The 72,089-nt window shown below is 38.1% G+C and overlaps 1 protein-coding gene across 4 annotated transcripts; it reads right to left on the minus strand.

Annotated features, from left to right (window-relative positions):
• Positions 1-10,167: 10,167 nt before the first annotated feature.
• On the minus strand, positions 10,168-48,448 carry LOC131044365 (uncharacterized). 4 transcript variants are annotated; one of them, XM_057977682.2, is made up of 5 exons: positions 48,244-48,448; positions 45,200-45,250; positions 41,619-41,709; positions 40,986-41,247; positions 10,168-10,709 (listed from the first exon to the last, which is right to left on the minus strand). In XM_057977682.2, exons 3-5 carry the CDS (start codon positions 41,700-41,702, stop codon positions 10,564-10,566), a joined length of 492 nt encoding a protein of 163 aa, XP_057833665.2. In that variant the 5' UTR covers positions 41,703-41,709; positions 45,200-45,250; positions 48,244-48,448; the 3' UTR covers positions 10,168-10,563. The 4 variants fall into 4 exon arrangements, with proteins under 4 accessions (XP_057833665.2, XP_057833666.2, XP_057833664.2 ...); XM_057977683.2 differs by having other exon boundaries at positions 48,240-48,448; XM_057977681.2 differs by lacking the exon at positions 45,200-45,250 and having other exon boundaries at positions 48,244-48,447.
• Between the last annotated feature and the right edge of the window lie 23,641 nt (positions 48,449-72,089).

A 72,089-nucleotide genomic window follows, 5' to 3' on the forward strand; every position in this document is an offset into this window, starting at 1 on the left:
TTGTGCAATAGTAAAACTAGTACACCTGACTAGGTGTGAGAACAACTTGTAGGTCAAGAGCACATCATGCCCTTTGTGTTGTGTGCCATAAAACCTCTAAAAATAATTTTAAAATTAATATTATTTAAATCGAGAATTTAAAAAAAAAAGTTTATTTATCTTACATCCATTGATGCCTCATTTATGGTTCATTGGGCTTGAATTTGATCTCCCTGCACTCCCACATAGTCATGCCATTGTGGTATTATTTCTCCTTTTCAAGCTATATTCACAAGGGTGAAGAGTAAAAAAAAAAATTTAATTACTTTTTACCCCTCCCTCCCACTCACTTTTTTAATTTCATTTAAATTTTTAAAAATGAGGTCTTTTACAATTTAAATTTTAGATTAAAGGTCCATTCAACTTTAATTTATTTTTTCTTATCTCCTACTCTTCCCCTATGCATTAACAACTTCTCTCTACCTAGTATAACTTTGGTGCCCCTCACTCTTAAATTACCATCAAAAAAAAAATTATCACTCATATACCTTGCTATCTCATTTTAAATTTCTTGTACCTTTCTATCTCATTTTCAATTTCTTGATCTTCATTTTTTGCTCCTTTTTTTAACTGCCTCCTATGTTCTCTATAGGGTCAATGATTTGGAAGTAATTCCATGAGTGTGTATATAGCACTACTTGTAATGGATCTATTCAATGCATGCTTCCCTACACATTTTCTCACTATTTCTTTACCTATTCTTATTTTTCTACTCTCTTCAACGCCATATATCTTCTTATATTCACTGCATTTCTCACATAATTTCTCTTTTCCCTTACCATGGGGATAACCTTATACTTTTAGGGGTCAATCCCTCCTCTTTTATTAATATTATTACCATTATATATAAGGCATTACACCTTGGTAAAACCTATCATCTCTCTCCTCTTATCCAATTCCACTTCCTCAAAGTGATTGCCTCTCTATAGCCAATCAATTTAAGGGGCTTGCATGCATTCTCCTCCTTCTTACTACCTTGATCTAATGGCCATATATGTAACATTTTGCAAGTGGCTCTATTATAGCCATAGAACCTTGATAAAGGTGGCTCCTTCAGAACCAATTCTATGTATAGAGAAGCTTCTTCAAAGCCAATAATTTCATACCAAGGTGACTCCTTCACAATCAATTTTACATCTAGGTGGATTGGTGCAAGAGCACCTAGCCTTTGAAATGCCTCATAAAGGTTAATTTGTATTTGTCCTTCTTTTGTAATGTTTTCCATGTTATGTAAGTTCCTAAGGACCATTGGAACCAAAACAACTCATTTTGTCAAATAGACCTAAAAGGTCCTAATAGAGTCAAAAGTGGTCAAAGGGTGCAAAATGTCCAAAAAGGGGTTGTAAATGTTGTAAAAAGACTTATTTAGTCCATTTTAGGGTGTTTGAGGTGTCCAGGAATGGTTTTACAAGGTTTGGTATTATTTTGTCAAAAAAAGCAAAAATTGCAAAAGTTGCAACATTGCAAAAACAAGTGCAAAAATTATGCAAAAGGGAAAGAGTTCGGTCCTAGAGGTAGTTAGAATAGTTAGAGGGAGTTTAAAATGGTTTATAAAACCAATGAATGGTCGAAATTGGAGTAGTGGACAGGTTTGGAGGAGATTTGACAAAGAACATTCATCAAACCCTCTAACTGTCACACGGTTTTGGAGGTCTGTGACTAGTTGTAGGGCCATGTGTGCTCACAAATGATGTAAATTCAACATCTAATTGTTTTATTAAGATAGGTTAATGAAATATATTTCATATGAATCCATTATTGTGCATTTATATGATGTATTTTGTGAGATATGATTGTTTTTCCAAAAACTGTCAAAACCCTACCAAGGGTTACCCATTTTGGTAAAATCCTCGTAACCTTTTTTTTAACCGTTGGATCTAGCTATAAATTTGAGAAAATTTTTCTGCCTAGGTAATCTAAAATATGACCGGAGAGATTGACTTCATGAGAAATTATGAAAAAGTTATTAATGACTGTTTGTTACAGTTCATAGTGAAAATCAGACTGGTGAAGACAAGAACAGTCACATTGCAGCAAGTTGTATGGACATATATGGCTTGGTATTGGTATGAAACCACTTGTATTTGTTGGATACATGAACTAAATTTAATTTTATTCAATTTTCATCGATTTTCATGAAGAAATGAGTAAGTTATGATCATTTTTGTGAAAGCACCCTATTCAGAAAATAGTTTCCAGAATGTGCAGTTAGAAAATGTGTTAGTACAACTATGTATGGTCAAGTATAGATCTGAAACTTGGTTGAGAGGAAGGCTAATGATGTTACAAAAAAAAATTCTTTTTTATTAGAAAAATTAGTAAGGCCTTTTGAGGGGTCAAATAGGCTCGTCCCCGAAAACTGTCATTTTTCTGTATAGGCAATTGTCGTTGCCAGAATAGGAAGTGTGTGTTGAAGAAATGTTTGTGAGAGTTTCTAGGGTGTTGAAATATTGTGTTATTATTTGATCATGTATGAGATATGATAGTTCTCTGATTCTTGAGGGTTATCAAGGGTGCAAGGATGGTATGTTGGGTTGCTACAGGGAGTCTTTGAAGTTATTCGGGTCTTGTGACCACTAAAAACCATATTTGCTATTTGGAACCTACAGGTTAAGGGTGTTCTTGTGAGGTGAAATTGGACATGATATTGAGAATTTTAGTTTGTTGAGTGTTGAACCCAATGCTCTGCATTAAATTGGTATCAAAGCTAAAAGATCTAGGATTTGTGTTGTTAGTTGTTGATTTGGTTGCAGGTGCTTGTTCCATCTAAACTACGAGAAGAAGGTTTCTGAGAAGTGTGTGTGGGCAGACAAGACAAGGTATGTCATTACCATCCTCCAATGGAGATTAAGATGGGTAGAAGGTGCAAGGCAAAGAGAGAGAGGCATCTTCCAAGATCTGTTGTTGGGTAAGATGGATGGTTTGGAGAGTTGGTGTGGTGAAGCAGTGAGAGAGATGGACATCTGACTGGTAAAGCACTTGAATTTGCAGCCATTGAAGTACTCACTTGATAAGAGTAGACGAGAAGGTTTTGCAAGGACAGTCCTGTGTCCTTTTGAATGTGAGCTTGATGGTGAGAGCAAGAGGGATGGCAAAAGGCAATAGTGAAGTAGAGTTGAAGACAAAAGATGACACCAAGACAAGGAAAGAACAAAGTTTCAGAGAGAGGAGTAGTCCAAGACGGAGGTTTCCAAGGGACTTGGAAAATTTTGCAGGTCGGTTGTATGGTGCAAGAGCACCTAGCCTTTGAAATGCCTCGTAAAGGTTAATTTGTATTTGTCCTTCTTTTGTAATTTTTTCCATGTTATGTAAGGTCCTAAGGACCATTGGATCAAAACAACACATTTTGTAAGGCTTTAAGAGCCATTTTGTCCAAATAGACCTATAAGGTCCTAACAGAGTCAAAAGTGGTCAAAGCGTGCAAAATGTCCAAAAGGGGGTTGGAAATGTTGTAACAAGACTTATTTAGTCCATTTTAGGGTGTTTGAGGTGTCCAGGAATGGTTTTACAAGGTTTGGTATTATTTTGTCAAAAGTTGCAAAAGTTGCAACATTGCAAAAACAAGTGCAAAAATGATGCAAAAGTGAAAGAGTTCAGTCCTAGGGGTAGTTAGAACAGTTAGAGGGAGTTTAAAATGGTTTATAGAACCAATTAATGGTCGAAATTGGAGTAGTGGACAATTTTGGAAGAGATTTGACAAAGAACATTCATCAAACCCTCTGACTATCACACAGTTTTGGAGGTCTATGACTAGTTGCAGGGCCATGTGTGCTCACAAATGGTGTAAATTCAACATGTAATTGTTGTAGGAAGATATATTAATAAAATAGATTTCATATGAATCCATTCTTGTGCATTTTTATGATGTATTTTGTGAGATATGATTATTTTTCCAAAAACTGTCAAAACTCTGCCAAGGGTTTTACCGGTTTTGGTAAAATCCTCGTAACTTTTGTTTTAACCATTCGATTTGGCTATAAATTTGAGAAAAGTTATGTTCCTAGGTAATCTAAAATTTGACTGGAGTGATTGGCTTCATGAGCCATTCTAAAAAAGTTATTAATGATTGTTTGTTACAGTTCATACTGAAAATCAGACTGGTGAAGAGAGGAATAGTCATATTGCAGCAAGTTGTATGGACATACATGGCCTGATATTGGTATGAAACCACTTGTATTTGTTGGATACATGAACTGAATTTAATTTTCTTCAATTTTCATCGATTTTCATGGATAAATGAGTAAGTTGTGATCATTTTTGTGAAAGCGGTATGTTCATAAAATAGTTTCTAGAATGTGCAATTAGAAAATGTGTTAGTACAACTATGTATGGTCAAGTATAGATCTGAAACTTAGTTGAAAAGAAGGCTAATTATGTTACAACAAAACTTTATTTTTATCAAAAAAATTAGTAAGGCCTTTTGAGGGGTCAAACAGGCCCATCCCCGAAAACTGTCATTTTTCTGTATAGGCTCTTGTCATTGCCAGAACAGGAAGTCTGTGTTGAAGCAATGTTTGTGAGAGTTTCTAGGGTGTTGAAACATTGTGTTAGTATTTGATTATGTATAAGATATGATAGTTCTCTAATTCTTGAGGGTTATCAAGGGTGCAAGGATGGTATGTTGGGTTGCTACAGGGAGTCTCTGAAGTTACTGGGGTCTTGTGACCATTAAAAACCATATTTGCTATTTGGAACCTACAAGTTAAGGGTGTTCTTGTGAGGTAAAGTTGGACATGATATTGAGAAGTTTTCAATTTGTTGAGTGTTGAACCCAATGCTCTACACCATGGGTCCTTCCCTATCTCCTCAAACCATTTCCATCCAAATAACCCTTCAAGGATCCCTCGTTCTTTTTCTTACTAGATTTAGCAAAAAGTAGATGATAAATTGTTATGATACTATGTTTTTACATATTTCTTATTTGAAAACTTTAACAACTAGTTGTTGAACACCTTCAAATGTTGAGAGGGTTGGGGTGAATCAACATATATTAAAAATCATCCATTCCAATTATCACGTGCAAAAGTTAACAACTAAAAACAAAAGAACAATCACTCAATGACACCAAGATTTTACGTGGAAAACCCAATGTGGGAAAAACCATGGTGAGAACTATCTCACTATATGAGAACAGATTACAAAGTTTTAGGCTCTAGGCCAAAGAAGCTCACTACTCTCAATTTGGACTTGTAGGCTAAGGCACACAACCTTAGAGAAAGATATAATGGACTTGCATAACATTGTAGATCACTTCTTCAAGACAAGATGCAATAGATCTAATTGCAAAGAGTAATTATTGCTAAACTAAGTAGAAACTCGTCCTCTGAAATGTTGATTACAGTTCATTGTTCTAAACATCTAAAACTGACTTCATTATTGCTCATATGTAATTGTGCACCTTCACACTTACTCCACACACCATTCATAACTTCTCATTCAAATCATATAATCCTCCAAAAGATTTCATCCTATATATATCATTTGCTCAAACAAAGTACATTAATTAGGTTGGCGTTATTAGATGTAACATGTAGAGTATAAACAACCAACCCAAAGTGCATTCTTCAAAGCAATGTAGAAGGGAAACAAGATGTGTGAAGCATCACACCATGTTGATACACCTTCCTATTACTCTCAAATCATTGACTTCAACTCCACATGGAACCACATGGACCAAAAATACTCAAGTCAGCTTAGGAAGATAGAACTGATAACGCAAACCAGTCAAACATACTCAAAATGTGATGCAAACCTCCACAATACCTATGAATGCAAAACATAGCATCAATTGACACTAACAATACTATATCAAAGAATAAAAACACCAGAAACATCAAAAAGCAAAGGAATGCAAAGCATTCCTACAAATAGATACACTATCATAGCAATCATCTACTATCACCGCCATCATCATATATCAATATGAACTCATGAGCAGACACTTGATATAGTACCATTAATCACATACATCCAAACCAACTTTTGGACCTTAGTTGACATCAATGACAACACAAAATCATATTTGCAATACTAATTGTGTTTGCATTGCATGTTGTATGTTTGGAGGGGATACTTGAGCAAAAATTAACAAGAATAGGAACCATATGCTTGAGGAAAAGGCTAAGAGAAGACAAAATAACTCTTTGTTATTATATAATTGTATCAAGTATTTTAAATGCGTTATTTATTTACCTTAGCATGCTTGATTCACACAGTTTGCAAGACTCTTGAAGAGGGTAAAAATGTAGAGGTGAAAATGCACACTTCACACTTTTTGCTTTGTGTTTTACATGCATTTTGCCTAGAAACACTCACAAGTGATATTTGATGTAAGTAATGTGTGAAGCAAATGCTTAAAATGTTATCATAAATGTTGGCCAAAATAGATACCATAAACCAAAAGTAGCTCTCATGGTACATATTGGGTGTAAGCCTTAAAACCCTCAAAAGTGCCAAACTACTAGCCAAGGCTTATGCTTCTAATAAAGACGTATTCCTAACACTACAACTATGTGTCTATTTGGAAATTAGCACCCTTGTGTTAGTAGCCTTTGCAAAACTTGATTCTCTCTCTCGTTTAAACCCTAATTCTTGTCATACTCAATTCCAATAACAATCATCTTGCCCATAAATTATTTCAAAACACTTCACAACTCTCCTCTTAGCTCTCTTGACACGCTCTTATCACTCATGTTGTTTTCTTATGTACCTTACTCCATAACTAAAATTTTGCATCTCCTTCTCCATAGCCGAAAATATTCAATATTATTGCCCTATACCTCCTATTGGCACACCTTTGAGCTTTTGTCATCCTTGCTCCCCATAACACTTGTACTAAACATTCTCACCTAACAAGCCTCTTAAGGTTTTTGGCCATAACTATAGCACACACCATTTTTACACCTAAACCTTAGGATTCCATACACTAGATATATACCAATAATATAAGGTTAATAGATTCCAACTAGAAGCCTGGTGAAGGTAGGCTCCGAAACCCTAACATCCATTTTTTTCTTTTGCCTATTTTTTGGCCAAAGTATTCTTTAGTTCTAAGAACACATTTTAGGAATTTACAAGGAACACTAAAAAGGAATTTGTGGCGAACAATCATACAAGTTGTAGAGTCATGCAAGCAAAGGAGCCAACCATATGATGGAGATCACTAGAGCCCCAGTGTGTCTATTAGGTCATCTTCATTTGACGCAACTTCTAAAATCTCTACGTACCCCTCATATACTTATTAGTTGCTCTACAATTCATCCACCACCTTCAGATTTGCATGAAATAATGAAACCAAATATGCTTTCTACCCATATCCTCTTTCTTTCTAATTTTTAGTTCACTCCTCTACAATGTCGATTTGATTCCAACTTCAATTATTTTTCTTTACATGAAATCAATCTACATTAGCCAATTGAAATGAATATAGTGTGAAAGTTAACATACACTAAATCTAAAATATGTTTAGGATATTGGTTGACTTCAATTTTCCAAAATACCCATTTTTTTATAATACTCTAGCTGAGGGGAATTTCAATGATTTAGTTAGCCAAATGAGCCCTTAGTATGTTACAATCCTTGTCAAGATAAGGACAAGGCACTCGATATATACTTCTATATCCTTTGAGAGAGATCATTTCTTTGTTTATCGTATATACCTATTTCAAATTGGCCTAGTTGAATACATCTTATATTAAATAAAGAATGGTAATTGTAAGAACTAATTCTAAGGCAGCCCTCCTCACCTTCGGAAAGCGTAAAATCTAGCTTAATATTTGTTCTCTAAGATGGTCCCGTTCAAGATGTACACAAAGCTGTTGATATCCAAAAGCACAATTCTTTAGTCCTGAATTAATGATTCCTTACAGCAATAAATTTCAAAGGGATGTCAATCTTGACTCTTTTGTTGCATATCTAGGTACTACTGAAGCCCAAAAATAGTTAACCTTGTCTTTTGCCATTACATGCACATGTGCCACTAGACCACTTGTAGTGAGTTGCCATGTAGGGTGGGAGGTTTGTTGTACCAGCACCGTAATTGATATCATTGTTGCCTTCCATTTTCTTTAAAGAATATTTCACTATTTCCGCTTTTAGGCAACAATGCTTGAACAAGGGTAATGGAATTCAAGCTGGATACCGTCGGTGAACCTAAGACAAAAAGAAACCCTCTTGCACAAGGGCTTCAAGAAATAACGAGGGACTTGTCTTTCAAAGAGATATTTATCATCATTTTAAAACCGAAGAAACGGGGTAAAGAAAATTAGAAGAAATGTAGCCCGTTCCAAACCACTAAGTAGAGGCTCAACGTCTTTTTCATTACTAATAATGTAGCTTGAGAGTTCTTCCTGCTAAGGAGGGGTGACAATGGGGACAAGATGAATGCATCACTAGATAAAAGCATCTTTCTCTAAGGCAATTTAGAGATCTTATATGAAAATATTATCAAAATGTTGATGCAATTGATGATGTTTTCAAGGACATCAAGATGGAATTCATACAATCATAACTATATAGTTTATATTCCACCGAATTGAGCATTTTACTAGAACATATAGAACTTGACAGACTATAACACAACTTTACACAGTATTTTTATCTACATGTAATCTACGAATGCATTTATGAATCTTGGACTGAGATGCTTCTTGAAATCTTTAACTTCTTATTTTTTTAATTTGATTCTCCACTTTGCTATGAGCCCGGGGATTTTATTTTGTCCTTTGCTAACCTAGTTGACAAGTTTATTGTGCTTCCAAATTGACAATTGAAAATATAAATATTGTCAGTTACTATGTATATCTTAAATTTCTCTTTTGTAATCCATACGCACAAAACATTGTTGAATGATTTCAATAGCCATTATCATAGACATCCTAAATTTATTTTTTTCACAAATTGATGGATAATAAGTCAACGTAAAAGAAGCCTTTTTTTCTAGTGATCTAAGTAGGAAATCCCACATTGCTCATAATTACGATTTAAGGTAGATTATATTACATGCACCAAAATCTTTTCCAATTGAGAAAGAAAATCAAAGGTGAATAATCCAGTGGATTTTCAAATAATTGGATGCAAAATAGGAATCATAGCAGTTGCACAATCATGAATATCAAGCATCAAGTGTCATTAGAATCGAAAGAGTTTTTTCTTGATGAGAATTTCTGATCATATGCAGTGGTAGCAGAAGCTTGAGGTTCATGTGAATCATTTGTAGAAAAGATACAGAGTTGGAACCCATTCTCTAGAAGCATGAGGCAGGCATGCATTCAGTGATCCATGCATTCCTTTATGACGTTAATAAATGCCCAGTAGGTATGACTTGAATATCAAAATACTACGTATGGTGGAAGGTCTCTCTCTCTCTCTCTCTCTCTCTCTCTCTCTCTCTCTCTATATATATATATATATCTAATTTGAATTGAAAGTCTTTTCTGGGGAGGATTTCCCATCATATGCAGTGGTAGCAGAAGCTCGAGGTTCAAGTAAATCATTCGTTGAAAAGAAAGAGTGTTGGAACCCATTATCTAGAAGCAGGATGCAGGCATGTGTTCAGTGACCCTAGCACTTCAACATTCCTTCCTGATGCTAATAAATGACTAGTAGTGGTTATGACTTGAACATCAAAATACTCCATGTGGTGGAAGATCCCACTCTAAGCTCTCATTACTTAAGTACAGGAAGGAAAGTAGGAAATTCATGACTTCCACCATCTAAAATAGGACAGTAACAGCCCAAAATCAATATTAATCCATGATTACATTTATTCCTTAACGCATGCATTAAATTACAGAAACTTCTCACAAACATTCCTTCCTGATGCTAATAAATGATTAGTAGTGGTTATGACTTGAACATCAAAATACTCCATGTGGTGGAAGATCCCACTCCCACTCTAAGCTCTCATTACTTAAATTTAAGCACAGGAAGGAGAGTAGGAAAATCATGACTTCCACCATCTAAAATAGGACAGTAACAGCCTAAAATCAATATTAATCCATGATTACATTTATTCCTTAACGCGTGCATTAAATTACAGATACTTCTCACAAATATCAATGCAAATCCACACAACTTCCAAGGAAAAAAATGCCATGAAGGAATGCTAGTACAGATTACCACAATTGCTAGAAGTAACTAACATTATATTAACTTTATGTTTCAGGCATTAATTATAATCAAATTCTCTCAAACTCAAGCCAGAGAATTGAAGATTGCTAGCATATAGCTCAGTTTTGTCTTATGTAAAAGAACTAAGTAAACAAAGTCATATGTTCAGATAAGATAAATCCATTAAGACTTACTAAAAAAATTGTGCATTCTGATACACAACCAAACTTCTGCTAATGATTTCAATTTTCTGAAGGAAGACTAAGCAATACAGATCATTCATCACAGCATTCAAGATGCCCAACTGAAACCATCTCATTCCTTTTGGTTGATGTTGAAAAGGAAGCAGCTCTAATACATGAACCTTTTCTTTAGACAGGAATTAGAGCCTTCATCCTAACAAATGGATTTAAATTACTTAGAATCCTTTAGAGATACCATTGCTCTAAGAACTTGTGGGCTTATTATATCAGACAAACCACCTTTCTCTGAAAGTGATAAGGTTTTATCCTTCACATAGCTTTGTAATTTTTTTACATCGAAGTCCAATTTCTCCTGATCTGCATCCACCGACCATGAAAAAGATATGATAGAACCTCTCATGTTTAACTTGCAAGTAATATTACTAATTTCATTAGATACAGTTGAATACAAAACATGAGGTGTCTTTTGTGGCTAGAACATGAAATCAACTATTTTTAAATATTTGAATAGAACGGTTCTAAGTATCCCACATCAGACTCACAAGGAACACTTTACTTTTCCTATGCATTTGTAGAGAGAAGCTGCTGGGAAATGGCAGTCAAGGAATGATTAGTGTTTTAGGGGGCCCTAAAACTCTGTTTCAACATACAGGTGTCACAAGAACCTTGGAAGAGAGACAATGGTGGCTTTCTATTGATCATTAGAGTGTGAGTAGATTAAGAGATAACCGTCAACAATAGGACCAGGATTGCTGACCGCCCTAGGGCTGTTGCCAATAGAAGAATAATTGGGACAAGCATAGGAATGAATGTAATGGAGTTATGGGGCAATAAAAACGGAAAATCTGACACAAGAATGGAATTTGTACAAAGGGTTCTAAAAATACCCGAGAGGCTGAAAAATGGGGGGGAAAGAAGGGAGATACATGGGAAAAAAGAGATCCACAGACCATGAAGAATGATCTCTCATTCTGCACAATCAAAATATATGCCATATTTGATGTAAGCCTTTAAAACCACATAAATGCCAAACCACTAGCACTAAGCACTGTATACTATAGAGCATTGATTAGTTCCAAAAAGAAACTTAAACTTTTAATTGTAAGACATAAAAGTGAAAAATGCATCCTTGTGTTACAAGCTAATGCTACTCCAACTGAACAACTGTTTCAAAGCATGCTGGATAGATACAAGTCACAGATTAGAATACCTATAAAGATGTTTTAATTGGACAACCATATTTGTTCCAACATTATGTAATCTATGAAGAAACCCTCAAAATGTTATCACAAATGTTGGCCCCAACGATAAACACCCCACATCTAAAGTAGTACCTAATCTGTCACTCATTAGCACTAACTACTAAGCATTGTATACTAGTATAAACTTATAAAGCATTGATAAGTTCCAAAATGAAATCTGTATTCTTAATGGTAAGACATGAACGTGAAAAGTCATGTTGAACTCTCACAAATGGAACACAAAACTCAATAGTCTTCCTGGTTTAACAAAACTATATAGGAAATTTGTTCTTGGCTGTTCTCAAATAACAAGTCCTTTGAATCAGATTACCAGAACTGGCACCAAAGCTATGCAAACGTGAGAAAATGTTCTTTTGCCATGCAAGAAGTACAGTACCTTGGGTATATCATTGATGCACATGGAGTACATGTGGATGTGACTAAGATTTGCATCATATCAGAATGGCCAATACCAAAGACCCTCACAAAAATCCATAGGTTTCTAGGTTTTCTGAATTTCTATAGGACATTTGTTCTTGTCTTTTCTCACATAACTTGCCATTTGAATCAGCTTACCAAAAATTAAAACCAAAGCTAATTGTTATATGTCAGTGCTCACAGTACATGACCTCTAGCTCCCATTTGAAATTGAGACTGGTGCATTTGAGCAATTCTCACTCAATTTGGTCACCAATGGCCTATCACAATGAGAAAGCATTGGAAACACTACATATTGGAGAAAGGGACCAGCATTCACGAGGACAAACAAACTGTGGCAGCTCCTACAGACACATAATAAGTTGCAGCAAGATTGACATCACAAATAGCCTACATATCATCTACGATTCCACTTGCTACATTGTCAATGACAACTTGCACAACATTTTGTTTGTCCACCTGTATAACAACCTTCTCCAATATCAAGCTCAAAGTTTTCTGCATTCTTTATTTTCTTGGAGGAATCAATTGACTTCAAAATAATCAACTCACCATTTGAAGTTATTAAAAAATTAATGAGGGTGCAAGTCCTTTTGTTGAGACATGGACCAGCTAGGACTTGAACCTAGGACCTTCCATATGCTGTTGGAGTGCTCTACCACTGAGCTACTGGCCCCTCTTGGACCAGTCCATCGTTGGTCCGGGTGTGGTTTACTTCCAACACCAACACCCCCCCTTAAGCCACACCTCTCATGTGCTTGGGGCTCCTAGCCCAGACCTGGCTCTGATACCCCCATGTTGGTGTTGGAAATAAGCCACACCCGGATCGACGATGGACTGGTCCAAGAGGGGCCAGTAGCTCAGTGGTAGAGCACTCCAGCAGCATATGGAAGGTCCTAGGTTCGAGTCCTAGCTGGTCCATGTCTCAACATGGTATCAGAGCGAAGTTAAGGAAGATTGTATTAAAATTCTGTAACGATCTCATAAACTTTCACCAGGCTCTTACTAAGATCACATTCCCATAATCCTAATGGCAACCGGAGTTAGGTTTGAAGATAGATTAGATGGAGCATCAAATTTTGTATCTTGGAAATTCAGGATCATGCTTGTTTTGAAAGAAAATAAAATTGACTCCCATGTCAAAAGTGAAATTCTTGAACCCTTTGATGATACAGAGAAAATTCAGTGGAGCAAGGACAGTGAGAAGGCCCTTAAGATAATTGTGGATTCAGTAAGAGACCACATTGTACCAGTTATTTCTAAATATGAGACGGCCTTTCAGATGTTCAAAGCACTAGCTGACATTTATGAAATCAACAACACTAGCAGGGCTTTCACCCAAAAGAATCAACTACACCATATAAAGATGAATAAAGGAGAAACAGTTATATCCTATTTCTTGAGGATCACTGAGCTTAGGGATCAACTATCCACTATTGGACATCTAGTAGACAACAAAGAACTTGCTATGATGGCCCTAAATGGACTTCCTACCTCATGAGAATTGTTCATTCAAGGAATCAGTGCTCGTTCTAAATTTCCTAAGTTTGATAGATTGAAAACCGATTGCATTCAAGAGGAATCTCGACTTGTCACAAGAGGAATAAAACAAAACAATGGTAATGAAGATATTCAAGTTCTAAACTCTAATTCCCACAAGAAAGGAAAGAAGAAGAACTTTAAGAGAAAGAGGGACAACAGCTCAAATGGGAAGAGGTCTTCAAAGAAGAAGAGAGACATTTATGAAGTACAATGTTTCAAATGTGACCAATATGGGCACTATGCAATGAACTGTCCAGACAGGATCAAACAACAAGCTTCAATGGTAGAAATTAAGAAAGGGAGTAATTCTGAGAAGCTAGTCTTCTACTCAGCCCTCTCTAGTCAAGTCACCTCCAGTTTCAACACATGGGTGATTGACAGCGGAGCATCTCGCCACATCATTGGATTTCGTGAGCACCTAGATACACTTGTGGAAAGTTCAAATGAAGAAGTGACAATTGGTGATGACTCAAATTATCCAGTTATGGGAATAGGAACCTGCAATATCAACCTAAAGTCAAGCATATCCCTACAGCTGATTGGAGTTCTATTTGTACCTGGTATAAAGAGAAACCTTGTCTCAGTTTTTGCACTTGAAGATAAGGGTTACTAATTGACCTTTATGGAAGGAAAGGTACTTTCTTGGCCAAAGAACTTCAGCATCAAGAAAGCCCACACCATTGGAGTAAGACAAGGGAGCCTCTACAGACTTTGCACCACTCCACCTCTAGCCTTGATTCATGAGACTCCAGATTCGAATGAACTTTGGCACAAAAGATTAGGGCACCTTCATTTCCATGCCCTACCTAAGATAGAGAAGATGGTGATCGGCTTACCCAAGCTAAGTCAAAAATCTAAAGGAGCCTGCAAAGGGTGTGCCTTGGGAAAGAATACTAAAGGGTCTTTTAATTCTAGCAACAGTAAATCCAAAAATGTATTAGAATTAGTTCATTTTGATTTATGTGGACCCATGTCTGTACCCTCATTAGAGGGATTTTTATATTATGTAATATTTGTAGATGATTATTCTAGGAAGACCTGGATATATTTTTTGAGGTACAAAGAGTCTGAAGAAATCCTTTCTAAATTTAAGGAATTCAAAGCTCTTGCAAAAAATGACAGGTACGAAAATCATAACCTTAAGAACAGACAATGGGGGGGAATACACTTCTGATATGTTTAAAGATTATTGTATAAATGTTGGGATTAAGAGGGAGTTAATTGTACCTTATAATCCACAACAAAATGGGGTAGCTGAAAGAAAGAATAGGACTATAGTAGAAGTTGTTAGGGCTATGTTGTTTGATCAAAATATAGAAACCTCATTTTGGGCTGAAGCATCTAGGACAACTATGTACATTCAAAATAGATGTCCTCATTTGACAATAAAACCCCTGAAGAAGCCTTTACTGGCAACAAACCTGACATAAGTCATTTCCGGATCTTTGGGTGTCCAGTCTATATTCATGTCCCCAAAGAAAAGAGGTCAAAGTTAGAACCTTCTAGAAAGAAAGGAGTATTTATTGGGTACAGTGAAACCTCTAAAGCCTACAGAATATACATACCTGGTCAAAGACAAATTGAACTAAGCAAAGATGTCATCTTTGAGGAAGACATAGCATTCAAGAGGTCCAAAAGCTCTAATGAATTAGAACATCAAGATCCTCCTACAAGCTTGGATGAGGATTCCACCCCTGAGATTCAGAGGGAGACCCCTGAAGATGCTGAGCATAAAGTTCAAGGCTTACCTTTAGAAGAAAATTATCCCAAAACTACGAAGAGACCACTTTGGGCTAAAAAGATGCTTCAAGAAGCTGACAATTATGCTACTCCAAAGGGGACCTTCAGAGAAAGTAAGAGACCTAACCTATTTTCTAGTTATACTGCCTTAATGAGTGAGATCATTGATGCAGAACCTTCCTGTGTTGGAGATGCGCTCAACCATCAAGTTTGGGAAGATGCTATGTCAGAAGAGTATCAATCAATTCTGAAAAATGATGTCTGGGATATTGTGCCTAGGCCTAAAGGCAAATTTGTGGTATCTTCTAAATGGCTATTCAAAATCAAACATGCAGCAAATGGCAGCATTGAGAGGCACAAAGCAAGGTTTGTTGCCAAAGGTTTCTCACAGAAAGAAGGTATTGACTATGAAGAGACATTTGCTCTTGTTGCCAGATACACTTCTGTCCGAGCAGTTTTGGCTATTGCAGCATCTAAAGGATGGAAAATCCATCAAATGGATGTCAAGACTGCTTTTCTGAATGGTAAGATTGAAGAAGAAGTTTATTTGGAGCAACCTGAAGGTTTTGTGATTCATAAGGCTGAATCACATGTCTGCAGATTAAAAAAAGCTCTTTATGGACTGAAACAAGCCCCCAGAGCATGGTATGAAAGAATTGATCACTATCTCTTGGAATTAGGTTTTTTCAAGAATGAAGCAGATCCAAATCTCTACTACAAGGTAATCAATGGTGAATTATTAATTCTTATTCTTTATGTTGATGATCTACTAATCACAAGAGAGGATAATTGCTTTTCTCGATGTAAGAAAGAATTAGCCTTTGAGTTTGATATGAAAGATTTAGGAATTCTTCACTACTTCCTTGGATTGGAAGTTTGGCAGCAAGCAGATGGTATAATCCTTAATCAAGGAAAATACACCATTGATATACTCAAGAGATTTAGAATGTTGGATTGTAGATCCATGACCACACCTATGGAGACAAATCTGCACAAGCTAAAGGAAACAACTGTAGAATCAGAGTTTGCAAATCCTACACTCTACAGATAGATTATTGGATCTCTGATGTATTTGGTAAACACAAGACCTGATATATGTTATGCTGTAAATGCACTAAGTCAGTTCATGTGTGAACCTAGGGAAATACATCTTGTTGCTGCAAAGCATATTCTGAGATATCTTCGAGGAACTATTGGTTTTGGTTTGAAATATAAACATGTAGAACTTGACCTACATGGATTCACTGATTTTGATTGGGCTGGAAGCATAGTTGACAGGAAAAGCACATCAGGATGTTGCTTCAGTTTAGGATCAGGAATGATCTCATGGATATGTAGAAAACAGTCTTCAGTTGCTCAGAGTTCTACAGAAGCTGAATACATTGCAGCCTCCATGGGAGCAAGAGAAGTTGTATGGCTCTGGAAATTGCTTGTAGGATTGTTTGGTCAGCCCTTAAATCCTACTGTCATCTACTGTGACAATCAAAGTTGCATCAAGCTTTCAATGAATCCAGTATTTCATGACAAGTCTAAACACATTGAGATTCCTTATCACTATGTTCGAGATATGGTGGAAAGGAATGTGATCCGACTGAATTATATTAGTACAGGTGATCAGATTGCAGACATTCTTACCAAGCCTCTCTCCAGGATCAAGATTGAACACTTTAGAGATAAACTTGGTATGGTTGAAAATATTATTTAATTTTGAGATAGTCTCATTTATTTTGATATACTAATATATTTAAAGATGTTTAGTGTGTAAACTCTTTTATTTGTCATGTGTGTGACTCCATGACCGCATGGGCCTTCTGTGAACATTATTGAAGGGTGACGACTTTTCAATAATGAACACTTGTTTCAAATTGATATTGTAAGGTGACGATTTTACAATTATCAATTTAACTATCTTGATGGATATCATGTGACTTGATATCTGTGGACATGTCATGATAGTATATATATCTCTGAGACATTATGGTAGATGTCTATTGGTTGATATCATTAAATAAACCATAATTATGATGGAGATCTTCATGGTGAATATTATGAACATAATATTCATGGACATGCCATGAAATCATTATTAGTATGGTGGGCATCATGTGACTTGATGCTAGTGCACATATCTTACTTGATAACTATGAGTTATGGTGAGTATCATGAGACTTGATATTCATTGTTGAACCATATCTCTGAATATCACTATGGTGTGATATCTCCTCTCTTCACAATCAATGGATGAATTGTGATGTTTTCTCTAACATGATATGTGTCCTCCCTAGTTAAGAGGGGGTGTTAATTTTGCAACGTTGATCGTACTATTTCATGCTTCCGATATATATATATATATATATATATATATATATATATATATATATATATATATATATATATATTAATTTGATTACATATTCTAATATGTTAACCTTAACTAATGATAAATAAAACCAAAGTTAACTTATCGCGTTTGACCAACGGTTACACCGTTCATGGTATTGGGTGTTTGCCCTCTCGGGTGAATACTTAAAGCATAAAGTACGTAATGCAGAATAATGCCATAGATATCAGACAAGTATCCAATATGTTATTCCATTCATAATTCGTGTGTTGCAAGTTACATTCTGAAGTATATAAAAATACTGAGGGGGTGCAAGCGCCAACCATCGCACCGCAACTGCCACCCCTCGGTTGCCAACCAACAAACCCAATTACGACTTAATTAACTAGTCTTATTCCCGTATACAATAATGCGGCTAACATCATCCCCCCCAAAAAGAAAAGTCGTCTCCAGGCGACTTACAACAAAATGGAGAATACATGGAGCTCGCAAAAATCCAGAAGAAGAAAAAAAAAACTAAGGAAGTGCAGAAGGCGCCGGTGGTGGTGTAGCAGTGGACGCCAAGCGCCCACGAAGCTCATACACCCGCTTCGTCCTCCTCTTGAGATCCTGTTCCGCGACCATCTGCCGCTCCATAGCAGTCTTTACCATATAGGCTGCCTCGAGCACCTCCCTATCCTTCTTGTCCACACTTTCTAGTGCACTGACCAGCCGAGTCTCCAATAGCTCCCTCGATGCCCTCTCCTCTTCCAACTGTATCAGCAAGGCGGACTTCTCTGCTACTAAAGTGTCCATCGCTATCTGGTTTTGTGCCATGGTAGCCTCTAGCTCTCGAAACCTGGTAGCCAACTCCTCCCGAGCTGTTACTGCTACCACCCTCAAAGCCTCAACTGTGGTTGTCGTCTGTTGTGACCTCCAAAGCTCCAGATAACCTTCACGGAAGGCCTGCTCTACCTCTCTCACCAACGACTGCATCCGAGTCTCGCCAACCCCCTCAGTGAGGCACCAAGCCTCCAGCATCGTCAAGCTCTCCGGGTCCGGCCACCCAGCACACTCAAAACACCTCTCAAACTTAGCTCGGCATCCGGTGCGAGCAAAGGTCAACAACCCCTCCATCCGCTCAACCATGGTCACATCAGCCTGGAGCGTGGTAGATGACACAAGCCGCTGTGCTCCTAGAGTCATCTCGGTAATAAACTGCTCCAACTCTGCACTCTGCTGACTTCCCACAAGCACCCCCTATGCTTTGTACGGACTGGTTACTACCACCGCAGGGGGTGAGGCAACCCTCTGAACTGCCCTGCTGCTCGGGGAACTCCCTTCCTCGAGATCAATGACATCCAAGGAATACATAGTCCGCCCTGGGGATAGAGTGGCCTCTCCCGGTGCCACGAGTGCCATCTGGTAACAGCTCAACCAGTTGGTGAGGTCATCATGAAGAGTGCCTGCTGCCGTCATTGCCTCCTGCATATATCCGAGCAACCCTGGCACATCCTATCCAGTCACATCCGGCACATCGTGCACCATGGAAGCCTCTGGCACCTCGTGGGCCATGGAAGTCTCTGCACTCGCCAAGGTCTCCACCCGTGGTGGTGTCATGGCTATCATCACCCGAGGCTGCCCGAAGCTAGGAACTGGTACCGTGGTGACCACACTCACTGTCCCGAAGGACCGCGGCACTACCAACTGACAAGTCTCCGATAAGCAGGCTGGTGTAAAGTGGACCTGAACCTGTGATGCTAAAGTAGACCCTACTATACCTGCCGACTCCACTACCCCCTCTTCAAGCAACTGGTCGCCTCTTCTCCCCGTCAATCAGAAGCTTCCTCCACTTACCTGGGAGGTGTCTGCAGATTCCTCCCTGCCACTTTCTACATCCTCAGCCTCGGACTCTTCTGTGTCGGACTCTTCTGTGTCGGACTCCGTATCGGACATGGCGGCCTTTCTTTTTGTGCCTAAACGTGCCTCTGTGCCATGTGCCAAGACGTCCAAGTGTGACCAATAGAAAATGGGCGGCTGGTCTGGTGCAACACGCCCCTGCGGCTCCAATGGCTGTGAGCCCGGGGTGATCTGCATGCGGACTGCGTCGAGGAATAAGCTGATGGCGTGATGCGGCATGTAGAACTTTTTGTATTGCAGCGTCATGAACTCGTCCATCCTATCCGCCAATAGTGATGCCCAATCGTATACCACTCCATTGTGCAGCCCATTCATCAACACTATCTGTGCAATGGCTATATCCGACGCGCGGGTGGCACCTGTGAGGCGACTCTTCACCACCGACAACAGGCATCGCTATACTCCCTTGGCGAAAAATTGTTTCTTCACCCCCCGACTCTTGCCTGCACTCTTGAGGCTATCTTTCTCGCCCTGGGTAAGGTTATCGCGCAACATCAACTGCAGCAGTGTGGCACGATTTTCTGGGGATATTTTCTGTGAAGTGTCTATTTTCTTTCCTTTTATCCCCGATATGCCAAATACCCTAGTGAACTCGCCTGTCGTGAATGACACTGATATCCTCTGATGTTGATAATCAAATATCGACTGGTGGTGATGTCTGTCATAGCTGCCAATCATGGCACGCAAAACCACCTCAAAGTCCTTTATCGAAAAAATTGGCATCTGGACAGCCCAGTGTACCTGTGCCTGGCGAAGGCTTTTCTTTATCAAATCATCCTGAGGTGTCTTTGCCCACCAGTTTCGATAGTTGATTCCATGCAAACCCTCGAACATAATATTATCTGCCGTTATTTCATCTTTGTCCTTTGTCGCCAAGGGTTTGGGACGATGCTTCTTGCTTTTTTGACTGGTGCTCATACCGAGACTACCTGCAATACGCACCCCAGATGGCAAAATCCGTTTGCCTGTGTCTGCACTGGTTTCTTTTTGCCCTCCCTGCAACTTGTCTTCTAACGGCTACAACCATTTCCGCCAATCTGCCTTGTTCCTGTTTATGTACATTAGTCCCAGATTACTTCTTCAATTCTGCTTTTATAACTTTTTAAAACAAAAACCCGTCTGCCGCTTTCCAAATAACCTTCCCAGCGGACTTGTGGGGCTTTGTGCGGCTACTGCGGACTTGTGCGGCTGTGCGAGCTTGTGCGGCTGTGCAGGCTGTGCGTGTGCGCAACATGTGCGGCTGCGCGTCGGTGCGGGTGCGGGCTGCGTTTTTGTTTTAATGTTGTGCGGTGGGGGGTTTTATGCATGGTTTGGCGGTGTGCGGTGACCACCGCAGGGTGGCATCCACCGCCGATGGCCCCACCACACGGTGGTTCCACCGTTGATGGGCCCACTTTCGTTTTTTTTTGTTTTTGTTTTTTTTAAATTCCATACGGTACAGTCAGCGTATGTTTTTGTTTTTGTTTTTTTTTTGTTTTGTTTTTTTTTAATATATCCGTACGGTATCGTACGACCTTTTTTTTTTTTTTTTTACAGATTTAGTCTATCAAGCATCCTGACTGGATGGTCCAAGCTCCCTCCATTCGTGGTAAATTTTTAATTTCGACCCGTTGACGACGTCTGGTATCTCTTCCCCGTCCAACGTCCACAACTTAATTGCCCCGTTGGTATTGACCTCGCATACCTTGAAGGGCCCTAGCCAACGCACTTTGAATTTCCCAAGTTTGATTTCGTTCCTTCTGTTGAATTTCAACACCAACTGCCCAGGAGTAAACTTTATTCGTCGGAGATGCTTGTCATGCCAAACCTTCCGTCTTTGCTGGGCTGTCTCTGTCGCCCATTGAGCCATCATCCTTCGTTCATCCAATTTGTTCAAAGCGTACAGTCTCTCTCTCAGGCTTTCCATGTCGCCAAGTCGATTATCGATGGCGATCTGGAGACCCGGCACCATGAATTCAACTGGCACCACGGCTTCTTGTCCATACATTAGCTGGAAGGGAGTTTGTCCAGTAGTTACCTTGTATGTTGTTCGATATGCCCAAAGTACTGACGGTAGGCGCTCCTCCCAGTCATCCTTCTCCACTCCGCAAGACTTATAAATCACTGACATGATTATTTTATTGGTCGCCTCGGCCTGCCCGTTCGCCCACGGATAGTAGGGGCTTGATAAGGAGTGGAAAATTTTGAACTCCGTTGTTAGCAATCTGATTATGTGATTTACAAAATGTCCTCTGTCACTCGTCAGTTGGATTGGAATCCCATACCAAGTAATGATGTGTTCATAGATGAATTTTGCTGTATTGACCGCCGAATTGTCCGATAAGGCCCGTGCCTCCACCCACTTGGTCAAGTATTTTGTTGCCACTACAATGTATCTGCATCGTCGAGCTCTACTTGGTTTTAATGGTCCAATGAAATCCAATCCCCATCTCTCAAACAGTTCCTGCGCATTCGATGGGTTGAGGGGCATAAAATCCCTCTTTAATGGTCGTCCGGCCCGTTGGCATGTATCACAGCTCGTCACCCACTCTCTGGTGTCATTATGTAGTGTCGGCCACCACAGTCCTACCAACAGAACTTTCTTCACCGTGGTGTCAGGCCCCATGTGTCCACCTACGGGCCCTTCATGTGCTTCCCTTAGGACGCCCTGAATTTCCTCTTCTAGGACGCATTGCCGTAGGATCTGGTCGAGTCCCATTTTATACACGAGGCCATTAATGAGTTGGAATGTCCTACTCCTCAATACTAGTTTCCTTCTTTCTCCTAGTGGCATCTCCCTCAGAAACCGTGATGTCGACAAGTATTCCCCCACGCTTGCATACCAGGCGGGGAGAACTGCAATGCGAAATAAATGAGTGTCTGGAAAATCTTTATTCACTCCTTCGGCTAGTTCTCCTGACTAGATTCTCGACAGCTGATCAGCTATCACATGGCTTTTCCCAGGTCTTACGATAATGTTAAATGTAAATTCCTGTAGCAATAGCAGCCATCGGCTAATTTGTCCTTGGATAATTGGCTTGTTTACCAGGTACATTAACGCCTGGTGGTCCACATAAAATGTGAACGGGGTGGCCAGCAAGTAATGTCGAAATTTCTGGACGGAGTACACCATCCCGAGGGCTTCCCTTTCTGTGGTGCTATAATTTTTCTCTACCTTCGACAGGAGTCTGCTTGCAAAGTAGACCGGGTGATCTAGCCCATGGTCGCCAACCTGCGCCAGTGTGGCCCCTATGGCAAAATTGGATGCGTCGACGTGTACGTGGAATTCTTTGTCCCAGTCATGATATGTTAGGATTGGAGCACCCACCAACCGTGACTTCAGTTCTTGGAAGGCCTCTTCCTGAGCCGTCCCCCATGTATACCGTTCACCTTTCCTTGTCAGCTTGTCCAGAGGGCAGGATACTCGAGCAAAATTTTTGATAAATCGCCTGTAATACCCTATGTGTCCTAGGAAGGATTTGACTCCCGTGACATCTGTCAGTGCCTCCATTTCCAATATCACCCAAATCTTGTCTGGGTCAGTCTTGAGTCCAGCCTTACACACTATGTGTCCTAATAGCTTCCCTTGAGGCACCATGAATCTACATTTTTTGGGGTTGAGTGCTAGGCAAGCTCGCCTGCATCTCTCCATGCATTCGCCAAGTGCGGCCAAATGTGTATCTTGGTTACTGTAGATGGACCAATCGTCCAGGAATGCCCTGAAGTTCCCTACTGACATCTTTTCAAATATGTGAAGGATTATCTATTGAAATGTCGCTGGTGCATTGCATAATCCGAACGGCATTCGATTATACGCGTACACGCCATCCTCCACTATGAAGGTGGTTTTTAATTTGTCTTCTTCGGCGATGGATATCTGGCTATACCCAGAAAATCCATCCATGAATGAATAAATTTCATGACCGGCCACTTCTTCCAAGATGCTATCCGTAAATGGTATTGGAAACGGGTCTTTTATGGTTACCGCGTTAAGGCATCTGAAATCCATGCAGATTCGGATCTGGTTTGCCTCCTTTTTAAGGGATATCACTATGGGCGACACCCACTCGCTGGTCTGCACTTTAAAAATAATCCCGGCTTCGAGCATACGTTCAATTTCATCATTCACTCTCGTCGCATAGTTTTTATTCATTCTGTACGGCCTCTTCCGTACAGGTACGGCCCCAAGTACGAGTGAAATTTGGTGTACGCACAGTTCTAGCGGCACCCCTTTGAGGTCCTTATACGTCCAAGCGAATACATCCTTGTATTCCATGAATATTTTAAACGCGACGGCTTTCAGGACTGGATTCTAGTCGTCGCCAACCAGGATGTTCCTTGGCTCTCCTTTCGTGCCGAGGTTTGTAGGTTTTACGAACTCTTCGTACCGGATTGGTTTCGTCATGTCAAACCTGTGCGCTAGTACTTCGTTGACCAAGGCATCCCCTTCGGTGTATTCCCCATATGCTGGCGGAAATTCGTTCTCATCCGGATCCTTGTCAACCTACAACATGTTGCACCCATACAGCAGCTCGTAGTCCTCCATTTGCCAGTGGAAGAGCCCATTAAGGGAATCGGTCTCATCCTCGAAACACCCTTGGATTCCCAGGACACCTTCCTTGTTCGGTTCCCTTCCATACTTTCCTCCGTCAACTCCGCCCTTGCCGTCTGATTCTGACTCTGACGCGAGTTCTTCACTCACAAGTTGTGTTTTCAGGTTTCTCCCGACTTTCTCCTTTGACAACGTGTTACGCTTCCAGTTGTGATTCACTCTGGCTGCCACCAACCACCCTCTGCCCAGAATGGCGTCGTATCCTTTCTTGGCGAGCGGAATCACCACGAAGTCGAGGACAAATGGTTGTGTCCCGATGGTCACTTGTTGCGCCATGAGCGTTCCAAGGGGTTTGATACCATGTTGATCCGCTCCCAGTAAGTTGAAGGTTGACGGCCATAGTGTCGGCTTGCCAAGCTGCTTCTAGGTTTCTTCCGGAAGCACATTCACTCCCGACCCGCCGTCAACAATAGTGTCAGTCAAAATGGTGCCAAGTATTCCCATTTCTACCACTGCCGGGTGTCTGCCACTGTATAGTGTTAGGACCAATGGGTCTGTAGGTGTTCTGCCGGAAACATCTGTATTTCGGGTTGCCTGACTGTGCGGAGTTACTTGGACCGTACGTAGGAGTGTCGTACGTAATTGCGGCATCGTTTCCAAGAGGTCCTTCATTTTCACAGGTACTTCAATCTGCAGCATTTGCTTCAGGATATTTTCCTCCGCCTCACAGCGGGAAGTACTTACCGCTTCCTGGGTGCTCCCTTGTGCCAACATTTCCTTCGCCACTTCAGCCTTAGCCTCCAGCGCCCGTTGCTTCTCCGTGCGAGGGTCCGAGTTTGTGGCCTTCTTTGCCTGTGACCGTGTGATTGCCAATACCCGTTCCTTCGTCCTATCGATGTTGAGCAGGTTCACTCCTGACTTTGGGCAAGTTCCATCATCGTGGTCTCCAAGCCCACACCATTTGCATAGTTTTTGTGGAGTTTCTTCTGAGGTGCATTCCCTGGCAAAGTGGCCCCATTGATTGCAGGCTCGGCATTGGATCGTTGGCCGTCCCTTTGCATCATATTAGATCCGACTCCTATTATTATTATTGGTTTTCCCCCCGCGCCGATTGTTCCGATATCCGCCAGATGATGCACTATTGTTGGCGGTTTGCGAAGTTCCGACTGCCGGCTGTTCTTGCGTGAAGAGAACTTGTTGGCTCCTGGTTTTCATATTGTAGGGACATTCCTTTGTCAAATGTCCCGCAATCTGACAAATGTCACAGAAAGCCTTCTTGGGGCAGGACCCCTTGGTGTGTCCGTCACTCCTACAGTCGATACACCACACATCGTTTTCTTCAGTCTTACTCGTACTCCCCTTCGTGGCTTTGAATTCTTTCAGCATTCATTCCATGTCCTTTTGGAGAGCGTACACCTTTTTACTCGATTCGCTACTACTGCTGCTTTCCCCGTTAGAATCTTCATCATCGTCAGATGAGTATTTATTACTTTTCTTCTTCTTTGATATTTTGTATTCGTTCTCTAGGTCCATCGCCCTATTATAAGCGTCGTCATATGACGTCAGCGGTACAATTTTCATCTTTTTTCGTAGGGAGGATTTCAATCCTTCAACGAACCATCGTTTCTTCAATCCCTCTGCTGGTTGGCTTTCCATTTTACCCAACAATTCCTTCACCCTCCTGCTATATGCCCGTACTGTCTCCTTGGTACCTTGTTTGGTATTGTATATCTCCATTACAATTTCATTGTCATCACGGAGAAACCGAAACTCCTCCGTGAATTCCTTCTGTAGGTTGGCCCACGTGGTCACTTTTTGGTTGTCCACATCGGAGTACCAATCTATGGCAACTCCACGTAACGTGGCTCGGAACTGATGTACCCAGTCGTCCTGGTTTGTCACTCCGTTGGCGGACCAAATGGTTTCACGTGTACGGCAGTGCCGTAAGGGGTCTTCCTTGCCATCCCCTGTGAACTTTGGCAATTTTTGTTTACTCGCCATCCTGGGTCGTCTTCCTGGGGGCGGTTGTGTCTGTGTCTGTGACCCTGTGCTGCTTCCTCCAGTGGCACCGGTGGTGTGTCCTGCGTGGGCGACTGGAGGTACGGTGTTTTGCCTGTCGTGTGTGGCACCTACACCCGTACGGTTGCCCTCCCCTTCGCTCTCACCCGCACCCACTCCTAGTCCCCGTTGGTGATCTTTACTCCATGGTGTAAGGGATAAGTTTCTAAACTAATCCCGAGTCTCCTCGACTAGATTTCGCCGTAACCTTGTTTCTTCCAGAAACTCTTCGTGGCTCTGCATCCTACAATGATCTGGCGACGCGTAGAAATTTCCATCGGCTTCTGCACCCTCCGTGACACCTCCTTGGTTCCCCTCGGGCCACCCTTCGGCAGGTCGTCCTTCGGCAAGTTGCCTCAGCGTCCGTCTACGTTCTACTTACTGCTCCAGAATCAAGGCCCTCTGCGCGGCCTCCCACTTGTCCGTTTCTACTTTTTTATTTCTATCTTTATTCAATAGGTTTGGCATTAATTGTCGCACATTTCCATAACTCACAATACATAAATCAAAACGCGTCTTTATTAATTCATCTGCTCAAATACAACTCGTGTCAATGACACTTTTATTTGAATATAAAAAGTTCAAGGTTCAATTCCCTCCTGGCCTGGCGCCATCCCGTTCCGTTTCCCGTCGGCTGTTTTCTTGGTAGTGTCAAAGGATCTGTTGGCGTCGCTCTTCCTGGGCAATCTCCTCCAGACGAGCCTGTTGTGCCAACGATGCCTGTGCAAGCAACCGGGGGAGGTGGTTCATCAACCGGTTTACTGTCGGGCTAACCTCCAGAGCTATCCACACGGCACTTGGTGGGATTTCCGCCTCCGCCGCCTCTCGTCGAACGTAGGTCTGGATGGCTACCTGGAGCAGAATTGAAAATTCTCTCGTTGCCGTGTCTTCTCCTGTGTACAGTTCTGGTTCGCGCGTCGTCAGCCTCTGGGTTTATTTCACCAACGGGTAGGCCCATCGTGTCTGTGCGCCATCCATGTCTTCCGTTCCTGAGTCCGTCTAGGCAACGGCGCCAAATGTTTGCCCTCTCGGGTGAATACTTAAAGCATAAAGTACGTAATGCAGAATAATGCCATAGATATCAGACAAGTATCAGATGTTATTCCATTCATAATTCGTGTGTTGCAAGTTACATTCTGAAGTATATAAAGATACCGAGGGGGTGCGAGCGCCAACCGTCGCACCGCAACTGCCACCCCTCGGTTGCCAACTAACAAACCCAATTACGACTTAATTAACTAGTCTTATTCCCATATACAATAATGCGGCTAACATTGGGTGGTAAAGCGATTCTCAAACAAGTTGCACTCCTTCCGATCGGGTAAGTAAACAGTGACTAGTTTATATATTGTGGTGAGAGGTACATAGGGAAGAGATGTGTCTTCCCACGTGGGAAGACATATCTCTTCACTACGTAACTCCTCATCCACTTATATAGCATGCTTACATTGAGGAGGATGAACACACCGAAATTGATAAGTGTGGTGCATCTTTAAAACACGCTATAGCAGATTCAGATCATATCTCCATCTCTTCTATTTTGATCACAGAATTTTGAAAGAACTTAACACCTTTCATCTGTCCACACATCTAAAAGAATTATGCATCTAAATAAAAATCAATTTCAATGGTTTTCTATTTCTGTTATAATTATTTGTGAATATATTTGGCAACCTAGGGTTTTATACCAGTCATATCAACAATAATACTTGATATATAGAGAGCGATGTCTTTTTGTTAAGTGTTAGAGGTTTTTTTACTGAGATGGAAGCTTTTGTATTGCGTGGTTTTGTAGATTTTTATGGGATTATAATCCATGGCCTTTGCCTCTCATGAAGATATTGAGAAATTCAATGGCATCAGCTATGAGATGTGAAAGGTAAAAATAGAAGATCTACTTAAGGAAAAATATCAATGGGTACTAGTTGCAAATAAAATAAAGTCAACCAAAATGTCTGATGAAGACTAGTTGAAGTTAGACAAGAAGGCACAGGCAACTATCCAATTATGCCTTGTGCATTCCATCCTCTTGAATGTCTCCAAAGAGATTACTGCATATAAGCTATGGAAAAGGATACACAATATTAACCACACTAAAAGTCTAACAAATAAACTGTATCTCAAAAGACGGTTAGATCCTTTGAAAATGAAAAATTATAGTTCAATTGGAGATCATTTGAATGCTTTTAGTTTAATTTTGAGTTAACTTGTTTTAATGGATGTTAAATTGGAAGGAGAAGACAAATGCATCTTGCTACTTTGCTCTTATCCAAATCTTGGAAAATTTAATTGTTGCCATTAGTGGTTGTGGTACAAAGATCAAATTGGATACTTTCATTGCTACTATACTTTCAAAGAAGATGAGAAGAAAATCCATGAATATTGGCTCAAAAAATGCCCGCCATGTTCGGAGAAGGCCCAAGGGAAAAGAAGGAAAAAGAGAATCAAAGGGGAATAAGAAAAAGATTAAATCCAAAACAAAAGGACAATCAAAAATCCTAGGGAAGAACAAAGTGTTGGAATTGTGGGAAGATAAGGCATGTGAAAAAGGAATTCAAAAACATGAAGAAATCTTCAAATTCCTCCACAAAAATATCTTCTGATGATGATGAAAATGATGATTTATTTATTTTCTCTAACACTACTAGTGATGATGCTTGACTTATCGATTTAGATTTCTTATACCATGACTCCTCACAAGGAGTAGTTTTCTACTTATATAGCTTATGATGGAGGAGAGTTTTCCTTGAAGATAACATACTAAGCAGATTGTTGGTAAGGGAAAGGTACTATTGCATTTCAATTATAAAAGGATTGAAACCTTTGATAATGTGTTGCATATTCTACAACTTGCAAAAAAACTTTTTTTTATCCAGGTGGAATGATCATGGTGTGCATATGACATTTGGCGAGTCTAGCTTGTATGTTGGTGAGAAGGAACTTGGTGTTAGTTAAAGAATCTTATATTGAGACTTTGTTTAAGCTAGATGGCTCCATATATTGTAACTCGAGCAACATCACTGACAAATCTCATTGCATATGTGTTGTGGAACTAAAAGTTTGGGTCACATGAGTGAAAATGGTCATAGGACTATTATTAATAAAAAAGGGTCGACATTTTTTTTATTATTCCATTGGTAAAAATGACTGTTGTGAACATTGTGTCCAGAATATATCTTCATTCTTTGTTGAAAGTTATATAGCAAAGAGATCATTGGAAATCATTCATTCAAATGTGTTTGTTCTGATGGATGTGGGTTCTATGGAAAAATCTCATTATTATGTCTCATTCATTGATGGTGCTTCTAGATGCACCTAGCTTCATTTTTTGTGTTATAAATCTGAAGTTTTTACTAAGTTTAAAAAATTGAAGGCCTTAGTTGAAAAGTAAATAGATTATAAAATAAAGATGTTGAGATCTAACGATGGTGGTGAATATTGCTCTAAGACTACACCTTACACACCTCAACAAAATGGGTTGCAAAAAGAATGAACTGAACTTTAATGGAACGAGAGAAGTATGTTCTAGTACACAGTTGGATCAATGCTTTTGGGCAAAGCAAAGGCTATATGTACTACTTGTTATTTGATTCATTGGTCTTCTTGCTTGAACTTTGTTGATAAACCTCTTTATGAAGTGTGGAAAGGTAAGAAGCCATCTAATTCACAATTAAGGGTTGGTTGTGAAGCTTATGTTCATGTGCATTAGGAGAAACAATCTAAATTAGATCTAAATTTTTTGTATTAGCAATTTAGCAATCATTGTTCATCATTTGAGTCTTATAATCTTATTAAATTTTTGAAATTTTATTTGCCAACATATTTACTCTTTCACTGAACAACTATTGTGCGAATCATTATATGTACTAATACAAACTCTCCTAGTCTTGGAGACATTTACAAGACTTTTGACAACATGCTAGGGTAGATGAAAAAATGTAATGTCCCGTATTAGGAGATAGCCTATTTTCCAAAATTAAACACATCTCATCATACTTGTTATATTTTATTATGCATTTGTTAGCTCTAGGGAACAATTAGCATACATCATACAAGGGATAATCAACATAGCCAGGTCTAATCCCTAATCGATCCTAATGATCAATCTTAGCGGAGATTGGGAAGTATCTTTGTTAGGGTGCCAAAAAGCCATCCTCCACAAGTAGTGACTTTGTATGATACAACATATGCCCATTCCACACTGTTGACGTGTATTTTGTACACAATCATACACAGAATAAAATACCCAAGGGTACCTTATCCTCTCTTGAATAAAATCTCTAACTGCTGAAGATATCGCAAGAAGGATCAGTTAGGGTGACTTCAATGTTCTTTTAAGTAGGGTCTCTACGTGTGGATAAGCACCAGTGGTCATTGTGATTGTTGTTTCATCAAGGGGTCTTACGCCAAATCCGAACTGCAGGAACAGGGTTTCCTAATACTAACAAGCTCTCAAAAAAAGATCAAAAGAGTAGGGCTTGCAAGGGATCTAGTCTAATCTATTCCTAAGAATGACTCAATGTGGACGAGACTTGACGAGATTCTACCAACTTCAATATTGCCATAAAATAACAACTCAATTGAAATTGATGCGATCTTCTAAGGTAACAAATGATTTTTCAATTCATCAAGGATCATAGACACTACCACGAAGGCACATATCCAAGATACATCAATGATTGAAAGTTTAAGTGATTCAAGTTGATCCAGTTGACCACGCAAGGCGTTCCTACAATCAGCAAGAAGCTAGTGGTTTGGAAAGTGAATCTCACCGACAATCAAGTCCAACACTTTGTCCTTCAAATTAAAACACAACTTTGATTGAGAATGATTCAAGACAACGAACAACCATGAAGATAACCACAAGAATTGCAATAAAACACCATAACTTCAATATTTTATTGATCTCAAAGCCATCATGAACAACAATTGTTTGAAATTCCTTCTTCAAAGCTCAATCTTGCTACAAAATACTTGCTTCTCTAATCACTAATGCTGATATCTAATCTCTAGTTTCTAGTTCTCGTTTTTAAAATGAAAAGAAATGAGGGTATATATAGCATCCTCAATTACAATGAACGGTCTAGATCAAAAGAAGATCAATGGCCAAGATTGTGACACCTAAACCCTAATTAGGGTTTTATTACAAAAGTTCCCCTTTTATTGCACAACATTAAATGCATAGCCAAATATTAAATTTGGCACGAAAATCTAGGAGACATAGACCAATGACAATTAAGGTGCCACATCATCTATAACAACCTCTCATCTAGAATCTTATTCCCTTTCCAATGCTCCTTTTTAGCATATGCAATGAGTCTAGACACGATTCCTTCGATCTCAGCAATTGGAATCTCGAGAAGATTCTTAATTCGTTCTTCTAAGTGGATGACCTGATCAAATGCCTTAAGAAGAGCAGCGTCCCATTCAGGTTCAAGTTCCTTGGTCTTCTCAATCAGGAGCGTGGTGGCAAACATCTGATCTCGTTGCTCATTTGTAATAACATTCTCATCTTTGCAAAAGATGACCTTGACTCTATCTTCCAATTCCTGCAAATCCACATCTGTCTCAACTTCGATCCTCCTGCCAAGAATAGTACGTAGTACCTCAAACACTCTGTCCTGGATCGGGTGGATAACCTCCTCAACATGATTGCATCTAGTACTGATGTCCTCGAAGAGAACTTCCTTCATCTGGAGTAAAGTCGACCACTGAAGTAAACTATGAGGTCCTCCATCCATTATCTTTTCTTGCACTAGAACCTTCCTTGATGTTTGTCTGACTACTTGCAGGACAGGAATGATAACATCCTTAGTATGAGCAAAAGCAGCTACAGTTATCATCAAGTTGTGGATGACCTCAAGAACCTGAATAGCTCGGTGAATGGTCTGCATCATCCTTGTTGCAAATTCAATAGCAACTGTATGGGATTTGTCAATCCATGAGCTCATAAGCTGAACCAAACTCCTGACTCTCTCTGCCTCGCCAACTGATTCAAGGGGAAGTGCCTGTGTAGGAGATACTGCTGGATCCTGACGTCTCAAAGGCTGATTGAGATGGCTAAAGTAGCCTCTCCAAGCACTGACCTCTCGCTCAAGCTTCCTATTCTTTTCCATTTCTTCCCTAAGCTTGTCCTTAAGTGCCTCAAATGAATCAGTGGCATCATCCAACGTCTGTTCGGCTGTGGGTGGACCAAGCTCAAATGTCTCTACATCATATTCCTCTCGGAGTATCTCACCTTCATACTTGTCCACTGCCGGTGTAGCTATCTGCAATTTCTTGGATCCTGTCTCATCTCTGATCATCTTGGACATCTTAGTAGCTTTCCTCTTCTCTGTCATCTTTTGAGAATCTCCAACAAGGCTCTCTAAATCAATCACACTGTCCTCGTCTTCGATCACAATCACCCTCGTAAGTCTTTCTTTTAACCAATCTGGGATGGCCGATCTTGTTTCTCTAACCTGTATCTCATTGGGCAATGTTTCTTCTTCCCTGAGAGGAGACATTACTTCATTATCTTCCTTATCTTCATGTAGCTCATTAGCTTGGAGAGACCCACTTGGTGACCTTCAAGGTGCCTGTCCTTCTTTATCGTTCTGTACCATTGATTCCATAGACTCCTCTATCTCAAGTGTCCTCTTCTCAGGTCGAGAAGATGTGCCGGATGAACGATCTCGGTTGGCCTCTTGCTTCTTCTTGGAAGATTCTCTTTTCTCAGGTCTCTCTTTCCTTTTCGAGCCTCTTGGATGGGGATTGCCCTCACTTACACTTCGAAGGTTACCTTCGCTTGTATTTCTGGGATTAGGATTACCCTCACTTACACTTGCTCCTCCTTCAACTGGTTTCTCTTCCAAAGTGAAAGTCATAGATATACCTTGCTCTCTCAACTTCTGATGCTGCACATCAACCCATCTGCGAGTATAAGACAAGACTGGAGCCATCAAGGCATCTAGGTCCACAACCTCGGGTTCATTCCAATCTAGCCTCACTGATTTGCTTTCTCGACCATAAGATGATTGGAGATGTCTGCCACTGTCCTGAGCTTGGTCGGCCACTATCCTGAGCTTGGTCGGCCACTCTGTAAATCTTGCATTTCCTGATGAAATCTAAAGGCAATCTAGAATGCATCTTTCTTTTCACTTCAAGGTCATCCAAGAGATTCATCACAAAGTCTTCTACCTGAGGTTCATGTTTATATTTTCTTCCGACCGTCTCCTCTATATACCCATATGGATCAAAGCTCTCTCTCAAGGCAAAGAATGAAAATGAATATAAAGCTAACTCCTTCTCTGCATCATCCATGGCTAGAGCATTAGGACATACCTCAACTGAATTGCCCAATATGATAGGCACAGGAACTCCATTTCCATGTCTGTGTCTGAATGCTTTCACATAAGCTGCCAACTGTCTTGTTACCTCAAGTAACACTATTCTGTCTGTCGGATATCTCGGCAACATATAGGGGGGTGAAGGACATCCATGAACTCTAATATATGTAAATTTTTGGAATTGGATAAACCATGCACCGTACCTCTTCACCAGCTCTTGTGCGTCCTGAGATAATCGGTTGTGAATCCCGCCTTGCAATATCTTGGTGATGTTCATCGTGAATGTATCATTGACTAACTTGTAGTTACTCCCTGGCGGATGATGCAAGTGAACATAAGAATCACAAACTCTAACCTCGCCGGGTCCTCTTCCAATCACTCCTCTGTGAGGTAGTCCTGCATATTCAAAGCTCCTGATCAAGGCATATATGATGTATGAACTCATGTGGAAAGACTTAGTAGCCTTCAATCTCCTTAACTGTACGTCCAAGCAATGGCTAATCATTCTAGCCCAATGGATTGTTCCTTTTCCCTGAACTATCACTTGGATGAAGTAGAACATCCACTTCTCAAAATAGAAGGCTTGAGGGGCTCCTGTGACTCGGTTGAGTAGTGTTATCAAATCTCTGTACTCCTCCTGGAAGTCGATCCTATGTGGTGTATTCGGAATCTTGCTCAGGCGAGGACGACTCTTGAGTAACCAATTCTTGTTGATGATGCTTAGGCAAGTGTCTGGATCATCTTCGTACATGGACCTGGCTCCTTCTATGCTTTTATAAATCATGTCTTTATGTTCTGGCAAGTGAAGAGCTTCACTGATAGCTTCCTCTGAAAGATAAGCAAAAGTGTCACCTTCCTTGGACACTATCGATCTGGACTGTGGATCATAATGGCGAGCACACTCGATCATCAACTCATGGCACTGGATTGCTGGAGGGAAGTCGGCCGCCTTGATAATGCCACTTTCAATTATTCTTCTTGCGACAGGTGATGGCTTGCCAATGTAGGGGACCTCTCGAAACTTCTTCACACTGAAGTTGCCCAAGTTGGTATCTCCAATGTTGCTCCACTTCGACACGATCTTGGTCTCCAATTCTTCGTTCTTCTGATCTTCCTTCATGAGAGCTGGACGACTGGTGGATGCTCCCGCCTTCGGGGTCGCCATCGTAACACCTACACAACATTTCATAATAAGTAATAGATTTTGCAATGTATAAACATAGATTAGATTAGAGATTGAATTTAGGAAACTTCATGATAAGTCTTTGAGTTATCATTTCCTAAATTCGATTAGGCTACAAGAAATTCAAAATTTCAAAATTCAAAATTTAAGATATGACGATCAAGATTCAAAATTCAAGACAAGGGAAGACTTCGCCATACCTCACTTGAGAGCTAACTCTAAAAAGATGCAAAAATATGAAATTCGCCTAGGCAAAAATCGAGATTTGAAGTATCAATGCGATCCTCCTCTAGCAAAGGCGCCTCCTTAGTTAATTTCACCACCTTGAGGACAAATTCGCTCCACTTGCAATAAAATTCGCACTCCTCCTTGGATGGAATTTCGCACTTCTCCTTGTCTTCCAAATCACATATGAAAGGATGATAAAATGATGATTTAAAATGAGATATCACACCTCCTTTTATAGGCGCTTACCTCTTCAATCCCCATAGGCCGACTTTTGCAAATAAATAAATTTTAAATAGAAAGAGGAGGCCGACTTTTATAAAATATAGAAAATAAAACCCAAGTGCTCCAATTTTATTTATTAATAATTAATTAATTAATTAAATGCCTTGTAATTAATTATTTCGATTTTTAAAAGGCAAAATTAATTAATTAAATGCCTTGTGCGCACCCATTAAATGCAAATTTTAATTAAAAAATATCAAGGTTTATCGAAATTTAGCGTTTAATGCGATTTGAAAATGATGTTGGCGCCAAAACATGGGAGAATAATGGATATTAACCTTATTGCTCCGGTCCCTGGGAGAGGGACAGGAGCGCTTTAGCATTTTGATCTTGATTTTCACGCCTTTTACGTTCAAAGTCACTTCCCTTACGTCCAAATTGGCATCTTAATTGGGAACCTTGAGCTTGATCGATTCAATCTTTTGAATGAATGTCTCTCAAACCATTTTCGCCCTGGTCCCTTGGTGAGGGACAGGAGCGAACTTTACTTTTCTCCTTGATCTTTGATCATTTTGGTTGCCAACTTACGTCACAAGGCAAGAAATAACTTCATCCATTCATTCTACGCATATTTAATTTGTTCTTTGCAAGGCAAATTTGATATTTGAGTGATTTTCGCCCTGGTCCCTTGGTGAGGGACAGGAGCGAACTTTGTATTTTAGCTCCAAATTGTCAACTTTTAACATTAACTCCTTGTTCATCACCTTTCTTATGACATTTCGGACCTTGCATGACTTCGCCTTGCTATCGTTTTTTGAAGGAAATGACTAGTTTAATGAATATCGCCCTAGTCCTTGACTGAAGGACAGGAGCGATTTTGCATCTTTGCTCAAGTTGATCACCTTTTGACGTTTGGTTCCTTGTCCATCATCCTTCCAAAGACATATTCGATCTTGTGAAACTTTGCCTTGGCGTGGTCTAGGAAGAAAAAGATTGATTTCATGAATATCGCCCTGGTCCTTGACTAAAGGACAGGAGCGATATTCTTGTTCATTGTGCTAATCCCTGATCATATCGACTTGCAATTGCCTTCGAAGTATAAAATGGTGTTCCTTACTCCCTTTTGAACGTTTGAAATGGAAGTGGCATCTCAAAATTAGGCACACTTAGACATTTCGCTCTGGTCCCCTGGTGAGGGACAGGAGCGAACTTGACCATTTCCATCACTTTTCGCGGTCCTTGCAACTTGGTTTCTCTTCGAGGCGTTCCAAACATCATTGCCACCTTATATCTTGGCCTGGAGCGACTTAAACTTGGAGGGGAATATTAGATAACCTTGATTTCGCCCTGGTCCCTGACTGAGGGACAGGAGCGAACTTTCATTTATAGGCTCATTCGTGCTTTGCCAACTTTCAAATTTGTCTTCAACGGGCTCATTACGCTCCCCTTCACTTATCTTTAACGTGGGCCTTGCTCCAACTTGGTGGGAAATTTGTTTTGAGAAGAAATCGCTCTGGTCCCTTGGAGAGGGACAGGAGCGAACTTGGCAAATATGGGCTTCATTTGGTGTCTTGCAAACTATAAATGATCTTCAATAGATTCGTTATGCCTCCTTTCACTTGCCTCAAACTTAAAAACTCATTTCACTTTCGCCAAAAACTTGTCTTGTGGAAGAATCGCTCTGGTCCCTGAGAGAGGGACGGGAGCTACCATTAAAATTCGCCCTGGTCCCTGGCTGAGGGACAGGAGCGATTTTGCTTCTAGGGCCAATTCTCTCCTTCGAGGTGCAATAAAATTATATTCAATGAATAAAATGTACCTCTCTTGTTATTTTCAAATCGCGAAATCGTTCAAATCTTTCAAGGACAAGGCAATTTTGGATTTCAAGCTCCGGTCCTTCAGTGAGGGACAGGAGCGATTTTTGTCCTTGAGGGCAAAAGTTCAACTTTTTATTGCAAACGACTCAATCCTGGCGCTCTATCATGTTGACTTCACCTTCCATTGCGTCCTTGACGCTTCAATTTGATCAAAATGAGGTCAAAATGATTTAAGTAAGTCATTTCGCCCTGGTCCCTGACTGAGGGACAGGAGCGATTTGACCTTAAACTTTAAAAAACTTGCCAATTTTGAGATTAAAAATCTTCAAAACCTCCAATTCGCGTTCAACTGCATCTCCTGGCGACCCTGCACAAGACAAATGAAATAAATTAATAACCAGGATGCATAAAATATCACTTTCGCCCTGGTCCCTGACTGAGGGACAGGAGCGATTTTGCTTCCACAGGCCAAAATATCAGGTTTTTAGGACCTCAGTCACTTCACAAGGTAAAATTAGGTTATTTCCAATGCCTGGGATCAATTATCAGAAATTTCCAAAATTTGGCCAAAATCACTCAAACAAAATTTCAAAATTCCCTCATCAACACTTGGGCAAAAATTCGGACTTGCATTCAAAATTCCGACTGAACCCAGACAGACTTACTTGACCTCTCGACAATTCACCTTACCTCAAAATTGCATCTTACGAGAGGAAGCTCAATAATCCTCAAAATTTGGACTGGATTCTGGCTTGAAAACATCAAAACGGAAACCCTAAGGCTTAACCCCAGTCCAGACGACTGACTCACTAACCCAAAACCCTAAAAGCAGAGAGAGAAACAGGCAAAACCGAGCAAAAAGAGGGGGTCCCCATTTCAATGGGGCGATGTGTGAAATGGTCACAACACACACCAAGCCTTATCCATTGCCTTTGTATGATGTAGCACATACCCATTCCACTACAGGCCTTATCCATTGCCTTTGTATGATGTAGCATATGTCCAATCCACCGCAGGTCCTATCTACCTTGCGAGGTATTAATACCGCCTTTCCATAACATTTCCACATCCAATCCTCCATGTGGGGCAGTAGGTAAAGATTAAGAATTTGGACCAGTAATATACTAATGTATCTTTAGTCAGGCTGGTTATAATAATCAAACGGAGTATATATATGTATATAAGGCATCCTATATTATGTCACATTCCTATACCTTTATATATTAAACAATCATAAGCGATAACATAATATGTATTATCAACGAACTGATAGGAATAACATCCATTATGCTATATCAAGCATTCATAAATAACACAACAAGTATTCATTAACCTATGCATAGGGAACTCATCTCGCATACCCCAGTATATGATTGAATCTGTTGCGTATCCTTATTAATTAATTATCCCCATGCATACCACCAACAAGAAGGATGTTACTGCCTGTAACTTAATAAAAGTTCTGATCCGATCTGATCAATGGTGATGTCACTGGATGCTTTTGATTCCTTTCCTTTATATCTCTCAATGTGAGGGAGAGATCACACCTCTTCATCATGTATGCCCTTTGGCAAGAGACACACCCTTTCCAGTTTCCACCATTAGCACCCTTGAAAGAGTGCAAATTTTCATTATTAATTTATTTCTGCCCTCTGAAAGGGACACAACCTTTCACAATCAGATCTACACTTCTCATTCCCAAATTATCTCCCTCTCAAATGAGGTTCTCTTCTCCCTTTTATATCTCATGTTTGAGGGAGTCGCAACTTTTCATTCCATGTATTTTGACCATTCATTAACTTAATTAAATTTTGATTATATTTAATTATATTCTTTTATATTTTAATTAAAATTTTATATTTATTCTTTTGTATTCTAATTTTATTAATATTATTTATTATTAAATTCTATTTCAAAGTGGGGACGTTAGAAAAAATACAATTTGGGATTTTATGAAGAACATATTAATCCCATTGTGACACAGAAATAGAGCACTGGTGCATGCTCTAAATTCCAATTGGTATGCACCAAAGAATAGGAAAAGAGGTGAAATAAGGGTTAATGAAGGCCCTTTGAAAAAATTATTTGATTAACAAGACAATTTTACTTCAAACATAGTAGATTGTCTTTGTTGATTTTAGTGGTTTAACATTCAACAAACCAAAGGCAAAGATTGAGCTGTGTTAGCTCAATTTGAAACCTATTTGATGGTGGTCATGGCATGGCAAAGATGCACCAAAGTTGAAAACGCTCGCCACTCTCCTCCATTCATAAGTTGCTAGTTCCTATGCTACAAAGAGCAATTGGTCCACATACAACTTCATTCACTCTATCAAGAGGGTCAGACTTACCTCTTGATGAGCAGAGAAGTTGATGGCCATGCATAGCACCTTGCAGCATCAAAGAATAGGAAAAGAGGTGAAATAAGGGTTAATGAAGGCCCTTTGAAAAATGTATTTGATTAACAAGACAATTTTACTTCAAACATAGTAGATTGTCTATATTGATTTTAGTGGTTTAACATTCAACAAACCAAAGGCAAAAGATTGAGCTGTGTTAGCTCAATTTGAAACCTATTTGATGGTGGTCATGGCATGGCAAAGATGCACCAAAGTTGAAAATGCTCGCCACTCTCCTTTCATAAGTTGCTAGTTCCTATGCTACAAAGAGCAATTGGTCCACATACAACTTCATTCACTCTATCAAGAGGGTCAGGCTTACCTCTTGCTGAGCAGAGAAGTTGATGGCCATGCATAGCACCTTGCAGCATCAAGATCAACAAATTCCTGAGTATCAACAAACTATCTTTATGATGGGATGTTTATCCCAAAGATGCCACACAGAGTGATGTAAAGGCAGAGAAGGGATTGGAGGGCGTTCCATTGGATGAGGCGGCCCCTCATATTGGCAATGAATCAAATTCAATGTTTGATATTAATTTAGGCAGGGGTGAGGCAAAGGCATAGCAGCAGTACATATAGTTTAGTACATTTTGTCATTTTGTACTCATAGCCTTTTCACCTTTTCATTTGTTGTATATGCATATTGAAGCTAAAAACTAAACTGAAATGATTATAAATTGAAAGTTTGTTAATTTGTATGTCAACTCAAGTGAATTCTCAATTCAGCTCTAAAGTTTCATAACATGGTTATATGATGATTATGGTGAATGCCTTATGAATATTTGGAATTTTCTAAATTTTTAAATTTTCCCTATTTTTTAATTTGCTGCCCCTGCTACCCCGCTAAAAATAAGGCCTCCCACCCCTTGCCATCATGGAAATGCATCCCCCTATTTCCTACTTTCCCCATCCCAAAAACTTGGTAGAACATGGAAATTTTCAAATTTTTTGTTCATAGAACTCATTGTCAATTTCAAACCTTTAGCTTAAGCTTTCTAGTAAACACCATCTTATCCAAAATAGAATGACATCTTCAACTACCAAACATGACATCATAGTGACGTCACCTTTCCTTAGATATTTTCATAGTTTAATTTTTAACGCACTCGTATGTTTCTCACCTGCGCTGAACTGGCATTTTGTGCCAGAATTAAATGCAACTTAGGCTAAAGCAACTGGTGACTCATCAGCAAATTAAAGTTCCATGACTATCATTAGCAGCTAGTTGCTACTATAAATGAATTACTCACCAGTTGTTCTCTCATTTGGAGCCAACGTGGAAGGGTGAGGAAAGAAATTGAATACAGTCCATACAGCTGGTATAATTGCTAACTTCAGCATGTTGGACATGCAATGTTGATCCTACTGGTTGCTTTGACCTTCCTTTGGTTATAGTCTGTGAAGTTTCTGCAGTGACCTACATAGACTTTTGTTTGACAGAATGGACCAAGAAAGACTACTCTGTTAAAATAAGGTAATTTGAGGGCTCAATAAGACAAATGGAAGAAGATATCACTGACCTTGCTAGTGAAAACTCTTTGAAAGTAGGTTACAATGCTTCCTTAAGGATGGAGATAATATGAGTATATAGATGTATAAACATTTGGTAAATTCTTCACAACAAAGAAACAAAAATGCATGGAGTGTCCTTTCAGTTGTGTACCTTTCTCTAAGCTGATATGAACTGCATGAAATGGTAAGCGTGCAAAAATATCTCCTCCAGAAAACATCATCCACGTATTCTCAGTTGAATCATGGTCCCCACAAGTTCTACAAATTTCCTTGACTTTAGCATCACTTCCCCCCATTTGTTTCATGAGTGATTCATAAGGGGAAGGAACACTACTTTTTGAAGTTCGAGCTTGCTTTCGTAATGCTGTTAGAGCCTCTCGGTTGCTATTCCTGGACCTGTCACACTCAACCAGCTGTTTCCAACTTGCGATAGTCAGATAAGTAAGATACGATTGAGACACTTTTGAAATAACCATGTGGAAAAGTTTCATAACATTGAGATTTCAAATTATTCTACTTTTGAAATAATTCTGTACAAAATTGTCATTACATTGACATTCAGAGGTCTGAAATCTGAAATATCAATGTTATGAATTTTTTTCCACATTTAACTGAAAAATGGATGAAATTTTTTTAGACAGCTATTTCAGAAGAGGAGAGATATGAAAAGTCAATGTTATGAATTTTTTCTACACAGTTGTTCAAAATCCTCACTTAATATTATGATTGTGGAAGCATCGATTATCTGAAATATGACTGCTTCACAACTGTCCATATTATTCACCTGTTGTTTTGCCAAGAGAAGACGCTCAGCCTCAATTTCAACCTCTACAAGTCCTTGTTGCAGGCGCTTACCATTGTCATCCATTCCCACACTGCAACCAAATAGAAAGAACATTTCCTAAGTTCTCCCAAATTTCGATTGTAAAAAGGTATTGTTAATCAAGCCTTTAATCTAAGAAAAAATTCAGTGCTGGCTATCCAGAACAAAATTAACTATGTGAAATCAAATATTTATTAAAAAGTAGAAGTGTTACCAAAAAACAACACACTCAGAAGGGACAAAATTATAAATATAAAGTACTAAGACTCCAAAAAGCATGCCATCCAGAGTAGCTAAGAAACATATGAAATAACAAGGCATACATAGTTTTTAATATAAGAAACAAATATAATGATATCACCCTCTTGAAAAGCTGATAGATGCTAGATAGATCAGCAAGAGAGTAGCCTTACAAACAACAAGGAAAAAAAATAGCAAGGCAAGGTAAGAAGGTAGATATTTGCAGTGAGCACTATCCCACTTACAATTTCCACAATGTATTATAATGATTTAGCAAAACAAAATTTGGAGAAATTTTATTGCCTCTATAACTGTGCAGCCCTAATTGAAGACTTAAGATGTCAAATATATCAGATAGCAGCCCCATTGTGATTCCAACCAGGTCTCTCAACCAGTTCCATTGGGATTGCAGAAGCAGACCTGTGAAGATGGTATGTTAAGTCATCCCAATCAATGACTTGGGATAAGGTGGTGCTCAAGCTTCAAATATGAGGGCATTTCACGCCAGAGTAGCAGATATCTTGAAAACGTCATGATATTTCAGGTCTCAGATGCCTGGACAATACTATCCTCAAAAAATTGCAATTTTTTGAAAATGTTGTTGACTGCCATTTTGATTGGTTTATTGACCAATACTGTCACAAGATATTGGCAGTATATAACAATATTGAAAATAATAAATCCTTATTTTCTTCCATAAAGGCTGTAAACTGCAATTGTTTTGCACATTTCAACTTTATTCTACTCTGATTTTTTCTGCAACAAGACATACTGGTTTTTAGGGCTTCCCAACCATGATTTTCAGCATACATTCAAGGATTCCTCTTGGATTTGAGGGCACATTAATCAGACCAACAACATCTTTGAAGTTGGTATACGGATCTTCAAAATCTAGTTAAGGGTTTATATCTTTTTACTGTTTCTTCTTTTTTTCGTATTTATTTTAATAATTAGTTAAACTTAAAATTATGTTTTATTATATTTTTATGCACAAACCCTAGCCCTAAACTCTAAAATTAGTCTTCAGTGTTTAGGATTAGGGTTATTTTTTAAAGCAATATGTTGTTTTGTGTTTTGATGCCTAACCATTACACTAACCCCATTTCAGGGTTTAGGATAACAACCAGGGCTTTTTATAACAATTTGCTCTTTTTTGGGTTTTTCTAATTGTCATGATTTTGTTTTATGCCCTAACCCTAAACCTTGAAAAGGGTTAGGGAATGTGAAAGCATCAATATCAATTGCTAATCCTAACTAAACGCTGATATTTTAAGCAATTTAAGATTAGGGACAAAAAATTTAATGTCTTAATTTAGTATACCTTTACCCTAACTATAAATCTTTTTTTTAGGGTTTATGATTATGATTTAAAATATTAATATTTAAAATGTGTAAATGTATATTTTCTTGAAAACACCTAAAAAAAAAATTTAGGGTTACCAAAATACCTTAGTAAAAGTTTGGATATTGAACCCCTCTATTGTGTGCCAAACACGACATTCAACAAGATTAGCATCTTGCATCCTAGGAAGTCATTGTAACCATCACCAAATTGTGCTAGAAAAGAGCATTCAAAGCCTTTTCCTAATCATCTAGTGCCTTTTGAGGTACTGGTCTTTGTATAAAGGCCCTTAAGCTAGTAAACCTAAGTGAAGTAGCTTTGAAACCCTTTGTTTGCATTTGTCTAGAACCTCATTTATATCTGTACATGCACTTTTGTTCTAATTTTGAAGTGACTTACAATCACCTGTAGCATATCACTTGAGTGAAATTTCCAAATGGAAAAGTTATTAGGCATCAGCTCTTTGTTTTAGCATACTTGCTATAAGTGGTTGCATATCTTATTACCTTTCTATGCAGCAAAATGGAAAAAGCAAACAAACACTTTTGATCAAGCTCTTTTACCAAAGGTTGTTGATCAAGTGTTGGTCAACATGTCATTGGATCTTGAATCAAATGAAACAAAGGATAATGGTGGGTTTTTTAAAGTCATAAGTAACATTCATTTAACATAAATGTTGAACCTAATTGGTCAAGAAGTGAACATGTGGGCAACCACATAGGCTCACATTTTGTGGAATGAACAAGGATTGGCTAAGTGGGTCAATAGCATCTCTATGTTGAGCCCAATCTCCCTATTTGGCAATTTTTGAAGGAAATGCATACTTTTGAGTCTTTGACTTATCTTTGTGACAAAACAATAGAAGCAGGTTCTGACTAGTTTTAGTCCCTCTATTTTGCCCTCGACCATTGATTGTTTGTCAATTAATGTGTGTTGTTCAATCTCATAGAATATTGACAACTACATGGCATACACCTAGCTTGATGTGTCTCATTTCTATTAGACAACGAACAAATATATAGTTACTCATATGGGTCCATAGCTCAAGGACAAATGAAATATTGCCACATGTCAACCAAGGACAGTCACCAATGTGATTCTCTAATATACCCTATGATGATTAGGATAGAGATGACATATCCTAATGCCACTTAATAAAGTATAGTTGGCAACATGTTCTTTTCTAGGAAAAACAACAAAAGCTAAAAGCACACATCTTTGTTTTCCCCATTCTACCTCACACCTTTGATTATTTGTCAATCAATTCATATCAATGCGAGCTGTTAATCAAATCAAAAGTTTCAAAATCCTTAGGCAACATGACGTTTTCAAACATTCTAAAGGAAAAGAGAGCTGAAGCATTAATGGAGGCTGCCACTAACATTAATTACTATGCACACACAAGTGCCAAGTAATAAAAGGAAAGACTCTGCCCTAATTCTTCTCATCCTACAATTGAATTGGTAAAAGTGAGAAGCGGAGAAAAGATATTAAATAGAAATTATCAAACAAGGGCATTCTAAGAGTAAATTCCACATGAGACTATTTAGAGCTTTCACACTTTGATTACTTGTCCTGAAAAATAGATATGTTGTCACTAAAGAAATTGAAAGATAGGTTGTATAGGGAAAAGATAGGGCACATATATTTGAGCTTCAAATTTGCTTGTGTTATGCTATGAATTATTTTTAAAATTTATTTATACTCTAATGGAAAATTTGGAAACCTTTGTGTGCCCCCACCTGAAATGCAAAGCATATAGTACTCCCTCATCCAATGAATGTAGATCTATCTGTATTAAAATGTTTCCAAAATGGCTCATAAGAGAATTGTGAATCAATATGATTTAGAAGTCGTGCCCTAGGCAGAAAAGGTACAATAGGGTTACTAGAAAAGAAAACTCTAAAAGAAATTTCTTCAAAATTCAAAGAGTGTATCAAGGGCCCAATAATTCACATACCAAGAGGATGATTGTTTGAAATCTTCTATGACAAAGGGGTCAGGCCACCTCCTATTTACAATCCACAAGCACTTGATTTAGTGAAAGCTAAAGCACCCAACTGTTTACTAATTACAAAAAAAATTACTGGGCCTACAATTGTTATAATGCAAACTGAAAAACTGAAACACCCATACCATGTGGGATGCAACTATGCAAATAAATTTTAATCTCGACAAGGCTACAATTCAAAAGGCTTTTCAACTAGCCCATGAAACTAGGAAACCATTGGATCTGAAAAGATTAACCTTTTTATATAAGAAAAATAAAAATGTTTACAAAGGGCATACTACATAGACTGCCCCATCATAGGATCCATGATGATTCAAGGGTCAAACCAAAAACCCCTAAAGATGAAATAAGCCTTTGAGCTACGTAAGTTTGTCTCATACTTTCAAGAGACATACCAGCAGTACAATCAAGTAGCTAGACAAGATGTTGATGATCAAGTACTACAAAAAGGTTGAGGAGGTATTCAGTTCTATGTCACATCAATAACCATTACAGAAAATGGAAGAGTTTACGAGGGATTTAGGAAGATTTATTCAAATGCCAGACTAGCCTATGTTCTACAAGGCTTGGAAAACGCAGAAGTTAGGTTGGCAGAGGAACATTCTTTACATATATTAAATGACCACCTAGGCTTCCATTCCCAGCAGCATTAATGGCACTTATGCTGTCCTTAAGAATTGCTTCTCTGGTAGTGCTACCTGAGCTTTCGCACTTAGTTGAGTATTCTAAAACTAAAGGAATGGCAGAAAAAAATGCTTACAAAGGGAAAAGAGATTACGCAGGTTAAATTTCCTCGAAATAATAAAAGAAATCATTCGAGGTGGGGCCCCTCCTAGGCCCAAAGGAAACCAAGCGGTGGATACAACTTCCTGTAGATTGCTTGGACAATGCACTGTTGAAGTTGGTGTGGATAACATTAGGTTGAAAGCATGTGAAGAGTTTATGGAAGACAAGCAGTCCATAAGGACTCCCAAATTCAAGAGATTTGCATTGATGGTCAAAATCCAAGAGAGACAGACACTAAAGATGCACGATGCATTGATTGAAAATTATCCAAATGATATAGAAAATGGTCTACCTCCAAATGATTTAAAGTTTTGAATTAACAACATTACTTCCAAGGAGGGAAGGGAATTAATTAGATCCAGTGGGTGTCTACTATTACCTAGTTGATACATTGCAGAAACTTACTGTCGAGGTTCTTAATATTGCCTCCATAACAAACTTACTTTTGTACCCTGGATATCTATGACATTTAAAACGGCAAACAATAACAGAAACAGCCCATACAAACAAATATATGAAACGGATGCACATTCTATTCTCTGGTTTGTAATATGGAAAAAGACTTTGCAAGGTTCTATATAAAAAATCACAGAATTGACCTTGATATCTATAAAAAATAACTTTTTAATACAAACCTAATACCTACATGCTTTCCCCCGTTGGTGTTACTTAAACAACAAAAGAGAAATTTAAGGCAAACAAAATGGGCCAAGCCAAATACATTTGCATTAAGGGGATCTTAGTTCTAAAACTCACGTAATTCATGAACCAGAAGTAACTAGCGAGCGTTCACTAAGTTTTCTGAGCAATTTATGGAATTTCTAGTGAGAAATCACTAGTCTCTACCCAGTTCATTCACCGTGATCATGATTCCACGCTGTCTTTTGCATGCTCCCACGAGATTACATTTCTTTGAGAAGTCTTCTCAAACAGTTTGCATGCCTTATCTGTGACTACGCATTTTGCATAAACGTCTACTACCATCTGGCAGTAATGAATACAATATCTTCTGACAAAAATCCTCTTTCCATTCTCCTTTGATAGACGTCCAGATCCATGGCAATCCCCATTCTGATATTGGCATAAAAGAAGCTTTCGACGTTTGTGAAATTTAGTTTTACAACTCGGTTTATGAGTTTACAGGATGTTTTTAATGAATCTATTTGATGCAGCTCCTGCAATTCATTAATGCATTTCATGATATCACATTTCTTTGAGCCATTTTGCTAAACAATTCGCTTGCTTGTCGACTGTAGCATTTCCAACTACAATGTTTGACAAAAATACCCCTTCCAGTATGCGTTGATGAATGTCCATACCCTGGAAAATACTAAAAAATTAGCAAAATTAGATTTTAAATCTGCCATTTTCATATACCCTAAATGTTTCTAATGCCTTTACATGAAATTAATTTTACATGTTTACTACGGCTTTACAATTTTCCACTGCAGCATGTTGTTTCGGTGTCACGGAGAAAAATTGCCCTTTACAAATCTAGGCTGAAATCCAGTTCACAGGGCTCACGATGGCATGGCATGGAATTTAACTTGCCTTGGTTACATGTCTACAATATTTTTTCTATAGCTATAATTTCTACTCCAGCCTATATCTGAACTTAGATTTATTTTGCTGACATTTAATGTGAACTTGAGATGCGGCGAGGGTGCATCTGATTAGTGAGCACATAGATTGTGAAAGTACTCTGTGCTGCCCGTGGCCATTTGCCAAAACACTGTCGTGATTAATCATAAGCACAACTCTAATGAAGAAACAAAGATTTTGCAGATTGCAAATGTGCAATCAGAAAAATATGAGCTTTGCAATTATTTACACATCCTGGTCAAGTCAGTTAGGGAGACTGTAATTTGCCTCAGGTTTTCCTATTTTTATCTGCTTTAGGTTTATGTTCAGACCATAGTGTCCAAAGAAAACAACCACAGAACGAACGTCTTCAATTATCAGATAACAACAAAATTGTTTTAGAAATGAATAAACACAACTAAAACTGGTCCGGCCGCGTACAGATTCAAAAAAAAAAATCAGTGAAACTATGGCAAGTGACTTGAGTTAAGATTCTACAAAACTTGTGTCGTGCTGTCAAAGATGTGGATGAAAAAAATGGGCAGAGTATGCAGCAAAAATATTACGAAACCCTAACAAAGCACAAATTTGTTTAAAGGGAGATGAACTAAAATCGATCTACCTACAGCTGCTGCTTCGATCTATTCAAAGTAAACAGTGTGTATTCTGGGTATCGAAAGATTTTTGCGGGCGTCCGAGGGTTTTGTCAGCTTCGTTTAAAGAGGAGAACAGCCACAAACAGAAAGAAAACAGAGAAGCCACACCTTGTCCTAATTCTACACCCTTTTATAATTTTTCTTATGCACAAGAAACCAATGCGATCATTTTATTTTTTATTTTTTTTCCAGTGCAATCATTTTATCAAAGCAATAAACATCAAAGAAATCAAAGAAATCACAAACGTCAAATAGGGGTGGGATCTAGTAAAAGGACACAATAAAAATAGTGAAGGTCTAGTAGATTCATGAGAAACAAGATATTGGAGGAAGTGATATCAAAACATAGTGGATGAGAAAGGATCAATGGATTACACAACCGATAATATCGAAACAACATAAAAGTTTTAAGGGGTTTAAACAAGTTCGAAGGTATGATGGGAATGATATTTTAAGAGGGTTTTTAATTCTTTTTTAATTCTTCAACATATTTTAAGTTTAAGGGGTTTAAACAAGTTCAAAGATATGATGGGAATGATATTTAAAGAGGGTTTTTAATTCTTCTTTAATTTCTCAACATACTTTTCAACAAGCTTTTAATTGTTATTTTGTACTCTAATTTCATTTTCATTTAGGAGCAACAAATAGTACATGGGACATGTGTGCAAAAGTATTCTAGGACTAATCTCTCAAAATTAGTGGAAAGATGTGTTTACGTAAATGCAAAACAAAACAAGAGGATTTTAAAACATAGGCAAACTCAAAAATTGAAACATGCAAAAAGAGAAAACTTGCAAGTATTTTACTAAAAGTAATACATAAGACCTTAATAGATACAACAATGTAAGGAAAAGGAAAAAGTGAGCCTAACGTTTCGCACATCATCAATTACAAAGAAAATTTAGGTTGAAATTGATTAAGCAAATATGGCAGAAAGGGCTAAAAAGGCATACAAATATATATAGCCTTATTACAATGCCACTAATGTGGTCCTCAAAATTATATGTTGGTGAGCTAATGATCATGAAAAAGAGACTTTGGCCCCTAGAACCAAGGGGTCAATACGAAGATATCAATATGATGGATGTCACATGGGAGAACAAAGTACTCAAAGAGTAGGTTACAAACAAATTATAAAACACTATGGCAAAAGGTGAGCAAGAATTGATTTTAGTAAGGCAGATTTTAGATCAAATTGAAATAGCGCAAGAAAACAAGACAAAAGTGCTAGAAGGAAGAAACAAATCACAAATAAAATATATCTAATCAACAAAGGCCAACATGGAGATAAAAGGAAACCAAGTAGGATAACAAATAGAGGAGGATAAATCCTAGGCTCAAGAAGTAAATAGACAATCAAACACATAGAGAGACAAGTCAAGGGGAAAATAAGAGAAGAAAGGGACATAAGTGATAGGGCTATGAATATCATCATTAAAGGACTAAAAGATTATGGTGAGAAAGAAATCATAAAAGAGCTAACGAGAGAATTTTTTAAAGACCAACTACAATGGTTAGGATTTACTCATTAGGCAAATAGGAAAATGGATAAGAGATTGCAAGAGCAAACATGTAAGAGTTGCCTTGAGGAACATAGAAGACAAGAACATGATACTACAACATAAAAGGTTCCTTAGAGGTACACAATATACCTTAATAAGGACTTGTCCATAGTACAATAAAAAGAAAGGAAAAAAGGAGTTAGATAAAGTAAAGGTAGAAAGTGATGCAAGAAAATGGACTTGGTTACAAAATAGAAAGGCCCAATTTAGTGACAGAATGGCATACCATAAATAGGAATTTGGGGCCCCTCGAGAATATTTGCACAATGGTAAGTTGGAAATGTAGAGGTTATCCATGTAGAAGAGGACTTGGGTTGGAGCTCATAGCAGAAGGAGAAGACATTATTGTAATTATAAAGACTCGTGAACATGATGGATGTAAAGTTCTGAATTTTGAAGGGTATTAAAAAGCTTTAGTATGGAATGAAAGCATCGATTATGACAAAGGGTATGGTACAGTTGTGATTATAATCAAAGAAACATGGTTGCATTGATTACATTGCTTTAGGCACGATTGTGATTGTAATCAATGCAACTATTAAAATTTTCACAATTAAAGATATCAATTAGGGCATTAAAAGGTTGGCAGGAAGGAAAGCATGAGATGTTGATGGGTTGCAAGAAGAATATTTAAAATGGGGTATAGAGGTCCTTGTACCTCGTATCAAGTATGTCTTTAATAATGTCATATAAAAGGGCTTCATGAAAGATTGGATGGCCAATATTGTTATCCCTATATACAAAAGTAGTGATATCAATAAGTCATCGAATCACATCACTATGATGGTTAATTACCTCCTTGGAAAAAATTAAAAGAATGGTCAAATATAAAATTAGTAGTTCGGTAGAAAAAAAGGGAAAAAGAGCTAAAGGGAAAGTTGTCTTTAAACAAAAACATTCCATTGTTGAACATGGTGTTGCCCTTAGGTTCTTAATAAAAAAAATATGGAACACCCAAGGAAGCGAATCTTTTTTCCACTTTGTAGACTTTAAAAAATACTTTGACACAATACCTTGCAGCAAGTTGTGGAATAGGAAGGAGGAACTAGGAGTTCTAGATGTGTTTGTAGCAATAGACCATTAGATTTATGAATAATTCAAGGCTAAAATATGAACTAGTAATGAAATATTAGAGTGCTTTGGAAGCGATACTGGTGTCAAATAAGGTTTCTCACTTTCCCAACTTTGTTTGGGCTATGAATTGATAAGTTAGAAGAGTGGATAATCAAGGTTGGTGGGGAGAGAGTTTAGTTGGCTAAGTATGTAATAAATTTACTCTTAAATGTGGATGATTTCATATTAATTCTAAAGCAATTTATAGACAGAGAAAATATTTTAGGGCACAAAACCTTTTATCAAGAGGTTGAGATGTAGGTTGAAACTAACAAAAACAAAATAATGATCTTCTCATTGTAGAGAAAAAGGAAACAAATTAATTTTATTTTTGAAGACAATCCGTTGTAAATAGTGGGTGAGTATAAATACCTCGGGTTTGATTCCCACAACAAGCTCAACTAGGAAATATGTAGAGAAAAAAGAATTCAAGGAGGTTGGAAAGCATTATAATCTCTACAAAATAGATGTAGAAATACAAAATTATGGATTGGAAAATCAAGAGAATGCTTTTTTCTTTTCTTTTTACTTCAGTGATTTTTTGTAGGTGTAAAATTTGGGACAATAGCATGTCAAAAATGGAGGTAGGTAGAAAGAATCTAAAAACATCTTAGCTTAATTTGTCTCAAAATTAAGAGTGTTTTTCTATACAAGATGTTATTGACTAAACTGGGTAGTTTCCCTTTGGAAGCATCGAAAATGGTATGATTGTTAGGTTACCTATAGAAGATTCAAAATATGTAGAACCATCATTGACCTAGGCTAATTATGAGAGAAGAGATAACTAGAAGAAAGTGTTGGAAAAAATAGTGTCTCAACCTTGCATTTACATGAGGTTACTATTTATAGTAAGTTTTCATTTGAGCATGAAATAGTGAAAAATTCTTCCCACGGCTTCTAGTTGGCTAGATAAGCATTTCGGTAAAGTTTCGTCGCAAGATCACAACTAGTTTTAAAGATATTAAAGTTTTTGTTTGGAGGGGTGTGATGAAAGGTTTAAATTCAATTTTGAGGACTTTAGAGGCTCTGAAACACCCTGAAAAGTGGCTGTAAATTGCATAGCAATTTATGAGGTGATAAAGTACTTCACGAGCTTTCCAATGCTTCAAACAATTCGTCAATCAGACACACGGTTCACAAGTTATGGCCTCTGGAAGTTTTTACTCTTGAAATAGAAAATATAAAATGCATCGAACACATAAATGAGTTGTAAAAGGGAGGGACACGTGTTGATGTGTGTTTTGACATGTCATAGAACATCTATATAGGAGATAAGGCTGGCTCCACTTTATTGGGTGGTTTTAGCTCATGGTTTTGTAATATTGTTTGATGCTTTCTTGCATTGTATCTTCTATATATGAGGCCTATTGAGCTACCTTTGAATCTATGACTAGTGATACTCTTGTGAAGAGCTTTCTATGCAAGTATATTGTAATATGTTGTTGATTGTTGAATAATATATTGGGTGACTTTTGGAGTGTGGGTTTTTTCTCCTGAAAGGGTTTTCCCCACGTAAATCATTGTGTTGTGGTATGCATGTTGTTGTGTCTATTTCTGTTAAGTTTTTATAACTGTTGTAATGATCTGTAAAAAAAATTGCATTACCCTCCTCTCAAGGTTAGTGTAGGAAGTTGTTCTGCTACTTAACTTCCTTACAAGTGATATTAGAGCTTGATCACCTTTGGTTACAATTGTGGGCTGTTGGGTTTTTTGAACTAATCCAGATTTGAGTGGGAGCTTGTGCAGAAGACACTTTTTGATCTTGTAGGAGTTTTCAGATGGCAAGTTCATCGAGGAGAATAGACATGGAGAAATTTAATGGAAGTAATTTTGAGATGTGGAAGTTGAAGATGGAAGATTTGTTAATAGATCAAGATTTGTGGGATGTTGTTGATGCCAATGTCTCAAAACCCTCAGATCTTACTGCGACTGCTCAGTATGATGTTATGGACCAAAAAGCCATGGGTCTAATCAAATTGTGCCTGGTAGACTCTGTTCTAATCAACATCTACAAAGAGAACACTGCAAAGAAGGTATGGATGAAGCTTGGTGAAATGTATCAAGCAAAATCCTTATTGAATCAAATTTTCTTGAGGAAGAAACTATATTCCCTAAAGATGGAAGAGGGTGGACGAATTGTAGACCACCTAGAAGCATTTAATATATTGGTGGCTCAATTGATATTTGTTGGTGTTAAGATGGACGAAGAGGAGAAATGTCATATCTTTCTTTGTTCTTTTCCTGATTCGTGGGATTCTCTTGTTATGGCTATCGATAGTACTTCTGTTGTTTTGAAGTTTGAAGATGTGGTGGGTGCCCTACTTGGTGAAGAGATGCAAAGGAAGGTATCCATCAGTTCGAAGGAAAAACTAACTGTTCAAGGAAGATCTAAGGAAAAAGGCAAGAAGAATGAGAAGCGCAATAAGTCCAAATCCAAAGGGAGATTGGAATCTCCTGGAATGTCCAAAGTCATATGTTGGAATTGTTGTAAACCAAGTCACATTCGTAAGGACTGCAAAGAAGAAAAGAAGAAGAAAAAGAAGAAGTTCAATTCTGATTTTGAGTCCAAGAAAGAAGATGGTGATGCATTCATTGCAACTTTGGCTACTCATGTAGGTAATGATGCATGGTTAATTGACTCAAGTGCATCTTTTCATATGACTTCCAATAAAGATTGGTTTTTTTAAATATGAAGAATTTAATGGAGATAAGGTGTACTTGGGTGATGATTCACATTTAGACATTGTTGGTTGAGGTAAAGTTAGAATCAGGTTTCCTGATGGTAGAATAAAAAATATTAGCAGTGTGTTGCATGTCCTTGGATTAAAACAAAATTTGTTATCTTTAAGAAAACTGATAGATGCGAGTGTGCAGTTAATTTTTTCTGATGCAAGATGTAAGATGATTGAGGGTGCTATGGTGATTTCTAGAGGTGTCAGGTTTGGCACTTTGTATAAGCTAGAGGCATACACGGTTGAGTGTAATAGCACTTCTGTAAAAAGTAAATTTGTGGATACTTCATCAGAAGATTTGAGGGTTTCACCTTCAGCAGATGGACATGGTTTTTGGGTACCTAAGGGTGCTCTTTCTTCTGAAGAAAATTTACCTACATAGAAGACTATGTTATGGCACCAGAGACTTGGCCACATTGGAGAAAAGGGTCTAAGGACCTTGAAAAATAAAAAACCTTGTTGAAGGTTTGAATGATTGTAATCTTGACTTTGATTTCTATGAGCATTGCATTTATGGAAAACAAAACCGCATTCAGTTTTACTCGAGTTCTCATAAATATTATGGTATTTTGGATCTTATTCATTTTGATGGGTTTGGTCTTATAGATGTTCCTTCCCTTGGAAAATCCACATATTATGTTTCATTTATTGATGATTTTAGTAGAAGGACATGAGTATACTTTCTAAAGAGAAAATCTGAACTTTTCGATCGATTTAAAAATTTAAAGCAATGGTTGAATTGAGACTAGAAAGAAAATAAAATGTTTGAGTACTGATAATGGTGGTGAATTTTGCTCTAATGATTTTGATAGATTTTGTAAAGACTGTGGTATTCACAAACAAAAGACAACTCTATATTCTCCATAACAGAATGGGGTTGCAAAAACAATAAACATGACATTGATGGAGAAGACTAGGAGTATGCTAAGTGGTGTTGGTCTAGAACAAAAGTTTTGGGCTAAACTTGATGTCACTGCTTGCTACCTGATTAACAGGTCTCCTACATCAGCTCTTGTTGATAAAATGCCTATGGAAGCATGGTCAGGTCACAAGCCTTCATTTAGACATCTTAGAGTTTTTGGTTGTGAGGCATATGCACATGTGCCAAAGGAGAAGCAAACAAAGTTGGAGAACAAGGTTGTGAAATGTATCTTCACCGGTTACAATTATGGTGTGAAAGGATACAAGCTTTGGGACCCTATTGCACAAAAGGTAATTCATAGTAGAAGACTTATTTTTAGAGAAATTAAGTTCCTTTTGTTACACTGTAGTAGAACAAACTAAATAGGTTTATGTGATTCAATTACCTTCTATGCCTGAGAGAGTTGAATCGAGACCCACTGATAGGCAATAAGTTGAGGAGAGCTCATCTAGCTTTGAATCTTTAGAAGAAGAGGAAGAGCCTCCAACTCAACTTGTTCAAAGGTCTACAAGATATAGACAACCACCTAAAAGGTATTCACCTGATGTTCGGGGACGTTTTTTTTTTTTGAATACTAATGTGGCTAAACCTAGATCTATAGAAGAGGCATTAAGTATGAATGATGCAAAATCCTGAAAGATTGTTATGGAAGAAGAAATGGTAGCTTCAAAAAAGAATGATACATGGGATCTTGTACCATTGCCTGAAGGACGAAATCCTATTGGTTGCAAATGGGTGTTTGGTTGCAAAAGGCTACTCTTAGGTTGAGGGTGTTGATTATGGTGAGATATTTTCTCTTGTTACAAAAATGACATCCATTAGATTTTTGTTTTCTATTGTTGTTGCTTATGATTTAGAGGTTGAGAAAATGGATGTGAAAACTGCTTTCCTTCATGGTGATTTGGAGGAGGATATTTATATGAAACAACCAGAGCACTCTGTGGTAAAAGGTAAAAGTAATTTGGTCTGTAAATTAAAGAAATCTCTATATGGACTCAAACAGAGTCCTAGGATGTGGTACCAAAAATTTGATACATATGTGTTAAGTTTGGGATTTGAACATTCTAAATCAGATCATTGTATTTATTTTAAATCTGATGGTGATAATTTCTTGTACATTGCATTATATGTTGATAATATGTTATTCATTGGTAAACAGAAAGGTATGATTTCAAAACTAAAGTCTCAACTTACTACTAAATTTGAAATGAAAGATCTTGGTCCAGCAAAACACATTCTTGGGATGGAAATTAAAAGAGATGGAGTGAAAATAAAGTTATGGCTAGGTTAGAGTAAGTATATGAATTCAGTTTTATAGAGGTTCAACATGCAGGATTATAGACCATTATGTGTTTCTTTTACAGTTGGAACAAAATTATCTATTTTAGATTGTCCTACATCCCCATCAAAGATGGAAGACATGAGAAGAGTGCCTTACCAGAGTGTAGTTGGAAGTTTGATGTATGCTATGGTTTGTACTAGACCAGACATTGCCCAAACAGTGGGAGTTCTTTCCAGATATATACATAATCCTGGTAGAGTTCATTGGGATGCAGTTAAAAGATTTCAGATATTTGAGGGGTACCTCAGAGTATTCTTTGTGTTATCATGGTAATTTGGTTGGAGACATGATTTCCCTCAATATTCATGGTTATGTGGATTTAGACTGGGCAGGTGATATTGATAGCAGAAGATCCACCTGCGCTTATGTGTTTATTTTATTTGGTGGTGCAATTAGTTGGATGAGTAAGCGAAAGGCTATGGTCGCTTTGTCTAGTACAAAAGAAGAGTATATGGTAGCTACTCATGCTTGTAAAGAAGCCATTTGGCTTAAGAGACTATGTTCGGATATTGGAATAAAACGAGGTGCAATGATAGTCAAAGTGCGATGTGCCTAGCTAAGAACCCGACATTTCATGCCCGGACCAAGCACATTGATGTTTTAATATCATTTTGTCAAAGATATGGTCAAAGATGGAAATGTAGAAAATTTGATGAATGTTGCAAATTCTTTAACTAAGGCTAAAATCACAGAGAAGTTCAAATGGTGTTCGGAGTCTATGAGCCTCATGGCCCCTAGCAATTAATTTATTGTGTTGATACTCCCTTTTCTCTTGCAAGGTGTTCGACAAGTGGGAGAATGTTGGAAAAAATGGTGTCTCAACCTTGCATTTATATGAGGTTACTATTTATAGTAAGTTTTCATTTGAGCATGAAATGGTGTGAAATTCTCCCCAAAACTTATGTTTGGCTAGATAAGCATTCCGGTAAACTTTTGTTGCAAGATCACAGTTAGTTTTGAAGATATGAAAGTTTCTATTTTGGAGGGGTGTGATGATAGGTTTAAATTAAATTTTGAGGAATTTAGGCTTCGAAACACCTTAAAAAGTGGGCATAAACGGTGTAGCAGTTTACTAGGTGATAGATCACTTCATGAGCTTTCTGACGCTTCAAACGATTCGTCAATTGGATACACGGTTCACAAGTCATGTCCTCTGGAAGTTTGTACTCCTGAAATAGGAAATATAAAATGCATCGAATACATAAATGAGTTGTAAAAGGGAGGGACACGTGTTGATGTGTGTTTTGACATGGCATAGGGTATCTAGATAGGAGATAAGGTTGGCTCCACTTTATTGGGTGGTTTTAGCCCATGTAATATCGTTTGATGGCTTCTTGTATTGTATCTCCTATATATGAGGTGCGTGAGATAGAGTTTGTGTGTAAGAGTCTTATGGCTATTGAGTTACCTTTGAATCTATGATTAGTGGTACTCTTGTGAAGAGATTTCTCTACAAGTATATTGTAATTTGTTGTTGATTGTTGAATAATATATTGGGTGGCTTTTGGAGTGTGGGGTTTTTCTCTCGAAAGGGTTTTCCCCACGTAAATCACTATGTTGTGGTATGCATGTTGTTGTGTCTATTTTTGTTGAGTTTCTATAACTGTTGTAACGATCTGTAAAAGTTTTTGCATTACCCTCCTCTCAAGGTTAGTGTAGGAAGTTGTTCCGCTACTTAACTTCCTTACAGAAAGAACACATGGATGAAGAGTAGTGACAAAATATATATGAAGAAATGGGACGTTAGGGTATGTGTAGGGTCATGGTGGGCCAAAAAAAGCCCTCAAGTGGTAATGAAATTTTAGAAAAACAGTGTTAGGCAACTTGACGTAAAAAATTGAATAAGTTATGAACATTATTTAAAAAATATGTAAGAATATAATTTGTAGAAAATTGAATGTAGTTTCTAAGCTACTAGTTTTTGTCTAAAAAAAATAAAATCTATTTGACGAAAATTTGAAATTTCAATGTAGTAGTATTAAAATTTTAGGAAAAAGATAAGAAGTAGGTGTATGCCTAACCACCCTAACCACAATCAAATTAGAATATTTTTTTATAAGATTTTAAATATAAGTAGTAAACTCATGTTTGGATGTGACACACATTTTTTTGTAATTTTTTTAAAGTAATAATTAATTATGAATTTTTTACTACAACTTTTCAGAAATATAAAAAATCGTATGTCTAACCACCTTAACTTGGTCAAAACTTTATGAGATTCAATTTATTTTTTATCCTATAGTAGGTGAAGCATAGAAAGTGACGCATGTTTCATATTCAAAAAATATGAAACTGTTTGAAAGTTATAGATGTTATTCAATCAGCCTATCAATCAGGACTTTAGTCAAAATTCAATTAGAAAATAAATAATAATAATTTATTAAAGTCAAAATAAGGCGAACCTTATATTGTTGGAAATTTGAGAATGTCCTTAAAAATCCCTTTTCGTTTCATCAATTTCAGTTAAAGAAAAAGTTGTTAGCCACCAGAGCAAAGTTTGGAAAAGTAAGGAACACTCAAAAACTGGTTTTTCTGTTGACTTTCCAGGTTTGGCATTTCCTAGCCAAATCCCAATGCAATCCCTAGCCAAATACAAAGGTTTCTAATTTTTTTTAGAGATATCGGATATCCAATACAAATCGGATATTGGATTAAATCTAATATCCAATTTTATTATTTTTTATTATAAATATAATTAATAATGTATTATATAATAATATTATAATATGTTAATTTATATATTAATATATTAATAATAAAAGATATTTGATATTGGGTAATATCCGATATATGATACCTTATTTAGGAGAGAGAGAGAGAGAGAGAGAGAGAGAGAGAGAGAGAGAGAGAGAGAGAGAGAGAGAGGGTTAGCAAGGGATAAGGGGAAAGTGATCTATATAGGGAGAGAAGGGGAAAGGGAGAGGGAGAGATACAGAGAGAAGGGTATAGGGATATAGAGAGAGAGGGAGTGGGGAGAGGGAGAGGGAGAGGGAGAGGGAGAGAAATATTTTTTTGAGAGAGAGAGAGAGGGAAAGGGATAAGGGGAAAGTGGTCTAGATAGGGAGAGAAGGGGCAAGGGAGAGGGAGAGATACAAAGAGAAGAGTAAAGGGATCTAGAGAGAGGAAGAGGGAGGGGAGAAACAGAGAGAGAAATATTTGATACCTTTTTTAGGATATGGAGAGAGATAGAGAGGGATAGGGAGATTAGTGGATATATATATATATATATAGAGAGAGAGAGAGAGAGAGAGAGAGAGTTGGTGAGAGTGAGATTATAGAGAGAGAGAGGGTTGGCAAGGGATAAGGGGAAAGGGAGAGGGAAATATATCGAGAGAAGGGTAAAGGGATCTATAGAGAGAGGGATAGGAAAGAGGGAGAGAGAAATATCTGATACTTTGTTTAGGAGAGAGAGAGAGAGAGAGAGAGAGAGAGAGAGAGAGAGCGAGAGAGAGAGCGAGAGAGACCTTGTATCTGGATAGGGAAAGAAGGAGAGAGAGAGAGAGAGAGAGAGAGAGAGAGAGAGAGAGAGAGAGAGAGAGAGAGAGAGAGAGAGAGAGAGAGAGACCTTGTATAGAATAGGGAGAGAAGGAGATAGGGAGAGAAGGAGATAGGGAGAGGGAGAGAGGGAGAGAGAGAGAGAGAGAGAGAGAGAGAGAGAGAGAGAGAGAGAGAGAGAGAGAGTTGGGGAGAGTGAGAGTATAGAGAGAGAGAGGGGTAAAGGGATCTAGAGAGAGAGAGGCTTGGGGAGTGTGAGAGTGAGAGAGGGATATCTGATACCTTTTTTAGGATAGGGATAGAGAGAGGGATAGGGTGTTCAGGGGATAGGGAGAGGGAGTGAGAGAGAGAGACAGAAGAGGGGAGAGGATGAGGGAGAGATCCCTATCCTCTCTCTCTCTCTCCCTATTATGTTCATGGAGTGGACTTGTCATGCTCCCCAAACTTATACATGTTGAAGACCATAGTATACTCTTTCCCTAAAACGTGTCCTCCGAAGAATTCTGTGTGGAATCTTATTCAAAGCTTAAAAGAAAGAATGCATTCTCACCAACAAGATGCATTTGAATTTTTATGGAGAAATACTGGAGGAGGTTTGATTCAAAAAAACATGAAACTTCCCAAGCCTAGAAGAAAAAATCATTAAACTTCAACTGTTTGGTAATGCTACGTGAGTGGCATAGAAGAAAAAGTGTGCTTGTTTTTAGCTACAATCTTTTTGTATGCCTAACTTGTGAGAAAAATGTTAACCTACCTGAAGAGGCTAAGCATATTGGAAAATTGATTTTAGAGAGCCCAAGCCTTCTTGTTTTTTATGAAGGTCATCAAAATCCCTTTCCCTTTCCCTCTCTCTCACTCTCACTCCCCATCTCCCTCTCCTCCCTCTCCCTCTCCATTTTTCTTTCTCGTACTCTCTCTCTCTCACTCTCCCTCTCTCTCTTCATCTCCCTATCTTTTTCCGCTTCTCTCTCTCTCTCACTATTCCTCTCCCTCTTCCTCTCCCTATCCCTATCCCTCTCCCTATTCATTTCCCCTACTCTCTCTCTTTCTCACTCTCCCTCTCCCTTTCCTTTTACCCTCCTCTCCCTCTCCCTATCTACCTCCTTCTCTCTCTCACTATACATCCCTCTCTCCCTCTTTGTTTCCCCTTTCTCTCTCTCTCTCTCTCTCTCTCTCTCTCTCTCTCTCTCACACACACACACACACACACACACACACACACACACTCCCTATCCTTTTCCCCTCCTCTCCCTCTCCCTTTCCCCTTCTCTCTCTCTCTCACTCCCCCTCTCCCTCTTCCTCTCCCTACCCCTTTTCCCTTCTCTTTCTCTATCACTCTCACTCTCCCTCGCCCTCTCCCTTTTCCCTTTTCCCTTCTCTCCATATCTCCCCCCTTATCTCTCTCTCTCTCTCTCTCTCTCTCTCTCTCTCTCTCTCTCTCTCTCTCTCTCTCTCTCTCTCTCTCTCTCTCTCCCTATCCTTTTCCCCTCCTCTCCCTATCCTTTTCCCCTCCTCTCCCTCTCCCTTTCCCCTTCTCTCTCTCTCACTCCTCCTCTCCCTCTTCCTCTCCCTACCCCTTTTCCCTTCTCTCTCTCTATCACTCTCACTCTCCCTCTCCCTCTCCCTCTCCCTCTCCCTTTTCCCTTCTCTCCCTACCTCCCCCCTTATCTCTCACACTCCCCCTCCCTCTTCCTCTCCCTATCCCCCCCCCCTCTCTCTCTCTCTCTCTCCCTATCCCTTTCACCTTTTCTCTCTCAATGTCCCTCTCCCTATCCCTTTCCCCTTATCTCTCACTCTCACTCTCACTCTCCTTATCCCTCTCCCTATCTCCCCCCTTCTCTCTCTCACTTTTCCTATATGGGAAGATATTGAATATCAAATATTTATCTAATATTTGATCCCTTTCCATTTGTACGCCAAGGTTCAAATGTTGGACACCAATGAAATTTTTGGTGCCCATATAAAAAAATATATTTAAGTATTAGATATCTAATTTAAATCATATATCTAATATGTGGACCACAAAAAATAGGACTATGGGCTGTTTTGTGCATTCCAACAATCACTGCATTCTTTTTGTAGGCAACAAACACATGTTTTCAAACATACAAAAAAATTCTGCTTTTTTGAGATTCTTCTAGACAAATTTGTCATTGGCAATCATTTTAGAGCATCTTTGTGGAGGTATAATGGGGAGCAACAGTCGTCGAAAGTAAAAATGTAAAACAAATCTTTCAAATGAGTAAATTGAAGTATATAGACAAAGAGATAGAGAAGGTCATAGGAGGAAAAGACAAGGTATGTCAAATGTTGGTGAAGCCTTTGCAAATGTTAATTCAAGTGAAGAGGAAATTGAATTTGAAAATGGTGAGCAAGTTATTGAAAATGAAAATGTGATATTGATATTGGAAACGTTGAACATGATATTCAAATTGGGAATTACAATGTTGAAATAGATATTGACAATATTCAACATGATATTGAATTTATAAATGCAAATGTGGGAATTGAAAGTGAAAATGTGGGAATTGACATTGAAGGTGAAAATTTTGGAATTGACATTGAAAGTGAAAATTTGGGAATTGACATTAGAGGTGGAAATTTAGGAAATTTTGACATTGAAGGTGTAATTTTTCAACCAAGTGAACATTATGTAACATCGAATCACATGAGAAATGAAGACCCTCTCGTGGAAGAAAGAAAAAATCCAAATTCAAGACCTTCAAGAACCCCAAAATGGTTACTTGAAATTGATGAGAACATTATTTTCAACCTCGAAGGCAAGATGTCAACACGAATCGTTCAATTGTGGGCTACACAACTTTTTAACCAATATTTTAGCAATAAGACATTGACCGAGCAATGTCAACTTTTTGTTCAATTGCTAAAGATGCAAAAGATGAGACCCTTGCTACCCAAATTGAAGATTCACATGAACAAGAAGATGGAGAAAAATTCTATTATTGTCAAAAATTATTTAAATTCTCTCAATTCTATTGGAAAGAATAGCAAGGAAAAGGATAAGAGAGTTGCTCGAATAATGATTACAACCTCCTTAGTAAGCCATCATTTGAGAAAGATTCTCTTTATGAGTCAAACTTGTGTTGATTTGAACATAAGTCGTAAAACTTTGGATAGATAACTCGCAAGAAGAGAAAGACTCGACGATCCTCTTCAAAATGATACATGGCCTTTTGGTTGGAGGCTTCCATGTGTTGATAAGAAGTTGATTGACATTGTGAAGGAGGAAATTGAGCAATTTTGGCACTCTAACTCTAGAGTATCACCCACTGTAAAGGATGTTTTAAAGTTTAAAATTGGCAATTGAGACTGCACACCACATCCTAAACATTTCTTGGAATCAATCCAGACAATATTGTACAAGTTGTTTTGTGAAACACATCCAACTTTGCAAATATCACAAAGGGCCTTTGAATCTTTGAAGCCATTTTATTGTGTACCTCTTAAAATTGGTAATACTTGTTGTTGCAAATACCATGTGGATTTTTTTATGTATCATGAACTTTTATTCTACATTTTCTCTACTTTGCATACTAATGAAATGATACAGGAGTGCATGATGCAATGCAATTTATGAGATCATCAAGAGACTTTCTAGATCTATTTTTATGTCTTAGAGATCTTGGATTCTTTTTCTATAGAAATGATTGTTTAAATGAGAAGTGCTCACAATGTGGTGGCTTGTCAAAGCTTGTTTTGTGTTTTCATGAGGGTAGCAAAGATGAATTTGGAAAGAATATAGTTGAGAAAAAAAGATATGAGATAGTGAAATAGAATTTGAAGAGTGCAGGTGAAGGTTCTAGATGCGAGTTGGTCTCCAGAGAAGTCAATGTTGCTGATTTTATTTTAGATTTTAAGGAAAATATTTTCTTCAAGTATGAAAGGCATACCCATAGGTCTCAGTGGTTGGATCAACAGTTCAGGATGTGTAAGAACTCTTTCCCGATTGACACTATTATATTGGTGGTCGATTTTGCAGAAAACTATACATTGCAACCACAAAATGAGGTACAAGCTCAGCATTACAATTCAATTCAGATTGCTATTTTTGTTCACATAAAATATAGATATATCCTTGATAGTACATAAGAGGACAGGAAGATAATCAAGGAGTATCATTTTTATATGGGTGATGATAGATCTCACTCTTTCAAGTATGTGCAACATTGTTTTGAGTTTTTTTTTGAGTTCTTGCAAGAGAAAGGTATTGCAATTGATAGACATCTCATATGGTCAAATAACTACATGGGTCGATTTAAGAATGCTCATATTTTTTATTGGTTGAGTAGAATGCACATAGAGAGGGGTGTACCTCAAATTTGGAGTTTTTTTGAAGTTGGGCATGGGAAGGGGGGAATGATGGAGTAGGTGCATGTTTGAAGAGAGCTCTAGTTAAGGAGAAATTGAGGATTTCGAGTGCTAAATTATCTGATGCGCGTTCTATTGTTGATTAGTGTGGTTCAAAAATGTCACAAGGAGGGACACTTGATTTAACAATGCACAAATTCTTTTAGTTGGTTGAGGAGGGCATAATGTGAGACAGATTAGATTGTCAAACAATTAAAGATTATTCAAAGATGCATTCATTTCACAGCTCAGATGCAAGCACATGGACCATTTGGACGTGAGATTTGGCTTGCTTTTGTCAAAGTTGTGTTTAGTATGACTGGGATCAATGTGAGTCAAGTGAGTGGGTGGATATGTGGGTTCCACAATATCTAACTCCTTTATCTCAAACAATATCCATGTCAAATGATGACATAAAAAGTTCAATTGAGTATGACCATCTTTTAGATCTTCTATAGGCATGACATGTTTTTGCAGTTGTTGCACTATAGGGGAATGAAGAAAGGTCAAACTATCGGTTGACACAACACGCATAGGGAAAGCATATGCTAACACAACCAAAGACAAATGATGATGGGTTCATGTATCCTATAGGTTCAGTTGTTGTTGCAGGAACTAGGTTGCAAACATACATGATTAGAAAGAATGGCATACTTGCATTTGAAGACTACGAGAGACACAAAACCATTATCACATGTATTCACACCTTGTTATAGCCACAAATGTCAAGTTTTTGAAGCATCATGCAAGACCAAAGACAAAATAACTATGGAAAGTTAGTAATGTTGATCACAAAGCAATACTAGATACTCTTAAGCAAAGAGATGACACCTCGGGTACACTTGAGTAGTAACCTATCTTTATTATCTCTTAATTTTTTATCATTTATTATCATGGATTTAATTTCAAATAATGATCATAAAACTTTTATGTTCACGTTGTTTATGTTTACATTAGCAATTCTTAAACAATGTAGATCTTTTTTGACAAACAATACTATTGCTTCACCATTTTGCTTCAACATTGTGGGTACATTCGATGAAATTCGTAAGGAGGTGTCTTCATGGTATATAATCCTACCTATTCATTTATTATCATGGATTTAATTTCAATATAATGATCATAAAACTTTATGTTCACATTGTTTATGTTTAGATTAACAATTATTAAATAATGCAGGTCTTTTTGATGGATAATACTATTGCATCACCATTTTTCTTCAACATTGTGGGTGCATTCAATGTAATTTGTAAGGAAGTATCTTCATGGTATATAATCCCACCTCTTCATTTATTATCATGCATTTCGTTTCAAATAATGATCATATTATCATAGTACTATGTTGTTCACGTTGCTTATGTTGGTCTTCATTTATATGCATACATTTCTCTACATGTAAGCTTAGAGTAGGACGTGAGGATATTAGATGCACATGGATTACGATGTTGTATTTGTATATGAGTACATTGATGTAACTTTGTATCGATGATATACAATATATTTGTACATTACTACATTAGTGTAGTTGTATTGATGATATTCAATGTATATATATATGAGTATATTGGTGTAGTTGTATTGATGATATTGAATGTATTTATACATGAGTACATTGGTGTAGTTGTATTGATGATATACAATGTATTTGTACATAAGTACATGGGTAATCAAAAGGACATGTAGCTATTGTTGGCAATTGACACTCATTGGACTCATTTTGTTGTCATTGATGGCAACAAGATCAGATAGAAGACAACAAGACTTGATGGAATTCACAAATCGGCACTAGGAGGCATATACCGACAAATACCGACACCGGCACCGACATCAGTACTTCAAGGAAGCCAACATCAAGAAAGATTTATTTTAGTAAATCATTTTGTAATTATTTTCAAGGTCAACATTGAATATTCTTTGTAAATGCATTGTAAGCTGACATAAGGCATATCATATGTAATAGGTATATAAGTCAGTTTGCTAGGTCAATTTAAAATATAGGATGATGGTATAGAGATAGACATATAGCAAAACTGTGAGATGCAAAATATATGTATGGAGATCATTTTTGTATGCGAACATTGTATCATGCAGTGATCTATAGATAGCTAGGAAAGCACTCTTGGAGGAGTAGTAATACCGATAATAGTTCATGACTATGAACCGGTACAGAGCAGAACTAGAAACAAAACTCTATTTGGCACAACAGATGCATTATTGAGTTCATTTTTAGTAATTTACTTTGGCAGAAAGCTTGTATTTAGTGAGGCTCTTTAGTGATGAGCAGTATGCCTTCCTGCAAGTGCAGGCCCTTGTTTATGTAATATCTTTTCATATGGCTAATGAACTAATATTGTGGGTCACAAATCCCACCATAGTTTTTTCTCATTGAGGTTTTCCACATATAAATTTTATGTGTTATGGTGTTCATTTATGTGGATGGTTTATTTTCTTCTTGTTATATGCTTATTTGTTTGCCGGTACATACATGCATGGTTTAGAAAGTTAAATATTGTTGATTCTGACAAAACACTGATTCACCCCCCCCCCCCTCTCAATGTTCTCATATCCCAACAATTGGTATCAGATATTGGTACCTCGGAAGAAGTTTAACAGCTTGAGGAAGATCTTGAAATTGGAATCTTTGAACTTCGCTATGGAGAAACAACTTGAGATGGCTCTTGAGGATTATGATGCTGAAATGATGAAGAACTTGAAATTGCAAGAAGAATTGAATTTTGCAAATGAATTCATTCTTATCCTGCAAGAAAGGTTGTCATCTGCTCAAGCCCAAAGAAAATAACTTTTGCAACAACTGGATGATGAGGAGAAGAATGCTCTTAAGGAACAATGTCAAAAACTAAGTCAAGCAAACATGCTCATGAAGAATGAAATGCAAGATCTGACCATAAGGCTACCAAAAGATATTAAGGATAGAAAGAAGAAGGAAGATAGTCTTGTTTTATCTTTGAAGAACAAATTTGATGAATGTGGAAGATTGACTCATGAGGATAATCTATTGAGAACTGATTTGGCACACTCTCGAAACAATGAACAAGAACTTGAAAGGCAAATAATTACTCTGAGAGATGATCTGACTACTGCAAGCGAATATAAAGAAAAGTTTAGGATTAGTGCTGCACAATTGGATGACTTACTGAAAAGACAAAGACAGATTGATGATTCTAGAGGACTTAGATTTGTACAAGGTGAAAGCTCCAGTACTGCTAATGAATATCAGACAACCGGTATGCAGAACTCATCAGAACAGAGGAAACCGATAAGGCAATCTAATGCTTATAAATTCAATGGTAGATGTTTTGTTTGCAATAAATTTGGGCATATGGCTAAACAATGTAGAAATAAGGCAAATCAAAACTACAATTTTGTTCCTGGTCAATGCACAAACTGCAAGAAATATGGTCATAAATCAGAAGACTGCAGAATGAATGTTAAATGTCATGCATGTAGAAAGTTTGGACATTTTGCTAATCATTGTAGGTCAAGAAACAATAATGATATGGGATATGTCAAAGCAATTCAAAAGACAATGTTACATGTTATGCATGCAACAAAATAGGTCATATTGCTAAGTATTGCAGAAGCAAGACTCAACTAGATAAGAATGATAAAGATAATGAGAAAGGGAAGTAGAAGGTAGATGAAATACAACCAGATCATACAAAGAGATGGGTTAGAAAATCTGAAGAACAAAGTGGAGATGGATCTATATTGGCAAATCCACTGGTAGAACAAAGTATTCCTCTACCGGCAGGAAATTCCATTGGTAACCGAGGCATAAGCCTTAGGGGTTGGCAAAGTCACTGCTAAATTTTGCATATTACCCCGAAAGAGATCTAAGGAGATCTGGAAAGAGATATGGAGAAATATGTTTATCATCGATGAAGGTTACCCCAACACTTAACTGTGAAACCGACATTCGTAGGGTTGTTGGTGAAACATTAATAACAAAAAATTAGGGTTTTATTTGCTGATAAAAGAAGCTAAGTGAATTCATTTTTACTCACTGAGCATTCAAACAATCAGAGAGAAGTAAAGACGAACTAAGAGAGAGCAAAGCATTGAGATAGGAATTCGAGCAATTATCTGAAGCACTCAAATCGTCCACTAGCATTCACTCTGTTATTTTCTGACATGGCATCTAGATCTTTTTCTCCTACTTTTATTGCAAATCTGACAATCGTCGAAGTTAAGGATAGGTTAAGGCCAGTCTTTAAGGAGGTTCTCAAAATTGCGAAGAAGGAAGACTCTACGGGAGCGTTTTCTAGGGTTCCTGAAGGAGTAATGTATGTTGAAGATGTGAGGGCATACATCCACTGCATTCTTGAGGATCTTGGTATCGAAGACATAAAAAACATGTATCAATCAGTGATACTGGGAGACATCAAAAAGATCAAACCATAATTTAAGGCAATTGAGGATCTAGGGTAACTGGTATTCTGTATTTACCAAAATTCAAGGATGAAGTTATTGGATATGTCCTGAGCAGGGTTCATAATGAATTCATATGGTTAGAAAGACCTTACATGATCACAAAGGAAGCTATTCAAGTTGTCACCGGCTTACCTAGGGTTGGACAAGAACCTGGCAAGAAAATTTCCAACACATAGGTTCAAAAACTCACTGGTTCCACACCAGATAACAGACCAATGATGATAAGCACAATAACCGACTTAGACATAAAAATTTCAAGCATGATCATAGGATATAAGGTAACTCAATCAAACCGATTGAATTATGTTACAAGTTCATGCATTCATGTCGCATATCAAATGTTAAGAAATAATGTGAAATATGACTTATGTGAATGGATGAGGAGTGAGTTAATGTTAAACCTTAAAAAGATCAAAGGAACCAAGAAAGACACATTCAAATATGGAAACTTAATTGTCTGTTTAATGCTTCTTTTTCCTGAATGAGCTACTCGGTTTAGAAAAGAAGCAATGGGCTCACGACATACTGATAGGCATGCAAATCAAAATGGCTATCACTGGTCTTGGTACTGATAGGGATGAGAAGCTTTGGGGTTACTTCAAGATATTTAAAGAAAATACGAGGAAAAGGGAAAGAATCTCTAAGAACATTGTGGAAAATTACTCCACTGACACATGTTTTATGGTGAGAACTGATGAAACACTCATGGAAGCAGTTGAACCTAGGCAAATCTGGATCACTGAGCTTGGATATGAGGTAGATGATAGTATTTTTGAGCTTTATGCAAAGATGTTGTTAGATGCCCCATTAGATGATAAGATAAAGCACTTCGGCACAATAGGAGAAAAGGCTCTTGAAGTGAAAATAGGTTTCAATAGAAAAAGAAGAGAGAAGAAAATTGATAAAATGTCTGCACATGTGCAGAATGTGATTTACAAGATAGATACTCAACTAGGTTCCAAATCTAAGTAGGTAGTCAAACCGATAGAGGTTGCTACTGAAGAAGTAAAGAAGCCACAAGTTCACATTTCCCCAATCACTTCTGACTCTGACCCTGAGGATAATGAGCCTCTAGCTTTCAGAAGGGTGCAAAGGAAGGATGTGGTAAAGCCACCGCTAGAGCAACAAAAGGCAGAACCAAGGAGGAGACTTGTCGGAAAGGCAGCTTAGCCTATTGCACCTCCACCACTAGTAAGGAAGCCTATGCAGAAGAGGAAACCAATCACACCAAAAAAAACAAGCAAAAAGTAGAAGGGTGATGATACCGGATCTGGTAAGACAACAATGACCTATGCTGAAATTATTGATGAAGTGACAAAAGATGGGATATTAAATAATTTATCGATATATTATGAAGTTTTTGAAGGGAGTGAGCAAAATGAGTTAGAGGAAGCTATTTTATTGTATATAGATATCTATAAGAAGGCATTAGTTGAAATTTTGAAAGAGATACCTTTATCTCTATACAATAAACTTGAAGCTAGGAGACTTGATGCTATCAAGAGGGATAAGGAAATCAAGGAAGTTGCACTTTTGGAGAATTGTGGAACTATAAATAATGAAGAGATGAAAAGATGTTAGATACTGCTAATAAGACAATTTTTAGTAGTAAAAACCAACATATAAGTCTTATGATGGGTAGAGTGAATGAGGTGGTAAATGAGACAAGTAAGGGGTGGACAAAATTATTTCTAAAAAACCCAGACTTTCTCACATCTCAAGAAGAATTTGCAAAAGCAACATCCCCTACAATTCTTGACAAATCAAAAGCAAAGGGTATTTTAGGCAGTTCTACTCCAATTTTCAACAATCACAACTGGCTGCAGCTAAAGGTACACATCCACAACTAGTAGTGATAGAGAGTGTACAGTTTATACTGACACAAACCAATTTTGAGCAAGAGAGTGTACAAGACATTGGAAACACTATGGATAATACTCCATCAACAGTAACCGACACTGCACCAAGTGGTGAAGCCACCGGTGCAAAAGAGGTTGAGATGGACAAGGTCAAATCAATTGAGTCCATACCAACAGGCAAAATAGATTCATGGATAAGAGTCTTGACAATTGACACTTCTTAGGTCGAGAAGAAATCAGTCTTTGAGTTAAGTCCAACAAAACTAATGATGATGACCACTCAGAAATTGTTAAAGGAAGGAATTGTAGACAAAGGGTTAATTGATAAATCGGTCTCTGTATTACACAGAATAATGCCTGACTTTCAGATAGAGGATGGAGCAAGCCTTTCCGGTAAGCTCAAAGCTTTAACAAAACACATATCAAATAACTATCAATCCTTGAGAAAGATTGCAGACCAACAGGCTTTGGACAGTTTCTCTACTGCAAAAAGGGCAGCTTTTGATCAGCTTATAGTAACTGGGAAGAAGAAGATAGAGGGCAAACTTATCTCTATTGAGGTTTGTTTGAAATAATGCACCAATATTTACAGAGTATGTTGTAATATAGGAAGTCTAATAGCCAATGTAAATGACAGATTGAAAGAATTATATGACAAAATGGCTACTATTGCTAATTCTTTTGATGGGCTTGTTAGAAATATGCCTCGAATTCTCCTGCCCAGTGTTCGGGTTGATTAGTGTAACTTACCCTGATGGAACCCTCTTCTTGTGATCGGCTATCGGGTGAGCAAGTTGAGTAGATTTGACGATCGGGCGAAAAGATCCAATGGCTATCTCTAGGTCGCGATGGGAAAATGCTTGTTGGAATATCCCTCGTGACATGGCGACTAAGTGATGGGTCCCGACAAGAGAGAACTCAAGCGAAGTTAACTGGTGAGAAAGTCCAAGATGATCGAACGGTGATCAAGGTTGATCCAACGGTGATCGCTAGGTCACGATGGGAAACTGCTCGTTGGAATATCCCTCGCGACATGGCGACCAAGTGGTGGGACTTGGCAGGTGAGTGACTCAGGCGAGTTAAAGGCCGAGCAGATCATAGACGATCAGATGATGGTCACAGAAGATCCGACGGTGGTCGCTAGGTCGCGATGGGAAATTGCTCGTGAGACTTTCCATTGCGACCCAACAAAAAAGAAGAATTCTGACCAGATAGTGAGGTCATGCTAAGATGTCAGAGCAGGGACCCGAAACCAATCATGGGGTGCCACATGGCGGAGCATAGAGAGAAAGATTGAACGTTCAGAATATATGATTGTTTGTCTTCCCGATACCCAATGGAATCGCCTTCGGCGATTGGGTTGATGTCGCTTGGACCGAAGACTAATAGGTGGACACTTGGAATGTTTCTGTCGGTGTATTTGAATACGAACTGACCCATCTTCCGAATGAATGTGGGATAATATGTTTTTCACTGTGTGAGCTTGAATTTCATCCTCAAAATTTTACCTGTAATAAGTTAGTTTCACAAAATACAAATGGAAATGCATACAGGAAATCCAAAATCAACCAATGAAACTACATGAAATACATACTAAAATAAAACATTATTTTACCTTCATGATTTATGTCTCATTGTGTCCTAACTCCACTGTTCCTGGTTGCAGATGGTGTGCTCTCAAAAAATGCACTATTGGCTTCGAAGATGGCATATGAAGAATGGACTGATAACTTGTAGTTAACTGATACTATGATATGCAAATACTACATGATTATGCTAAAATGCTGTATGATATTTGCTATTTGCTTCAAAATCAAAACTCACGGATGCATATGATTAGCTTGCAAAATGCACTTGAAGTCTAACTTGAAGATTAACTCTCTCAACTGAAGCTCTTGATTTTATAGACCTTGAGAGGATTAGATGATGTGGCTCAGATCAACGGTCATGATCAAATCTGCAGATTTGGAT

This window comes from Cryptomeria japonica, chromosome 3 (genome assembly GCF_030272615.1).
Source record: "Cryptomeria japonica chromosome 3, Sugi_1.0, whole genome shotgun sequence".
Taxonomy (NCBI): Eukaryota; Viridiplantae; Streptophyta; class Pinopsida; order Cupressales; family Cupressaceae; genus Cryptomeria; species Cryptomeria japonica.

Bases quoted from the DNA above. Each gene is read 5' to 3' on its own strand.
- LOC131044365 (XM_057977682.2), bottom strand. From the start codon at position 41,702: ATGGATGACAATGGTAAGCGCCTGCAACAAGGACTTGTAGAGGTTGAA. The intron at 41,248-41,618 runs GTGAATAATATG...AGTTGGAAACAG, and splicing joins TTCTCTTGGCAAAACAACAG to CTGGTTGAGTGTGACAGGTC. The intron at 10,710-40,985 runs GTACACAACTGA...CGGTGGATGCAG, and splicing joins TCATATCAGCTTAGAGAAAG to ATCAGGAGAAATTGGACTTC.